The following is a 72,089-nucleotide window of genomic DNA, read 5'->3' as shown; positions in this document are numbered from 1 at the left end:
CGCGAGACGCTGAGAACGGCTCGAGGAAGACGATCGGCCGCCGGTCCAAGTCGCGGCCGAAGCCGTTCAGCGTGTACGTGTAGCGACCGGTGCTACACCCGGACGTGGACGCCATGTTCCGCGAAGACTTCGCGCTGCGCTCCAAACCCCGGCTCCACAGTGCCGTTGGTTCTCGAGCTGGCTGCCCGCGATTGTCCAGTCGTCTGCGTAAGCGCACCAGCCAGCACGAACATCTGTTCAACCAAGCGGCAGACATTGCTTGGAATTGACTTTCAATGAATAGCCATATTCGCGCCCTCTATGGCAGGAAAACACTTGTATCTGCACGAAGCTCGGCTTCTCGAGATGTGGCGCATTGTAGTTCTTTATTCCATTCGGTGATGGCGCTACAATCTGCAATGTGCCAAATTTACCTTATCAGAAGGTCCGCCTTTGAAGCCAGAGGAGTTCTGCTGCGGGGAACTTCGCCACTAGTGCGAATCAGGACGCCCGATAATGCTGTGTTTGCTTGTTTGAATGAACCAGATAGCGCGCGTACTGCCTGGTGGATGGGCAGATATGACGGCTAAGGAAAGCACTGGTTGCAGACTTTGAGATAGAACAGAAATGAACATTTCGACGCCCTTGAGACGCGATGAAAGGATGCAGTCTTGGTTAGGTTTGAAGAAACAGCTGATATGAGTGAAAAATGAAGGTTTTCCTCTCCCCTTTCGGCAGCAGCTGTGAAGAGGTAACGGCAGAGATAGCTGATTACGGCGTAGATAGAGCTGCCGCTTTCGCAGGAACAGTACGTTTCGCCAAGGCGTAGGAACGCACGCACTTATACACGCATGCCCAGTCAAAAAATACCCGTCAATTTACGGTATATAATATAGAAAACTACGAATCGCACTTATAACGCTTGAAATGTAATTGACTACACGCGCCAGTTACTCACCTGGAAAGTAATCAACCCTTTACAATAATGTAACCGTTGTTTCAGGCAAGCTATAGCTTCCAATGCTTGTAAGGTTTTACGGTAATCCAAAAAAAAGAAAAGTTACATGATATGAGAGTTGTATGGTAGCTCTGTATGAGCGTTGTCCGGATTTCTTACCGAGAGAAAGGGCAGTACGCGAGCGCGTGAGCTGTGTAACCGAGATGAGGGCCGCGTTCTTGGCCGAGCCAAAACTAGCTTTTTGGGAATCAAGTGCTGTCGATCGCGCGACAACATTGTATCGTTTCAAGAGAGTGAGAAAATGTTTACGATACGAAATGCAGCGAGGTCGCCCTGAGGTACATTCCATCGTGCCTTGTTGCGTAGCATCGATAAACAAATGCACTGCATCATCCAAGTAGTGCGCACGATCCTGGAAGTGTAAAAGAGCTACGCTTCGTACGCAGTTAACGCCCAATATTCTTGTACCTTGGGCTCTACTCTAGACATTCCACCATTTTCTTCGAGGCGTGACGTAGTCGCGACGCGAGCACAATGGCGCGGATGGTCCCGTTTTGCTTTCGTAAAGTGACGCAAGCTTGACGTTTCCCATAAGAAACTGAAATGGAGGAACTGAGCCTAACGTTCTTGACACAGCAAAACAGTTTTCCTCCTCAGTAAAAATAAAGCAGCTAGCTAAACGCGCATTATTATTCTGTCGAAAACGCTTCCCGCTTCCATCATCTGCAGCGTACAATCTGTCACCTGATTCATTAGCTAGCATACCGGATTTCTGCCGTCGGCGTCGCCGTCGTCGTGAGGTTCCGTATGAATTCCAAGAGCGATAAAATCGTCGCCGCGCGCCGCGCGATAGGGCGTGGGGGTATGGAAGGGAGGGAGGCGGGGGCGACACTGTGCTCCGGCACCAAAGGCGTATCTTGCAATCGGGCGTAAGGGGAACTTGCCACTCTAACTCCCACGCCAAAGCAACAAAGCGGTAAGGCAGCGCGGGAGGGGGGCGGGCGCAGTTTCTACTCTGCCAACAACTCCGTTCGTGGAGACGCTGTGAGCGTCGAAGTGAGCGGACGCACTCACATCGGCTCCGTCATCGAATGACCTACACAGCGGCCAAAATCATCGGACCACCACGGAATTTGACGCAGAGGCATCAGAAGACGCCAGGAACTCGCTGATACCAAGATTTTGGCAAGGCAAGTCCTGGTTTTCCCAAAATTTCCATCTTTCGCCAGACCACGCTGAACCACCACGCCAGCACTGCCGGCTGGAGGGGAACGCGGGGCCCCGGGAGCCCGTACGCGGTCTAACCGCTACGAGGTGAAGTAAAAACCATCGGACAAAGGCCCGGACCACCCAGTGACCGTTATGGACACGGACCACGAAAACGAAGACCAAATGGAGGATGCCTCGGGCGTCGAAGAGGATTTCCGATTGCCTGACGGGGTGATCAACGGGGGATCCGCCACCGACGCCGGGAACAGCGCGAAAGAAGGTCAGTGGAAAGTCGCTCTATCGTTACGAACGCGAAAGCAGCTCAAAAGGCAGGCGCGAGACGCCCAAATCGCCGACGAGGAGAAAAACCTGAGCCACGAGGGGCAGCTACGGTTAGCGCGGCGACAAGGCGTAGAAAAAGATAACATGGCGTCCTCTGTCAGCGTGGCCAGGTACGGCGCACATGAGCAGGAAAACTACAGGGGACGCTCCGACAAGGATTTCGTAAAACCACCTGTGCAGAACGGCACTATGCTTGGAAGCAAGGCTGAAAGGAGCCGCCCGCGCCGCCGCCCGCCGCCCCTCCCGCGCAACGACATGAAAATCGTGATACGGCCAAAGCCTGGGCTCGCCGTAAAGGATCTGCAAACCCATCAAGTGGCTCGGGCGATCTCACAAGCCAGCGGAAGCCCGCAAGAGTGCCGAGGAGAAGATTTCCTCCTGCGACTGAGGCCGGGGTCAAATATCATAGTGGTCAGTACACCCTATGAAAGGACTGCCGAACTGGTCATGAAGATTACGAGCCTGAATATCCAAGGCAAGCAACACCCAGTAAATGCCTACATATCGACTCCCGAACACCTCCTCAAGGGAGTTATCCACGGCATTGACGAAGGGACGACCGAAGACGAGCTGATGGCAAACCTGCGAGTCCGCACTCAGGGCGTCAAAATAATGCACGCCCGCATGTTCGGCAAGACCAGGACCGCAATCATCCTGTTCGACGGCCCGATTGTTCCTCGGTATGTCTACTATTACGGAGGAGAGATCCCCTGCCGAATCTATCCGCCAACTCGCCAGTTCTGCTACACGTGTCGAAATGCGGGACATCGGGCCGATGTTTGCCCGGAACCCACAGTCAAGGCCTGCAAGAACTGCAACTTACAAAATCCAGAGGAAGGACACAAGTGTGAACCCGAGTGTGCCCTGTGCGGGGGGGGGGGTTCATGTGACCGCCGCTCCCGAGTGTCGCAACAAACTTAAGCATGTGCCACCACGAGGCCGACCACCTACTCAACCGACAAAGAAGACTACCAAACATCAAAGCCGCCCCAAGACGGAAAACATTCCGAAGAAGCGGTGGCTGAGCTCTGACCGCGACGGCTCCTCATCGCCAGAGAGATCCCGTTCCCGCTCTAAATCTGGGTCCAGGACGAGGTCCGGCTCCAGAGGCAACAAGCAACCCGAGACCAAGCCACAACAACAAAAGAAGAAGAAAGAAGCCAACGGTAACGAGGTGAGCTGGGCAGCAGTAGCCTCCCACCATAAACCACAACCAAACACAACACAATCCACTAAGCTTGAACGCGAGCTTGAGCTCATGCGAATAAGACTAGGCGATTTGGAAAGGGAGAATGCACAGCTAAAGAAGCAGCAATCCCGACCCCAAAGCCCACAACAACAGCCAGCCGCTCCATCTAAACGGCCTAGACCGCAGGAGGAGACACAGGAACTAACGGAAGCCCAAAAGAAGCAAATTCAGGATATGCTCATCCAAATACTGCCACGTATTACAGAGCAAGTCACGACACAACTGACAAAACAAATGCAAGACCTAGAAACTAGGTTCGATCAGAAACTACAGGCTTACCAGATCGAAATAAGTAAGACGATCCGCAAACAAACCACAGGAAGCACAATCAGAGAACGAGCCGAGAAGCCATACAGTAGACCGGGGCTCGCGGCTATGTCCCAAGAAAGCAACCATGGCTAGACGTAAGAACGCGAACAAAGAAAACTTTGAAATATGGCAGTGGAACTGCCGGGGGTACCGCCGCAAAAAGGGACAATTAACACAACTGGTGGCCGCTCAACAAACCCCGCCGGGAATAATAGCCCTTCAAGAGGTTGGTACCCAACCCACTCTCCAAGGATACGAAGTGTACACCACAAACGACAACGATTGGAAAATAGCTACACTCGTACAAAAGACAATCACTGCATTTCAGCACGACCCCATCGCTGAAGTAGAGATCTCCCATCTCATCGTGGAACTCATATACAAAGGCAATAGAAAGAAGAGCGCCTTCGTACTAAATATCTATAGTCCCCCTAGCCAAAGGAAGGCAGATTTCAGTAAACTACTAAAGGAGACTGTCCACCTTGCTAAGGGTAGCCTGCTAGTAATTGTAGGCGACTTCAATGCGAAAGATCCTAGCTGGGGTTACCCTAAACAAGACATTAAGGGCAGGAACATCCTGGACCAGATCGACCAGCTAGACATGAGGCTATTAACTGACCCAGCGATACCTAGACGGATGGGTAACAGTATAAATAGAGACACAACCCCGGATCTTACCATAGTCAAGAACTGTGACAGGGTCGAATGGACAAATACACTCAACAATCTAGGCAGTGATCACTTTATCGTGAGCACCGTCATCCCAACTGGGAAGATACGGCGGCAGATTGGAACGGCAAAAATAACAGATTGGCACGGGTTTCGAGAAGCACAAACTTCCACTTCCAATGAAATTACCGACTTAGATAAGTGGTGCGAAGAGATCTGTAACCAGAAACAAAAATTCACCAAAGAAATCGCAAGAACTAACGAGACCCCCGAAGTAGACCCACACTTACTGCACCTGTGGGAAGCTAGAAGGAGCCTCACGAAAAGATGGAAGAAACAGAAGCATAATCGGAAACTTAAACTCAGAATTGCAGAGATTACCCGTACAGCCGAGGAGTACGCGAACCAGCTAGTGACAACAAACTGGGAAAAATTCTGTGACTCCCTGGATGGTACCCTGGGCACAGCCAAAACATGGCGAATCCTCAGGGCAATTATAGACCCACAAAAAACCAAAGGCGAATGCCAAAAGTCCCTAGAAAGGCTACTACACACCCTCCCAGGAACAAACGAAGACATCATTAAGGCTCTACACCTCAAATGTTACGGGGACTTTACCCCTATACCCCCATATGAAGAAAATTACAATGGAACCCCAAACCCAGAGCTAGACGAGCCCATCACGGTTGCAGAAGTCAGAGCGGCTATAGCAAGCTCGACACGCAACACGGCAGCGGGGGTGGATCGTATAACTAACGCCGTCATCAGAAACATGAGCGACGCAGCCGTAGTCGCTCTCACAAAATTCGTAAATGACCACTGGTTCAAGGGAACCGTACCGGAACAGTGGAAGCATGCGAAAGTAATCATGATACCCAAGCCCGGGAAGAAACTGGCGATAGAAAACTTGAGACCAATCTCGCTTACATCCTGCTCAGGAAAGATCTTTGAGCGAGTAGTAAACGTCAGACTACAACAGTACCTGGAAGAGAGTGGGCAGGTGCCGGATACCATGTACGGTTTCCGAGCTAAGCTCTCAACCCAAGACATCCTCCTCCAACTAAAGGAAGAGGTACTCACTAACATTCCGAATGCAGGCGAACACGTTATCCTAGCCATAGATATCAAAGGGGCTTTTGACAACGTGAGCCACCAAGGAATCTTGGAAGGACTAGCAAACACCAACTGCGGGGAGCGAACGTACAATTACGTACGAAGCTTCCTAAGCCAAAGGACAGCAGAGCTAAAGCTGGGAGAGATCGAAACTGCAACCTTCCACCCCCCGAACAAGGGGACTCCTCAGGGAGCGGTAATCTCACCCACTCTTTTCAATATCGCCATGATTGGCCTGGCCAGAAAACTCCAAGACATCCAGGGTATCAGACATGCTTTTTACGCGGATGACATCACGATATGGACAACCAAGGGTTCCTTGGCCGATAAGAATGAACAGCTCCAAACAGCAGCCACTACAATAGAGCAATATGCCCGCCAAAGAAGACTCCAGTGCTCACCCGACAAATCAGAAATCATAAGAATATGGAAAGGGAAAGGAAACCGAGCGGTACCCACGGACCCAAACCTACGCATAGAAGTCAAAATCGATGGAGGCAACATACCCGAGAAAACGACTGTACGGATTCTAGGGATGTGGCTCCAATCGAATCACAGATGTCAACATGCCCTCGCCCTCCTCAAAACAACGGCCCAACAAATCGCCCGAATGATAGCGCGAGTCACAAGCAGAAGAAGGGGCATGAAGAAGGGAGACACACTCCGCCTAGTAAGGAGCCTAGTAGTCAGCAGAGTAACATACAGTCTGCCCTACTACAACCTAACTAAAGCGGAGAAGGAAAAAGCAGATGTAATCATAAAAATGGCGTACAAAACTGCCCTACGCCTACCAAAGAACACTCCAAATGAGAAACTTCTGGCCCTAGGACTTCATAACACCTTTGAAGAACTAGACGAAGCTCAACTCATCTCGCAGAAAAACCGGCTCCTCCAAACACCCACAGGCAGGAGCGTGCTTGAGAGACTTGGTTACAATGCCCAACTCCAAGCCCACAAACAAACACAAGAAATACCGCGCACCATCAGAAGCTGGTACCAGGTAACCCCGCTTCCCAAAAACATGAACCCGAACCTCCACCCAGGCAGGAGGCAGGCAAGGGCCCAATACATCGAAAGGAAATTCGGCTTAATGAATGCAGCACGATTTACCGACGCCGCACTCTACACAGGCAACGCTAAGAAAGCAGTAGCAGTGGTGACTGACTGCAGAGGAACAATAACCTCCAGCGGGTCGATATTCCCCAGCTCCATCACGGAAGCGGAGGAAGTCGCCATCGCACTCGCTATCCAAGAGGGAAGGAAATCAATGAAATCGCTGACAATCCTAACAGATTCGCAAACAGCATGCAGGAATTTCCAAAGAGGAAGGGTTGGTACGAACGCACACCGAATTCTCACCAAACTCAAAGAAGAATGCCAAAAAGAATTTATCCAAACGATTACATGGGTACCGGGACACGAAGGGATCACAGGGAATCTACATGCGGATAGAGCAGCCCGAGGATACGCTAACTACCGGGCCATCAACACATCCCCTGTAGAGGACCTAACGCCCATCGATCCCGATTACTCGACTATATTAAACTACTATAGAGGGAATCGTATGCTCTACCCACCGCCCCACAGAAAACTAAAGACTGAAGAGGCCACCGATCTGCGTAGGCTACAGACAGGCACCTTCGTCAGCTTACACAAACTACACAAGATACACCCCTCAGCCTTTAGAGACATGTGCCCATGGTGCGGGTCAACACCAACCCTGTACCACATAACATGGGAGTGTACATCACACAACATCGAACCTCACATACCAAATCCAAATAGAGATCAGTGGGAGGCACTGCTGGCCAGCTCAGACCTAGAGGACCAGATCCTCCTGGTCAGAAGAGCTAACAGGCTTGCGGAAGCCAGCGGAGCCCTGAAATAGGGGCCCCGACCATAGATAAGCCTCGCATGAGGCCAGCTGAATAATTTATTTTACAATAAAGTTTATTCACTCACTCACTCAACTCCGTTCGTACTTTGCCCGGCTGTGGCCGTCGCCCGCACGGTCTCTTATTTCCACACGGCTCTGACCTTTGTATGCGCTGTGCATCCGCGGCTCAGTTTTCTTTGAAGCGACAGACCGCACGAACCTTGACCGCTGCGGCGGCTGCGATTGCTGCCAGTGTTTTGACAGTCCTTGTCTGCGGTCATTCAGTGTGTTCTATTCATGTTTGCTTGTGCGCGCTGACACCACGCTTGTTAATTCAGTTAGTAAGCGGATGTGTCCAAGTTTATACAGCCGACAAAAATACTATAGCTACTCCGAATAGCTCTCTACTAATTTGCTATCGCAATTGATGCTTCGCCTTTCGGGCGAAACTGCGACTTTTTTATAAACTAGAAAGCCGCCATTTATATAACCCCTTATGATGTGAAAAGTCATTAATGTTGATTACAATACAACGGCAGCAGAGAAAAGTGCAAAAAGTCGCAGAAGGTTTCTATAAAGTTCCACCAATACTATTTAAAATAGACGTGTTTTTAAAAAAAATGATGGCCCGAAACACAAATGCTAACACCAGCCGAGAGCGATGCAAATGCTATGAGCACGCGTTATGAACAAAATATTTTCATGACCCCAAACAACAGGGAAAATGCAGCGATACAAATGCCTCTCGGCCGCCATTGCATATAGCCACCCATTAGCATAATTCGCGCGGCTCATCGCCCCACAAATTATGGCGAAATATCTCTGCCATGGCGGCCAAGCGCAACGTCACGCATCGCCAAATTGATGTTTACGAAACGGCCCTTCCTGTGATGATCCACACTCGATATTCCTTCAGCCAATCAGCAAGCTGACACGGCGGCTATCTTGCAACGCCATCACATATTCGCGAAATTGCAGATGCATTGTATCTGTTTCTGCACGCTACCGTTCACTGTCTTTTTGAAGTGCTAAAATCGCAATATAGCTGCCAAGGACCAGAAAAAAGTATTAGTTCGTAAAATTTGCATCTCCACGTCATGTTTCGTCATCTTGATAAAAACGCAAAATGGCACTTTGGAAAACTACCGCTTACCGGCACAAATTTTGAAACCCGTGACCTTTCGACAGCCAATCGGAGAGTCAACGTCGCGAATAATGGCGGCCGCGCAGCTGCCTTGCATGTCGAGAATAGAGCCCCTTCTACCAGTTAGCACTCTACAATAAACGTGCCTTATTCGAGAACTTGTCTGCATTATTCTAAGCCACGTGTAAGCGCAAGGATGTTAAAAGTGGCGACGAGGATAGGATTTTGAAGGCTATATACGAGCAAGTGTTCTCGCCAGAGCATCTGTTCTAAAGTTGACTTTTGAAGCTTGCTGCCGCGGCACAGGCTGACAACATTGCTCAAGAAGTCACAGCAATGACACAGTTCGGCAGGCGGCTGGCCTACGTGGAACAGTTGAATGACTCAGCCAGTCTCTGGACTGGGCTTTCTACGAAGAGAGGTTCATGTTCTTGCTCATCGTAAATTTACTCCCACAGAGTGCTCAAGTGCACGCTTTTTGCAGCGCAATTTGTCACAAGACTTACGGTTTAGTGAAACCAAACGCTTTAAATAATTTGACACTTCGCGACACGAATTTCGCAAGGCACCATGGCATAAGATGTCACCAGAATGACGCAATACCAACAGACCTGCATTGTATGTGTAGAGAGACGGCTTTAGTCCCCGAAAAAGTTCGTGTGCGTGTGTTGTACTCTATATACTATGCTTGTTAGATACGCAAATGAACTCACGGACAATAAGACACGTGAAGGAATATTGACACATACACGGACGAAGTTGAACGCATATAAATATACATTAAGTGAAATACCACACCTACATCCGAAATTTATGCGAAATATAATGGAGGTCACTATGTATGTCCATGTGGATGAGCCCTAAAGCTTCCACATGGGCACCGGTGAACAGGACTGTCTGGCACCCGATCTTACGCTACTATTAGCGAACCGGAAATTGAATGCAACTACCATCCCTCACAACCTGACAGACCAACAGAACGAAAGCAGACAAACAACGGTTCCTGAATGTTTTGGAAAGGGCCAGAGTAATTCTGAGTTTGTGTTAAGCATTATTGTCAAATACGAAAGCGCTACCAGTATGACCCTCAAACGAAGCTTCAAAACACCTAATGGCGAGGTCACGGCTCTGCTCTCACTAACGAAGTGAATTTACTACCATCTAAGACAAAGACGACGCTGATGTTTTTTTTTTTTTCTTTAAGGTAGAGGTGTGGTGGTGCCCATGAGAAGGAACGCAACAACAGGACACTTCGAGATTGACGTGCTCAAACGTTCGATTCAAGCAATTGGGCGGCGCCGTCCTGATATGTCCACATCTGGACAGTGATGCTTGTTGCACGGCAAAGCGACTCAACACAACAACAAGAACTGTACTGGGATTTGTACGGGGGAAAACCACAATCTGGTTATGAGACACGCCGCAGTGGAGGAACAAGGGTTAATCTTGACCACCTCACTGTCCTTACTGCGCACCCGATTTACGGCACGCCTGCGTTTTTGCATTCTGTTAGCGTCGTAACGTGGTCGACGCCGCTGGGATTGAATCCGTGACATCGCGCTCAGCAGCACCACACCATAGGCACTGAGCTATACTGCAGCGGATGCACCAGGTCACGCATTGCTGAATCACTCCAGGAATGTGCGGCCGTAACACCATATCCCTGCTCTACCAGATCCCCCATATTTGGAAAAGAGGGGTTTCGCTTGCTTCGTGGATACTTTGCCAAGTGCTCGCTTTTATAGCTGGCCGCTTCTTCGGCGGTAAGCAAATCTTACTGGAAGAGACGCTATTATCCTACACTAGTAAGAAAAGACAAATTATGACGCCGCAATAACATGCTCAAATATTTTTCAAAGTGACAAGCTTCAGATTTGATAACGCTTTTTTGTGGGAAAGGGGGGGAGGGGTCCCCTTAGACTTTTCGACACTTCCGAGGCATGCAGACAGGCCGTCTACGCCGACCGCTGACGTAAATTATGTCAGTAGGCAGAAGGGCGTAACTCAATCGGGTGCGAAAGTGTTCAGTTCAGCAGGCTACGTCTCATATCATAAACGTAAGCAAACATCCTTGCTGTAAACACAGACGATATGACGAAACAGCGTACTACATTCAGTTTGCCGTTTCTAGACCTGCATCACCCGTAAAGATACGTGCACTGAGTGAAATTTTTGTTCGAGATGAACATAAAAATGTTTCATCACCATCATTGCAGGAAAACTAAGGTCTCACAATCATCTATTCCTTTCAATTCTCACACTGGTATGCACGTTTTATCATAAGAGTCAGAAAACAAAACAAATAATTAAATAGTTAATGGTTCCTTTATTCCCATTACTAACATGGTTTTTTGAGGTATATTATACACTCATATTACAATTGCAGTCTTCATAGGATCAAACAGCAGCAGCAACTGCTTTACTAACGTTCGGTATTTTAGCAAAAGGAGGTCATAAAAAATACTGTATGGGCTTTTTTTTCCGCAATTGTGTTTCAGCCCTAACGGATCAGTAAAAGCAAGCGTAGTAGAGAGTTAAGACAGCGATCGCTATAAGGATACATGCGACATATACAGGATGTCCCAACTTTCATGCACCAAAATTTTAAAGTATGCAAATGCCACGTAACTGGACAGAACCAAGTTAACCTTGTTTGCCGTCGCTTGGAGATACTCAGATTATTTTTTGCATTCTGCCTAATAACACAATTATTCTTAATTATTTAATAAGCTTCTGGAATATTATAATTAGAATTGATAACACATATAACGGCATTCTCATTTTCCTAATATTTTTTTTATATCTCATCTCGGCTGATTCATTCTTGGGCCATTTGTGAAGTGCCCATGGTCGGCCAATCCTCCAGAGTGACACGATGAATACAGAAGCCTTGAATGCATATACGTATGAGTCGTAATTATCAGTGTATAAATGTCCCTTCACGATTCTTCTCTCGACAAGCATCAAACATCGCATTTAACATAGCGACATATCTACGTTGACCTCTTTCAGTGTACATCGGCATGATTTCTTTTTGCGTCTTGGTATAACGTGTGAATGGTGTAATAAATGAACATGAAGATACTGTATGAGAATGCACGTTGCAGGGGATGAAAATAAACACAACTGTACCGTCCTATTAGTCATACACACAATATTTGACCAATTCCCTAAACCATTGACACACATAGATTCCAATACCTGCCCGTATTCCGTTGGCATAGATTTGTCGAAACAGTGTTGCCGAAAATACATTAGTAAACGATAGCTAAATATGACCTCCTAAAACGTCATTATTCTCAGATTTTATTAGAACAATAACAAGAAAATTCGTCTGCTACACACATTTCCTTGCTAAGAACGAAAAACTGAGGTGAAGTACACTGTCCGCTTGTTATTTCTAAAACGCATTGCACACAATGCACGCAGTGCCAAGCAGGCACCGTAACGAGTAGTGTGATATGCTTTCTTAACAGTGGCGTAAGCAGCACGCTAAATGTTGCAATGAACCCATGAAGGGGTTGATGACGAACTCCTTTTTAGCATTTCTAACCATAAATACTAATAAACATTTACATTGCCACAAACACTTACCTTTTTTTTAACTCGTGAATATGGCAGCATTCTGGTATACCGCCCCATTTATCAGCCCAGCAGTCAATCGAAGAACGTTTGTTCCTCGATTGGAACTTTATTGAAAAAAGTTGTCGCAGTTTCGCCTGAAAGGCGAAGCATCACTTGCGATAGCAAATTTGTAGAGAGCTATACGGAGTAATGATAGTAGCTTTATCAGCTGTATAAACTTGGACATGCAGCAGCACCGGCAACACGCAGAACTGTTGTCGACGCCGTCGGCGTTTTGCCCGCGTTCGCACAAAATGCGTGCGGCGTTGGTGACTGTTGACGGAGCCCCTGATATAAATAGGCACTTGGTGCCGCAGCTAAACGTCCGCTCCCTTCCCTCCCCCCCCCCCCCCCCCCGCCACGGCCTTTCGTGCGTCAGAAGAAGGCGCGTTTGATCTACATATATGGTGATTGTAAAGGAGGAAAGAGACGCCTACTTCTGCAGCCCATAAGGGAGCACGGCACAGAACGCGCGTTTGTTCTCCGCCGTGCGTTCACTCCCCGTGAAAGCGCGCGTCCCTCGCGCCCTTTCACTCGCACATACAGCGTTCGGCGGCGCGCGGCGACGATTTCATCTCCATTGACGTCATACGGAACCTCACGGCGACGGCGACGCCGACGGCAGAAATCTGCTTTGGAGTGTCCATATAATTGCTATCGCAATAAAAGGAAGATGTATGCGACGTTCTTACCGTTTAAGCAAAGTTTTTTCCACCGGGCTCTCTTCAACTTCAGCGAGACCAACGCGCTTGAGCAATACTCAACTCCACGTGTTATTCTGGACCACTTTGGCTTCTTGGAATTTCTGCCACAATAAAGCTAATACGAAATTAATATTTATATCTATCCTTTCTAGCAACAAGGAGCGTGCTTCTCAGTCATAAAGGAGTTGTAGCAACGTATGGGCGTTCCGGGTAGCCGAGAACTGTCAATAACGAGAAGAGAAAGACAACACGAACGTCAGTGTTGTCTTTCTCTTCTCGTCCGTGTTTAACTGTGCGTTGGAACGATGTCTCATAATGCTAATCACAACCAACTAGCCCAGCTGTCCACGCTTAGCGATAACTCTCAAGCGCAGTGTTTGGCGCAGGTTATGCTAATATGTCCTTCCTCAAGCCACGGGAAGCGGAAACTTGCCCTGAGAAAAGGCCTATACATGACGACGATGATGCTGTCAACACTGACCACCACATTCACAACTACGGCATGACACCGACGTACCATCGACGTACGAACGACGTGAAACGACGAAGGCCACGGCCAAAATTCCGTGTTCAGCAGAGAAAAAAATTTGTCGCAGTTTCACCCGAAAGGCGAAGCACCAATTGCGATAGCAAATTGGTAGAGAGCTATACGCAGTAAGGATAGTAGTTTTATCAGCTGTATAAACTTGGACATGCAGCAGCACCAGCAACGCGCAGAACTGTTGTCGACGCCGTCACCATTTTGCCCGCGTTTGCACCAAACGCGCGCGGCGTTTTTATATAAATACGCATGATAAGTGGTTCTTGAGGGAAAGGGAAAGGTTGGCGCTATCTTCTGCAGCCCTTGAGGGAGCACGGCTCAGCGCCAAAATTTGGTGCCGCAGTTAACGTCGCCTCCCCTCCCTCTCTCCCGTCCCCCGACCGCCTTTCGCGCGACGGAAAAAGGTTGCGTTTGCTCTCTACATATGGAAACGAGGAAAGAGACGCTTAATTCTGCAGCCCTTCAGGGAGCACGGCGCCGAACGCGCGTTTCCTCTCCTACGTGCGTTCGCTCCCCGTGAAAGCGCGCGTCCCTCGCGCCATTTCACTCGCACATACAGTGTCCGAGCAATTTGGCGCTGAGCCGTGCTGATGATAAGTGGTTCTTGAGGGAAAGGGAAAGGTTGGCGCTATCTTCTGTGCTCCCTCAAGGGCTGCAGAAGATAGCGCCAACCTTTCCCTTTCCCTCAAGAACCACTTATCATCACGGCGACGATTTCATCGCCGTTGAGGTCATACGGAACCTCACGGCGACGGCAGAAATCTGCTTTGGAGTGTCCATATAATTGCTATCGCAATAAAATGTTTGTTTAAATTTTATTTCCTGGAATCGTTTGTTTGAATAGCTGTCTCGTTCTTTCTGGTGTCGCGCTGCATTCTCTGGGTACGCTGCTCACGTCTGGACGCACATTGTCCGGTGGTCGTCTTGTACTGTCCTCTTTGCGCTAATGTTTACGTAACGTAGCGGCCGCAAGACCATTATCAATAGGTCGCGGCTGCGTGTTGAGGGGAACATAGACAAAGCGACAGAAGGATCGGCGCCCATGACGAGTTACCACCTCCTGCAATCGTTTCCGGCACTCGTATAGTACATTGAAGCGTGGCCTCTGAGATTCCCTTCCGTTGCTCCGAGAAAGCCGCCACTGCGGTGCTCTTGGGACGCTACCTAAACTTTCTTTCCTCAGTACGCCACACTGCTGGCAGCTGGCGTTCATTCGTGGCCTCTGAGATTAGGCACAGAACTACAGAAGCTACAGAACTACAGCTACAGAGTTCTGTAGAGTTCTACAGCTCTAGAGTTCTGTAGCTACAGAAAGCTACAGAACTCTAGAGGAAATGCTCCCCATAACTCCCATGCATGGTTTCGGTAACCGCAAAGGTGCCGCCATGCTACATCGATTTCATGGTCGCCAGCTGCTGAGGTGCCGGCCAACATCGCGATAGTGTAGAGCCTTAATCTGCCAATCCAGTTCAACGAAAGGCGGCAGCGTGCATCCGTATTACCAGTTGATCGTCGTATTCAGAAGATTTCCGAGGCCACTATTGACCATTTTCGCGGAGCAATTCGTTCTCGAGAAACGAGATGGCGCTTTCGGCGGCATGCCTCACGTTGCCTCAGCGAAAGCGCACGAATACGAAGCCATTACCGTTTCTGCCCTGTTTCTGCGCGATCATCTGTCGGAAATGCAACCGCGTTTTCGCTCACGCACTGTGCTCCATTCGTGCTACAAAATGTGGAGTGGTGTACTGAAGACGTGTGCAGTAGTTGGCTGCAAAAATAGTGGCTGGCAAATTAAGGAATGGAATGAATATGTGTGATCAAGTTCACGGGCGGTTGCTACATACGGACAGCCTGTGTTGCCGGCCGATCTCGATGCACGCCTTTCCTAACGGATACAAAACATCGCTCATCCGCCAGCGTTGTATCACTAATCTCCAAAGAAAAGACTTCAACTCCGGAACGTCGGTAAGAGTGAATACCGCTCGGTAAACAATGACAAAGGGAGTAGCGACGCTTGCTGGCATAGTAAGCTTTGCGCATGTTATCTACACACATCTACCCCAACTCGCACGCAAACTTACGCCCACTATATACGCGGTGATTCGCATATCGTAAACAACCAGCGTAGTGGTTGGCGCGTTGGAGCGGAAGCGTTAGTCCTCCAAAGCAAACGAAGGTGTCTCAGCCGAACACCAAGAAGCTTGTTAAAGAAATCAACGTATCCCAACAGAACTCCAAAGACGGACCCGTGCTTACACACCTATAACCAATCTGCAACAGATGATTCTAAATTTTATAATCAGAAACAATACAGACAGATATAGTATCAGGCACGTACATCCACCAAGCACATGGCTGCGTTGGGCAATGTCCTTTTCTTATAAGTTCGGAGAAACCGAATACGGCCCCAGCTTCGCTATAGGTGTTGCACTATTGCACTATAAGAGGCGAGTTTATCGTGTGCAGAAACAGTGAATTTCGGTAAATAAGAAAGGCTACTACCATCAGCATCATCGTCATTGACAGAAGAAAAAACCTGGATCCGCCCCTGTTTACATCCATTGTAAACACGTAGGCAACGGAGGCAGCTGAGGCAAGCAATGGACGCGTCATCACGTGATCAAACATGGCAGCGCCCACGGGATCGTCGCGAAAAGGGTAAACGACGGCGGTTACGCTACCCGCTGCTCCATCATTTTATTGCTAAGGTTTCTGAGATCAATATAGAGACATAAAAGTCACAGGAAAGACACAAAACGCCTATGCAAACCTATTTATTTATGCATTTATTTACTTATTCTTGCTGCTTCACTCGAAGTGCAAACAATAGCTCTCCCAAGAAACATAGAACGATGTAAAGAGAAAAAAAAGCGACGAAAAGAGAGACCGATCTAGTACATCGCGCGATATCCAAATTTCTTGCCCGCGAATACATGCAAAATTGCCGCGCGATTGGCCACTCGAGGCACATTGCGTGTATTGGCGGGTTCTTTCACGCTCGGAAAAACACTTATGTAGGACGTATTGAGCAACAGAAAGCTGTATCGGGAGTTTTTCATGTTGCTCTGCCATTTTCTCACTGACAATTTTTATCTAATTATAATATTTAAGAAGTTCAATAATTAAGAGTAATTATGTAATTAGGCGGCATGCAAAAAAATTAATTGAGTACCTCCAGACGACGGCAAACAACATTACCTTGGTTCCGTGCAGTTAGGTGGAATTTGCATATCTTGCAATCTTGGCGCCTGACAGTTCAGACACCATGTATATTGCGAATGCACTTTCATTTTAGCGATTCACCTTTGGAACAATCGTATCACACGAAAGGTTAACTCGCCAAAACTATTGTGGTCAAACGCTATTGTTTGAAGCTGCAACTAGCGGGAACAACAGCAGAAGCCATTTGTCGGGCAGGCACGCCCAGTTTGTGCCAGTGATACACAACTTTCTGAAAAGGAACACTACTGCGCAATGAAACATGGATGCGCCGAGATCTTCAGAGCAGTCTCGTTGGCATTCAGCCTCAACGGGGGAGGGGGGGGGGGGGTGGAGGGATTACGAATACCGTCACCAGAATTATATCCGCCGATGCTCGTCCTATACGAGCGTTCGCAGAACACTCGCACGCAAAAGAGTGACCACCACGCGAATATGTTGCATTGCTTACTGGGGTCGTCCTTGCGGGCCACCATGCCGCAATTTAGTCAAAGTTTGCAAAATGTGGCTTGTGCACCTCACAACGAGGCATCCAACTTAGGACAAGCACACACGACCACGATGAGCACAGTAGTAGTCGAAGAAGAGCCGCAAGTCATAGCTATCCGTCTCCAAGTAGCAAAGCGCGCGGAAGGTCTTTATAAAGCACGTTGTGAAGGTCCCCGGGCTTGAGAGACAACGCACGCAGTGACTGTTTCGGCTCGAAGATCACTCGTTCGAGACGCCGGCCGTGCCTCACGGCCGACACCTATCATCGTCGGCCGTGCCGGGCACAGTACTGTAGAAACTAAACACACCGCGTCGCCGCCGAATCTCACCGTCCGTCCGTAGGTTGTCGCTGGTCTGTACACGTTTGCCAAATGCTCACACGCTGAGGACAGCCCACTGCACAAGTATGGATTATTCCCCTATTGGCGATAGACCAGACTGCCCATGGCAGATGCCAACATTTTCTCAAACAACGCTAAATCTGGTCTATGGACGGCACAGTAGACGCATTCAATCCAGGACAAGGATAGCCGACCACGTGGAACGCAGTAATTCTCCATGAACAGTCGCAAGTCGTAACTGTCCGTTTCTAGGTGTCGAAGAACGGGTAGGGCTTTCATTACGTCGTGCAGGTCTTCGGGGTGGACTTCCGATTCACGTAGCGACATGTTCGTGTTCAAGGTCAGGTGTTCGAGACGCGAAAATGGTTGGTGTCGACCGTACCGGACGCAGTATTGTAGAAATTCGAAACACATGCTGTCGTGGACGAAGCGCGCGGTACGCAGCGTGTCGTGAGTGGCGGACAAGAATGCGTTCCAAGCGACCTTCAGGATGTTGATGTTCACGTCGATGTACTCGAGATTAGGGAAGGCGTCGCCGTCAACAAGCGTATCTTCTGCTGATACCACGCACCCTTCCAGCTTCAGGATTTTGAGCTTGGGACACAGCCTCGAGATTGTGGAGAGCCGCAGACCACCACAATTTTCGAGAGCCAGTTCTTCGAGCCGCGATAGTCTTCTGAGTGCATGCTGCAGTTCCGAATCCACGTCGGCAAGCGCTATGCAGGGATTGAGTTCCACCGTGAGGCTGCGGAGGTTACAGAATGCCGAGATCTTGGCGAGTGTGTCCAGCGATTCCACAACCACCTGCAATGTTGGAGCGTGTAACTACATTTTTCATTGTAAAATGCGGCTATTCAACACGATTTTCTCTATATATGACTGTTTCCATAAGGGACCTAATCGTCTAAGCTAGAACAAAAAAAATTACACCATCTTCCCGTAGGGGAACCCTGAGTAGTATGCGATGCAGCCATGGGGTCGACTCAAGGCAGTTTTATCGGCTGTATAAACTTGGACAAGCAGCAGCACCAGCAACGTGCAGAACTGTTGTCGGCGCCGTCGGCGTTTTGCCCGCGTTCTCACCGAACGCGCGCGGCGTTGGTGACTGTTGCCGGTGCCTCTGGGGCGCCTACCGTCGCGCCTCTAAGCTAAGCTGCTTCGCATTATCGCGCGCGGATCCGCAGGATGATAAGTGGTTCTTGAGGGAAAGGGAAAGGTTGATCCGCAGGTGTTGCCATTCGTTGCGCGATCCGGAGAGGAGAGGAGCGTCGGAGAGGAGAGGAGGAATGCCGAGAGGAGAGATGAGACAAAGAGAGGAGGGGGAGCAGGATGCGCATGCGCAGTAGGGGTGTGGTGCGGATGGATGGAGGGAGGGAGTGACATAGCCCCGACCATAAGATGCTTCGCATCTATAATAAGCGTCATTTTATTCTTCAATAAAATCACTACTAAAATTTCGAGGACGCTTCAGTTTCGCCTTTAAGGGTTTAACGAGATAGCATTCAAAGCACCCTGACTACTTCTCACGCTTCCCAGAAACTGCAGCTTAAACGGCTGGAGTGGGAGAGTACAAGTTGCGAAAATACCTGTTTACTGGGAAACGATGGCGGCGAACGCTATGCGCGAAGGCCAGGTTTCTGGTAGAAACGTGGCCTCTTGCGTGGGCCGATCTTCTCTTATTGTTTCGTACTTTTAATATTTCAGTCTGAGAAGATTTAACATAACGTATGCGCTGTCGGTGTTTTGTCTCATGACATTTGTTCGTGGGCCCGAGCACCCGATCCAAGCACCCGATTTTCTGCGACACGGGGCCTTAACGCTATCGCGTTGAAATGGTGGGTCACAAGTTTATAAAAAGGACAAAGTACCCTGCCATTACCTTTCGATTCAGCTGTAGTACAGACTCGAAACGCTGCCTCAACATTGATGTGAAAAGCAATGAGGAAATATTTTTGGTCAGCTTAAAGCATGTCAACCAGAAACTTGTACTACTGATCAAATGAAAATTAACCTTATGTTGAAAGTTCCCCGCGGAATTCTTACTCACAATGGCACCAATAATGAAGGAAGCTTCTTATATACGTTTGCGCATGCGATTAGATGACTTTTCATAAACGCTCTTTGAAGTTTATGTACATGATGTCAATTGGAACGAAAGTGAGATTGTGGCCACCGGAATAAACCTACGTGCTAAATTCAATCGCTAATTTATTGTCACCGAGACATCCCATAGGCCTCTTAAACCTACAGTCCGAATGGTAAATACCACTTACTTCGCCGCATGCCTAAAGAGGAAGTTGGTACAGCATCGTGGCGAAGAGTAAGCGCGAAGTTGGCACAGTAGTTTGAACACATAGGACACCACGTGATCATGTGTAGAGTTTTACGGGTGGATCTTTCTATTGTGTCCTAAACTTGTTTATTGTTGACGTTACGTACTCCCGAAGATGCGCTCTTACCTGCAAACTTTGGACGGACGAAAATATTCTTGCAGCAAGCGGTACGTCGACTGCTGTCATCGGGTTCATTGGATCCTCTGCCCGTCCACCTGACATGTTGTCAAGCAAACCGAGCCAGAGGTGGGTTAACTTCCTTGCTCTTCGATGCGCCGATGAGGTGGCCAAGCCATAAGGTCCCACGTAGCATTTTACGGCCCACCAGGAGTCGATGCGACGCAGCTAAAGAGGGATAAGACCAACATGAACAACACGTCATCATCATCGTTACCTATTCCATCCCGCCATCAGAAATCTCCAGACGTTCGTGAATCTTCTAAACCCATGCTAACCAATCTTTCTAATCCAATCGCTGCTGCTAATCATCTCCCTCCGTCGACTCTTTTCTCTTTCAATGTCACTGATCCCGTTAACAGAACACCGGCCACCTTACGTGCTGCGTTCAGACTGCACCTCCTATTCTTAAAGTGATATGAAAATTCAGCACTGCTAACAGACAAAGAACTAAGGGACATGTTTCAACAAGCCCCGACTGAGGGTTTAGTATAGGAAAAATGGTTAAATATGGAAGGCAAATGAGCACGCGCTTGTACGTGATTACAAAACCAAAAGGCACAACGAAACGATAAAGAACAGCCGGTGCAATATTTTGCTTCATGTAGCGTCTGCGACTGTTTTTTTTTTTTCTTCTTTTTTTGTGCAAGTTATTTTTCGACTTTTTCATTGAATTTTTCTGTCATTACACCCATGCGCACACATAACATTGATAATAATAGCGTCCTCGATCACCTTGCCCCGGGGTTGCCCCGAAACCAGAACGGTGCGCTGTGCACCGCGGTGGTGGCGCACTGCGGAGGGTCAACATCGAGGACAAAACTGCACCCCGTGCAGATGCTTGCATGCAGCGCCACTTTGCCCCTGGCGCGCAAAACGTGCGCAAAACGCGCTGCGCGCACATTTTATTGTTTGCAGGTGCAGAGCATCCGCGGCAAGCACTCTAACCTTGTCAAACTGCGTGCTCCGACATACCTGGTTACAAGCATACACCAATGGATTTTATAATTAATCGCAAGACACATAATGTGGCGATGTCGGCGGATGAAATGAACGATTTTATGGCGAGTAAATATTCGTTTTCAGCAACTCACGCGCGGGCAGTCGAGCGTATTGTCAGCAACACAGCGCGGTGCGCTTCCGCGGCCCGCTCTCAGCAAGTTCTATTAGCACAAAGATGGGGAGCCAAATAACCTCCTTACTCCGGTGTCGTCCAGGCACCTGACGACCCGTTCAACGAACCTGTCCACTTTCGACCGCTCTTCACCACATTGTTTTTGGACGAGGTCGATCAGCATGCCGTCTTCGCTGTCAGACGAACTTGAAAAAAACTCATCGATTGCGGCAACTAGCAGCGCTTCCTTTCTCATTGCCGACATCTCGACTAGTTAACTCCGTGCAACCGCAGTTATCGGGCCAGAGCGTGCACGGTTCCGCAGTCGACGGTGCGCGCGCGCGCCGCGCGTCCCGCAGTGCTTGCTGGGATTGCACCCCGGCGCACCGCCGATTTTCTCGGTGCGAGACGGGGCAACGGAAAACCGCCCCAACAGGGTGCGCTTCCGGTGATCGAGGATTAAAATCCCTATATAAGAAAAGTACCGCCATCCTTTGATAAACGCCGCTTCTCTCTCTCCTGTATCTCCGATTGGACGATGATAGCACGCGCTTTTCACTTCTTTATATTTTCTTTTTATCGCTTCAGAGCCATGTTGAAAGTCCTCTGCGCAGCCGCAGTCGCCGGCGGCAGCGGCGGCGCGCGCCCGGCCTGAAAGCTTCAACGTGGACTTTCTAGGTGCGCCACCTTCGACTTGGCTTTCGCAAGCAAAAAGTAAAGAAAAAAGAAAGCGCTTTAGGAGAGGAAGCGGCGGAGGAAAGAGTAGACGGCGGTACTTTTCTTATATAGGGATTTTATCGAGCATGGTTGGTGCGCGCCGGTGCGGGTGATCGAGGACGCTATAAGTTTTCACGAAACAGCAGGAACAGCGCCGTGGCCGATACCAGTCTTATCACAACACCGGCGCTATGAGCAACACCGGAAACGGCGTTGCCGACGCCGCACCATAGAGTAACATACGGATTACAAGAGTGGCCACTCCAGCCTAAAAGCGGCCGAGCTACGCTGCTTCATGCCGCCCGCTAGAGGGTAATACAACACTCGCTGTCTCCAAGAGAACGCGCGTACTAGTTATCTACTGTAGTAACTTTTCCAGTGCACTATACGTCTACTTGTCTATGTGGCTGTAGACGTAGACGTTATCAACGGGATCAGCCGGCCGTGAGCGGTGGATAAGACTAGTATATAGAATAAAGCATAACGCATCGCTACAAAATATCGGCCATGGTGTGATCAGGCAAGGCGACGCTATAAAAGATGTGCGATAACGTATGCGTGGTCTTTGCTGGGTTCGTCTGCCAGAACGTCTGTCTGCTTGGCTGCTGCTTGGTAAGAAGGCCTTCATTACGTTCTTTTTTTCCCTTCATTACTTTGCAAATTGCTTATGTATACTTGTCACTTCAGCCGTAAATTGACATTTGTCGCGTTGGGCTGTTCGGCGCAGAGAGCTTTTTTTGTGTTCTTAACTTCGCGCATGATGTTCGTGGATTGCTTCACATTGTGTAAGAAACAGCAATTTGGAATGCTGCGCAGCACGTTTGCGAGAAAATCGTTTCTTGGCGCGATAAACTGAGTCGGCACACGCCGGTATACGTAGTCTGAATTGAGTGCATGTGTGTGCAATTGTGCGAAAGAATGCAGTTATGCTTAGGATCGTTATTCGTGGTGTGCGCAGATTGCTTGAAGCCTTCGTTACGAGCGCAGTTAGAGAGAACTTGCGAATTGAGAAGAATGTTTGTAAGCTGTGGCTACGACGTATTCTGAATAAACACTCCTGCCTCAGTAAGGAATGCATGGCAACGAAGGTTGCTTTTTCTTTAGCTGCGGCAATTCCACGTGACACTTTTGGCGAAAGGGCGATGTGAAGTGCGTAGGTGAAAATTTGTGCGAAGGCGGGAGAGAGGACACAACCAATATTTTTTTTCAGGTCATGCCGTCCGTAGTCAAGTACTACGGGAATTACTGCTGTGTTGCGTGGTGCAGTAACAACGGCAGGACAGGGAAAGAGCGGGTTTGGCTGACAACTGCAGTGAGCAGCATTCATTCCTTGTTTACTATGCTTATTTACTATGCTTGTTTACTATGCAGCCCGAAACTACCACTTAATAAGAAAGGTAGATGTAGATGTAGAGCCTTGGAGTTTAGGCGTCAATGGACGAGCGTTGTTTTCCTCTTTAATGCTAATGCTGTCTTTCGCAGCTTTACTGTTCTGTGGGGTTTTTCATAATATCGCCTCTTTATTCCTTTTGTGAAATTTATTCTCAACATATGGCACCTGTATTGGCATGTCTTGCACTGTGCGGTGTAACCATCTTTCTGTGCTTGCGTTCATCGAACGTTGCGCAAAAAGAGTGTGCATGTGCTTACTTAGCATATGACTTGAAAATAAAATGTTTCGTCTCTTCCAACACTTGTCATGTTTATTTAAAATGTTTTCATAAACACACAGTGGCATCGTGTGCTTGCTGCTCTGGCGGTACAGCTTACACGAAGCTACTCGATGCATGCAAGCTAAAGAAATCGAAATATAGCCTCCGGGACGAACACTCGCACGGAAGCGATCTTGGAGGCCGTGTAATTGTTCTAATCACCAGAAAATAGCCTTCGAGATTAGTTTTTCTGCGGCCCCAGTCTCTGAGTCTGTGTAGATTCCACACACCCGCTAGGTGCGCTGCGAACCAAAATCGGCCGCAGGGGCCGATCAGAATTAATTCCAAGTGGATCCGCCTTACGAACTTCATGGCTACAATTTGTAAATTGCAATACGGGCCATCAGGTAATTAGTTAAAACTTAGTGAATTTCTGTTAATTATTCGATTATGTATTCCAATTTCTTGTGGAAGTAATGTCGGCCTCTTCGAGTAGACCAGCTCATGAACTAGAATTGTGCTATCTGCCGCAGGCAACCTTAAATCAATTTTGAAAGTGTTCCCTGAAACACCCTGGATATGTAGGCTGAGCAACGGGACATGGAGATCGCCATATCTTTGACGTTTGGACATTTAATGGCTAACTCTCAGGTTCGACGTAACGCGATTGGAATAACCGTTCGTACAGCACAGATGTGTATGATATTAGTGTGCGTACTAGATGTGCATAATGCAGCCACTGCACTACAGAAATTTGTAAGGTGGGTAGAGCCGAACATAAAATCTACGCTTTACGCATGCATCGCTATACTTACTGGTCGACCACGGCGGTTGTCCCACCGTCGAGTCCATGCAAAAGTATACAGCTGTTAAACGCAGCACTGGGAAGGTTTAAGTTGTTTGCGGATGACGTCGTTACTTACGTCAGGACACGTGCGTATAACAGCCAGCGTAGTTTCGGGGCTCATGCCGAGGAGGCCTTTGCACAGGCTTCCAATGTTGCCCACTAACTCCCTCAGTTGACATCGCTCAACCAGCGGTGCGGAGCGATCCCTGCAGGGCTCGTCCAATTCCAAGAGATGTAAGCAAAGATCGTGCGGCAAGCAAAGGACCTTCACGTTCGGGAACATGCGAATAAGTTTGTACACCTTGTCCCGGTTGTGCAGGATGCATATCTCCTGGGCATGTCGGAGCAGCTGTCTAGCGGCGCTAGCGTAGCGATCCGAGGAGTCGAAAGGCGCGCAACCGCAGAACAGAGCCTTCGGGATGATCGCCTCTCGAAGCAACGAGCTCTTCGCTGCGGAAACCAGAGATGTTTGGTTCGCAATGAGGAGGAGACTGTCATGGTCAGCGAACGAGAGCCCTCCGGGAACGGTCACGTCCGGTGGCCAAGCAGTTTCCAGTTTGAGCATGATGTGATCTTGGGCGAGCAGCAGGTCTTTGGGATCTCCGAACTCTCTCAACAGCTCCATTCTGCGGTACCTGTACTGTCAGTAATGCCTGGAAGTAACAAGAAAATGAGCTGGTATGTTACACGCAGCACATATCAACACAGTAAACCTCTCTTTTAACGGCTAATGGCTGGTATGTTACACGCAGCACATATCAACACAGTAAACCTCTCTTTAACGGCTTATATATTGCGCTATTGTATCTAGAAATAAACAATGTAAGCGAACTTGACAAAGCAGGAAGGCCAGCTTGATGGTGGTGAAGCGAGATGGAAAAGGTTGACTGATAATCAGAAAGACGTAAATCCGGTTGACACCCTACACTGGATGAGAGGTGTGCATAGAGAAAAAAAAATGAAAGAACCGAAGTAATGCACCAACCCTCCAAGAAAGCTCTGCAATATTAGTCATTTAAATGATTCGCTTGAACAGAGAAAGCAGAGCAGTTCCTTCATCGCTTTCTGGCGAAACGACAATGAAGCCGGTATCCGATTCTGCGGCTGCGGGGTCACCAACTCCAAAAAGGACCTGTAATCGAGAAGGGCTAGCATGCTCGAGTGACCACCTCTGAGTTCTGTCGTGAGGTCAATGGTCAATACTAAGTGAGACAGTTTGCTTGCTGACGCAGTCGTCACAGGAAGCACTGCCGATCGTTTTGATGAGAAGAGCGAAAAAGTTTATAAAAGCTACACCAAGCAACGGTCGACGAAGAACATTTCATTCAGTCACGGATACTCCAGATGGGACGCGAAGTCGGAGAAGGTCCTCACGATGTAAACAGTGAGCTGGAATCTTGGCGTGTTGTACAACCATGCAGCATCGTGTACGAGAATTCCGAGAATTAGGGCACAAAGCATCAAATATGATTCTCAAAGTAAGCGAATAGCTTTAGGTGACTGCACAAATCAAACGAACACGCTCGAATTAATTCCTAGGTACAATCTAACGCCTCTACCACGAACGCCTTTACAGCAAAACGACCTGGATAACGAAGGATTAATTATGTCCCGGCCGTTTTCCTCTCTTTTATACGTACTGTCAGACGCCTCTATAACGTATTGCTTGGGGCTTCCAAAATCATTCGTCATACTTTTTTGTAAAGGTCGCGCGCCACACAGCTCACAATATAACCGGGACAGAATTGTTCTTTCGTTATGCAGGTAATTTGGTTGCAGAGGCGTTCGTTGTAGAGGCGCTAGACTTTATTGCGAACGCCTCTACGACGAAGACCACTACAACGAATTTGCCGGCACAACGAAGGAATGTAAGCATAGGTCGGCAGGGTGGGAGAATACTCACTCACAGTCACTCACACACTACTCACCCACGTTCACACTCACCTCCACTCACACTCAATGGCAGTGACTCGCACTCACCTCCACTCACATGTACTCACTCGCACTCACGTCCTTGAAATGAGTGCGAGTGTGAGTGAGCGAACTCATGAGTGTGCCGACCTAGGTCGCTCACAATTCGTGTATATTCATAACGAAGCTTCCAATTTAGCACCTGTTACACCGGGAGTGCGCCAAGGCAGTGTTTTGGGCCCAGTTTTATTTTTAATATACATAAACGATTTGCCTTCCCCATTACATGGTAACATACGTCTCTGACGATTGCGCTTCGTAGCGCGAAATTAATTGCAGTGATGATCACCATATACAAAATTCTACCTTTTCTTGGTGTCAGGAGTGGCAGATGACTCTAAATGCCCAAAAATCTGTAACGCTAACAGCAAGTAGAAAGAAACCTATATCTGATTTTAGTTACATTATTAAGGACACACTTCTAACTGGTGTATTTATTATTTAGGTGTCACTTTAACACACGCTCTCCGATCGCAAACCCATGTTAACAACATAACCTCAAGTGGAAATGCATGTACATGCTGAGCACTAAAGCGACTCTTCTTTCTGAGAAGATGCCTTCGTCTTGTGCCCCCAGATACAAGTCTGCTGGCCTACAAAATGCTTGATAGACCTCTGCTGGAGTACGCCAATATTGTTTGGTTTCGGCACACAAAATAACTCATTGTAAGAATGCAGGGGATCCAGAGGAAGGTAATAAGGTTATTTTATAATAAATCCAAGTTCACGCATTCGTCGCGGAATTATTAAGAAGGGCTGATTTATTAGCACCGCAAAGTAGGGCAATACTAGCACGACTAAAGCTTTTGTTTCAATTTATTCATGGTGCCATAAACATTGACACATCCGTACTAAGTTCTTCGAATCGTTCTAGGTCAACACGCCACAAGCACTCTCGAACACGTAATAAATACACCTTTAACCCAAATTGCTTTAAATACTCATATTTCCTTTACACAATTAGAAAACCGAATGAGCTTAGTCCATCCGTTACTAACGTTTTATGTTTAAACAACTTCGTAACTTCGAGCTTGAACAGCGTTCGCTCGGAGCTTGCCCCCTCGGGCGTTGATCATCGAGGAGGGAACGGCAGGCAGACAAGACGACGTAAAACACGCTGGTTTAATACATCGCAACGGGCGAGCGAACGTGGAGAGACAGAGCAACGTAGTGCATGACAGCAAGTACAAAAGTTAGACGCAGAGTTCTTATCAACAGCGCAGCGCGCTATCTCTTTCTATCCCATCCGGGGTTTTGTCTTCACACCACTGGAGTCTGGAACAGACAATCCCAATGTGTCTTTACGCTTTTAAGGATGCATTGGCAGTATTTGTGTACTCACGCGTTGCGCGCCGTGCATTCTTTATTTTATGACAAAAAAAAAGCTATTGCGTTGCACGCGCATAAAAAAAAAGCGCGCCGGGCACAGGCAAACGCAAACAGAAAAAAAAAAAAAAAAAAAAAACTGGTGCGCACGGCGTGGGGGGCGGGGGAGTTGGTAGCGAGCCGAACAAGTCGGTACAATAATAAAAACAAACACAACAACAAAAAAAGCTATGGAGAGGGGCTGCCGCCCGGCTGCTGTTGCCACGACGACGTAAACCACCATGTACGCCGCCATTTTGATAAAGTATCGTCCGCCTATAACTGAAGGGCTTGGCGCTAGCGTCGAAAAGAGCGATTGCATTAACTCGACCAATGGGAGCCATGCGGAGATTCACACGGCGGTCTGGAACGTATAGTAGGTTATATTACACAGTTTTAGTACTACGTACGATGCGTACGAAACGGCGTTGCGTATCTCGCGCAGGTACGTGGGGAGCCTCACGTTCTACTCTCGTGGTTCTCGTTTGTTCGGGAGAGCGCGAGACAAAGAGTAAAAAAAGAGCGCGAGACAAAAGGCGCAGTAGGTTTACGTACCTAGGCGTTTCCTTGTACTAAAAGCGCTGTCGTGACACGCGCTGCCAAGTGCCGCAGAGCGCCTGCGTGCTGCGTACGAATCATCTTGCCCGCAGTACTAAAACTCCGGAACCAACACCACCTGGAACGCGAGACACGGTCGGGTCCAATCAGGAACGCAGGCGCAAGATCGGACCATAAATGGGCACAAGCCTCTCTTGCGCCCACATGCAAGCACCAGGCGCCAACTTGTCGCGTCGGCAGACGGGGAGAAGGGGTGAGCCTCCGCAGGAAGAGCAGGCGCCGCTGATGCACACACGCACGTACACACACAGCTCGCGTGACGGGCGTGACTTCCAACGGTCATGTCTCGCCGACTCGTCGGCGCCTCTCTAAAGAGGAGGAACCTGACGCCTCCCGGCACTTTGGCCAGGCCCCGGAAACTCTCGAGTTCACCAAATGGCCACAGAGGGCGAAAAATCAACCACGGCGCGTTCCAGCCTAAGCGCGCAAGTGGAGCTACTGTAATTTGGTCGAATACTTTAGTTTGTATTTTTTCTGCTAGGGGCGCTCAACACGACTCAATATTTGAGCTATTAATGTACATATAATAACCGACAAACACAATTACAGTGTCACTTTTTTACAAAATAAGGAGTCTATTGTTTTTATTGGACTTCTGTTATTAAAGTCCGTGCTTTGTTACTTGAATAAAGGTTTTGAGGCCTCACTGACATGTGATTAGCGGCAGCCCACTGGTATCGATTGCAGTCTGTGCCGTTTATCGATTCAAATTGTACGGCGGTTATATTTGCGAACGGGGTGGTCGTTTCCTTTGCGCAGCATCACGCTGGTTCATTTTAATTAGATATCAATAATACCTCAGCCAGTTTATGCGTCCAACATTCGATAGCTGCCACCAAGCGAACGTGTTTAAAGACGGTGAACTTTCTCAGCTGCGGCGTTTCACTGGCGGCTGCATGCACGGCTTCCGCTGTTTGTGATCTGCCGCGTCTGGCCGTGTTGCGTCTGGTTGCTCGAAAAAAGAAAAAGTGCTGGCCAGCACGAAAATTCATCGCTGGAACCGAGCACAGTCTGCTTGAAGACTACAGCGGATTAACCTTGCAGCCGGTGAGTAAAAAAGCAGTGCTTCGCATTTTCAACTTTGAATTTCTTTGCATGCGAGGCAAATAAAGCCGATTCCTGTCGTCATCTCTTAAAAGTAGAAAATAGTAATAATTCTAAAGTTATTGCCCTTCCAAAGCAATTCAAACGAGGCTCTTGCTACTTTGCCAAGTTGCTAAAATTGCTAACATGAGTACAGCATAAATAAAAGTTTTGGCTGTTTCTGCATAAATGATACACCGCGTTAAATTCACTGCACATTAGTGACAAGTGTACTTCCGGTGATACAGTTAGATTAACTGCATTTGAGACATAATAAAATGACTGTTTATTACTAGTATCTGGCAGAAACAATTGTCATCTAATCGAGACTTGACTAAGCACAGCCCACACAAGGACACCACTGAAAGAAATGCACACTCAAAACAGTGTTGTGTGTGTGTGTTTGTGCATTTTTCTGTCATGAAGTGTTTCGTGCACTGTTCTCTGTCATACATGAATCACAAACTCACGCACACTCCCAGCATAGTAATTGAGGCTCTTTTTTCTTTCGACTCCAGCCTCCAAGACGCTGCTCATATTTGGACTCATCCCTTTGGACTCTATTGTCTCTGGACATAGAAGGCAACTGTGAACGTGTCTCCACTGGAAGTAACATCAAGGGCCAGAATCCTCACAGGGTATGTTTCTGAACACTTCCAACTAGAACGGTGATTTTTCTTCATTTATGGGACTAACTTTTGTTTCACCATTTTTTGTTTACATGTGTGTCATGGCTTTGTCATTTCTCTTTTCAGGAAAACGGACAAAAGAGAGATTATTGGTCTGCAAGCTGCCCACACTAAGCCACAAGATGCTCAACTCTCACCACAATGACAACAGGTCCTCTTGAACTACGTGCCTCACTATGAAATGTTTGGAAGTTTACCAGATAGAGAGGTGTGAGCCCTATTAGGAAAACAGCAGTCTACAGTTCTGTATCATACTGAGCGGGAATGAGAAATTTGACATACAAGCTTAGTTGCTTTTAAGGGCGCTTTATGACAATCGGAGAAGTAACATGTTCAGTCCCAACTTGTTTCTTTTGCAGTCATTATAGCCATGACGATCAGAACAGAAACAATGTAGCAAGCTCCTACTTGCTAATGCACAAACTCTGTCATCTGCTCTTTGCAAATCAATTTGACGGGCATTAGTACCACGAATTATCACATGCTCCCTCACAACGATAATTTGTTACATGAAAATGCAAAGAATTTTAAAATGATCAAAAGCGCTTAATGCAATTTTAAGGAAATGACACTTCATGTTGAGTGAAACTCATTTTATTTTTTGCTTAAAGTACCCTCAGGGCCACAGGTATTAAAGAGGGGAGTGGTTACAAAGTAGTAGAGTAAAACAAACACGTGCAGTGAGTTCTTGTAACATAATGATTCTCCTGATTATACAATGTTAGCTAATTTTTTGCAAAAAAGTTTGTTATCTGTGATGGCTACGATACTTGGTGGTTCCATTTCTGAGACGTACGGGGCATGAAAGAAAGACTTCGTGTTCCATAAATCATTTCCTACCTTACTGCGATGATCGACACAGTTTCAAATGCACTGAGGGCGCAGTATGAAGTCGTCATGAAGTGTGGTGCGATAGAAAATTTTATGAAATAGCAAAAGATGGCCGACTTTGCGGCGATTAGCTAGTGGAATGAGTGCTAGGCCAGTTTACATTGAAGTTATACTCGTGGTATGGTAATAATTAGAAATAAAAGTATAGTTATTTTGTACTAGTTCAAGTGAAGTAATAAGATTAACACGACTGGGATCCCATATTGCAGATGCATATTCAAGTTTCCAGCGAATTAGTCTTGTAAAGCTGTAGTTCTAAAGTAGACGGTGCTTTGGAAAGGTTGCGCCATAAGTACCCGAGCATGTGATTAGCACTGCTAATGACGTACTCTATATTATTGGTCCAATTTAAGTTATTTATATGACATGACAAAATCTAAGGGAACGTTAGCATGGCAACTGCTAGGATTAGAAATGCGCATGATTTTAGATTTGTTTACTACAAGAGGCTCATATACAGTTTGCATGAAATCAATAACTAGGCTAGTACTGCACCATAAGAGATAGCTAGAAAAGGCAAGCTCACACAACCGGCCAGCCTATTTCACACTTCACAAACTTGAGAAATCACTAAAAGCAAATTTTCTGTCTCTTCAAACAGCAGATGACAAAACCTGTGCACAGTGTGCTCCCAAAAATATTTTGAAATGTACTCGCAGAATAAGTTCAGCTTAACATTCAGCTAATCAACAGTGAACGAGCAAGGGGAACCTCAGCGTGGGAACTTGTCTTCGTCTCGGCCCTCACAAATATGTTTGCTTGGTGAAACGTTGGCTTCAAGCTGAGGCCTCCCTTGGTCACCTCTGTTACTCAACTGAAGTGTTCATCTCCTTGCAACCTCTTTGCTGTGTTTGAATACCTATACCGAGATTCTTTTTCAACATGAAACCACAAATTCCATTTTCCAAGGATCTGTGAGAATTAATTGGGCTTGCTTATATGTTGATTTAATGTCCTTGTTTATTCACACAATATTTCTAGAAGTCCTTGTAAGCACTGCTGTCTCCATAACGTTCCTTGGTTTCCCTACGAGTACTCCACTTGTGTCAAAGCCTTTGCTGCCGCACCTGAACACTAAATGCGCAGCAGAAAAATATCAAGAGCAGAAAATGTGATGTAAATTTCGCATAACGCCCCCCTCCTACACTTCGTGCCTCTCGCCAATGTGTTATGAGAGCAATGAGACATTGCATGCAGCTCGAGCTTATCTTGCTGACAGTACATTTTTGCCGAGTAACTTTTTGTGTTCCTTTCTTTAATCTATCGGAAATCGTCGAACGCAGAGAATATAAAACGTCAAGCAGCACTGTACGCAATACAAGTACGAGGGCAGCTCGGCATAAATATCACTGTCTGAACCTTCGTTCTCCCTGCTATACGGCACGCCGAACACGATGATAAAACTTCGCTCGATTTCAGCTTTGGGTCCCAATAAATAGATGGTTATCTGTGTTTCTGTACGTTGTAAACTCAGTGACGGACAACATTAAGTCCACCTGAGCTGTACGAAAATTGTGATCATGTACTGCCTCATTCATCATTGACAATAAACAATGTGAGCTTACTTGTTTCAAGTGTTTTATTGCCAGTTGAGGCCTCTCGGTCACCTGGCGACATAATGAAGATATCTGTAGTCATGTTAGAGTACAGTACACACGAATACCTCCCCGAAAGCGGTAACAAAACGCCCCAAACCAGCGAGCGAGCAGCGCGACCAGCCCTACGAACCGCTACCGTAGCGGCCATATTGCTCACTACCTAATGATGATGACATTAGTTTCGATTCTGCCAGCGCCATCTCTCGGTCGCTTACTTTAGTTCACAACGCCACCGCTACGCTTATTTTCGTTGCACTGTGGAAGGTACAGTTTCCCTTCTCTAAGTTTGTATGGGTGTTCTGTGCTTTGGCGCCGTCTGCAAAGGTCTTCACATGCCCGATTTTGAATGTCTCTGCGCGTTGCGCTCGCGCTAACGGTTGCCACACAAGCGAAGCGTAACATTAGCTATGGTGGAAATGAATGGACATGCTGTGCAGTGTCTGAGAACAATGTTTTCAAAATTCGTATCGGGATTTTGGTTGAATAATCTGATCGCATGATCGCGCATCCTGTCATTGCATTTCTCGCGATTTCTATTTTTGTTTACTCATACCAAGCTTATTGCTACTAATAATTTCATGTATTAATTCAGCTAGTGTTATAGTGCTTTCCATGTATAAATTACTTGCTTGCGCTTTCGTATTTATGTGTATGCCCTCCTAGCAACGATCTCGGGTGAGATCGGCAGTACCCGCCGGGGTAGCTCAGTCAGCTAAGGCGTTGCGCTGCTGAGCTCGAGATCGCGGGATCGAATCCCGGCCGCGGCGGCCGCATTTCGATGGAGGCGAAATGCAAAAACGCCCGTGTGCTTGCGTTGTAGTGCACGTTAAAGAACCCCAGGTGGTCGAAATTATTCCGGAGCCCTCCACTACGGCGTGCCTCATAATCAGAACTGGTTTTGGCACGTAAAACCCCAGAAAGAAGAAGAAGAAGAGATCGGCAGTATTCGTAGAAAATAAATAAACGCTACGCCACTTCCGTTCGCGTGCTTGAGTGCATTTAATCCACGTTATTTTCGCTGCAGGAAATATTTTTCCACTCTTGGCCCGCCAAACAACGAGAAGGATTCTGCGGGAGAGCCATTCGCACAATAAATGCCAAGAACACGTCAAAACTGTGGAACAATACAGCAATGTAGTACGCGCAAGATGGACAGGGTTGGAGAAAGCGACCTGGCTTCAAAACACTTCCGACTGGCTGTAGACAGCCTACACAACGCGACAAAAAAAAAAACAAAAAAACGCAGATACCCTCCTGAAATGCACCAAAATCACGAGCTTCGGTCAGGTTAACAGCACTCTCGTTGTTTCTAAAGTATTACACAATATAAAATACGGTGAAAATCCATGCGCAAACAGCAGAACATATTGTCTCAACTCACGCCTCCCGACCAAGCGCCGGAACTGGGAGGGCGAGTGGCACGTGAAGACAGGAAGCCGCGTCGCGAGGAGTGGAGGGTGAAGTGCTATGTCGCTATGATTAGTTTTTAGAGCCCTGAAGAAACTAGTGAATTGGAACATTTTGCAGATTTTATTTAACTTTGCTACCAAAGATTTTTTTTTTCTGGGGGGGGGGGGGGGGGAATCACAAACATGGTGAACAACCCAGAATACCTGTAATCCTAGAATTTAGACCAGTGGACACCTTAAAGTGAGAATAATAAAATGCGCCGTCTATTGGCTGTTGTGTTTGTGTTGTCTTTTGAGACGTCGATCTCTTGTGGCTTTAGTAGTATCTCTGATGGGCTCGAGGACACGTGTGCGATACCCGGCCGCGGCCGCCGCATTTCGATGGGGCCGTAATGCCAGAACCCCAGGAGTCCAAAGTTAATCCGGAGTCCTCCACGGCGGCGTGCCTCTTAATCATATCCTATAGCTTTGGCAAGTTAACCCCGCAAATTATTATTTGCGGGGTTAACTTGCTATTAACCCGCGCGCGCGTCGAGGCAACAACAACCACGGCCATCCGTGGAAACGAGCCCACTAAATGATGAAAGGGGGCCAACGTCGACCAACACCGCGGGAACCGCGTCGAGCTCGGTTTCCCTAAAGCCCCTCCATACGCGTTTTCACCGGCCAAGTGGCGCGTGGATGGAGGGGCTTTAGGTTTCCCAGATGGCCACGCAGATTCAAGAAAGCGGTGGCGAGGGTGCGACATTGGAGGCGGGCCCGGTGGAATGTTGCGTCAACATGGGAGGGATATTTCGACCGATTCGACGGTTGTGATTGGCCGAAATACCGTCACCAGATTCCCTACTCAGGTTTCCTAGGGAAGACGGCGGTATTAGAAGCGGAGACCTGTGATGCAGTGGTGGTTCTGAAGTGTCCTGATGTGAACTCCGACGTTTAATATGATCCTGATGGAGTGGGCTTCCGTACCATGGGCCAGTGTAAATAATGTAAATTAAACCCTTTTTCCTTCATTCCTATTACCGGACAGTACGTACTCATCAATGGGCTTGGTGGATTCCTGGCCCAAACGCCACCTGTAGTAGTAGGTTCTTGATTTTAATACGCGACCCGACCTGAAGCCCCTTCAAAAATGCAGCCGGTTTCTCCCAAGCAGCTTCTTTCGTCGGCGGGGCTGCCAGAGGTAGAATATACGTCGCTTCGACGACACTGTTTCGGCCCCTAGGCGAAACAGAGGCTGTCGTCTCCGGGGCGCGGAGTTTGTAAAAACGTCATGATAGCGCCTGGAGCTCCAGCTCACCGATATAGCATGGTCAGAGTCCGTGAACACGTCATGTAGCACCTTCCTATACGAGTATGTGTGCATTGTGCATGTGTGCCTGAATATGTGTGCAAAGTAGTGCAAAACTTTTGGGATGGGTCAGGAGATTAACACCCCCCCAGCCAGCCTCCTCTCTTGCTACGCGTGCCATCACCGGAAAATGACTTGGTCGAGCTCCAGCGGCGTGCACGTCAGCCCGAGTCGTCAAGATGGCTATTGGCTTTTGTTTCTCGCGGGGCCATAATAATGACGAATACAGCAATAGTGGCGCTGCAACAGCTGGGTGACTTAAGTGAGAACGACGATGACCCAAATCTCGCTTTGCCCGACGTTCAACGCTGGTCGCTTCACTGTTTTTAATAAATAGCGTTACTGCCCCAACCTTAATCTGCCGTTTGTCAGTGACAGACGTGTGCATGCTTGCCGCCCATGCTCGCTAAACTCCCCTTCGTTCGGATTCAGCCAGGAGAGCGGGAAATAGTGGGAGAGATTGACTGTCCCTATACTTACTCACCCATTTAACGCCGAAACAGACATAAAAGGGAGAAGAAAGCGGTATCTATCATTGCATCTTCGCTTTTTGTGCGTATATGCGAGCGTGCGTGTCTGGTACCCTGTGCTAACTTGGCTAGTCCCTCTTCCGCTCTGCCTGTTTGTCGGAGCCTGTACGTGTACGTCTAAGAGGGACGGAGGAAAAAATGAACAGCCGTTCCATCCTCTGAAGGCGGATGACCAGCTAAGCTGTAGCTAATCACACAGGATTCAGCGTCTTCACTCAGTGGAAGTCATGGCAAAATTTGCCGGTCATGATTTGGATATGTCTGCCATAAGCGCTCCAGCCTATCTATATTCTAAGGTGTATTAAAAATATAACCGCTCAATTCGCTATACATTGTCTCACTCATGCATTAAATTTGGATTGTTACGACCTTAGTGAGTGGTCTCTACCTTGGTGTGCACAATCTACTAGCGCAATAAGTAATCACAATGTGCTTCCATTTTTTCGCAAGCAAGATGAACCGATGCTTGTTATCGCTCAAGCACCCATCACGTTCACACTCACAAGCACTCACTCATGTTCACACTCACCTGCACTCACAGGCAGTCACTCACGTTCACACTCACATCGATTAACTCACAAGCACTCACCACGTTCACACTCATTTCCAATCACACTCACTGGCACTCAGTCGCACGCACTTCTACTCATTTGCACTCACGCCTTTTGAAATGAGTGCAAGTGACTAAGTGAACTCATAAGTGAGTGTGCCGACCTACGAATTTAGGCGTCCCCAACGGCTATGTTCTTCACAAAGAACGGCCACTTCGTTTTACGGAAGTGCTTAGCCTGCGCTATTGTGAATCGTACGGTGCACGACCTTTACAACGAAGTGGCCTGTATAGCGCAGGATTTTGGAGATTCCGGGCAATTCGTTATAAAGGTGTTTGACTGTATAGTGCTGAAGTGGATATTAGTGTTTGATCATGACGACACAACTTATCACCGACTTGCTTGGTAGGCGTCACGACAGGGTGACGACAGCGGCGGCTGGACGATGGCTTCGCAACGTTCAAGCGAAGCTGTGGAAAGCCGGCAAGATCAAACTGCGCACCTCCACAAGAGACGCGCAGTCGAGCACGGATTTTGGCTTAGAAAGCGCCCCGCAGCCTTCAGCCTAAGCGATACGTATGGGCACGCGGGACAACGCCACCACGTACCACATTCTTTAAGCCTTTGGAAGCCACGGAAGCTCTGCGCGACAGCACGTGCGTATCAAAGAGCTAGTTGGCGCTGGACTCTCCGACCAACGACGTCTGGAGACACCAGCGCCGTTCCTGCTCCACCGATGGCCTACTCTCTGTCCGGTGGCTCCACCGCCGCATTAGCACTCCCCTCCTTCATACGATACTACTTTCTCCTCAGGCTCAGTCTAGCAGCGGAGAAAGCCCGGCCGCCAACCACGAACACGGGGGAAAGAGACAAACAAAGCAATTAGTTTTAAATACAGTCCGCAGCTCTTCCCGAACGGCGAAGATTTGATTGCGACGGAAGCTATGAAGATGCGATAAATAACGCTCGTATTTTATGGGCGTTTCAATACAGTGTGTTTCAGCGAACGCATTCAAAAACTTTTAAAGTTGCCTGTGGCAGATGGGACAGTTCTAGTTCATGAGCTCGTCTACTCGAAGAGGCGGACATGTAAAAAAAAAATGAAACGCATAATCGATTAATTAATAAAAAATCAGTAATTGTTTTTAACTAATCACCTGATGGCCCATATTGCAATATACAAATTCTAGCCGTGGAGTTCGCAAGGCGAGGATCCACTTGGAACGAATTCTCAGGATAACACCAGCTTCGAGATAATTCCCGAACTTTGCGGAGAAATGCACTGGCGTTCCACTAACTTTCTTAACAAGACGCCGTTTTGCGCACTGAAGCACAATAGTAACTGCTCTAGCTTCAGTTTCTGAAGCAACACACCACAACATGCTCTCGCTTCAGTTCCTGGCACGAGCATTGTGCGCGCACATTAGCGTTACTGCTGGGGACCGGTGGGCGTACCACAACATACACCGGTCGGAGCATGACAGACATTGAACGCCAAGCTAAATACATCTAATCGTTTGTTTGGGTGCTGACAAACACTGACGGTTTTGCGTCGGTCCCATATGGGGCAATACCGATATTAGTGATGCTACTGCAGACTTATGATTTGGAGCAATTTTTGGAGCATCAGAAATTTCATTTTGGAGCACTTTGGAGCAGGCAATTTGGCATTTTGGAGCAGCTTGGAGCAGCTGATTTTTCACATCCTGAAGTATTTCGAAAAAGCGAGTTGCAATTTACATTCAATTACCTGAATAATTGTTATGTTCTCATGAGAAGCTTCATAAACATTTCCATCTATTGCAGATATCGTGGAGAAAAAAATGCACTTGTGTGCATGCGACACACAGACACAAATTCATATCATTTCGTATATTGCTAGTTTTCCCAGATGTCATCGGTAATATCCAGAAACAGAAATGATGGACACATTGGCGGCACGCAGTTATTATAACCACGTCATGCTGCGCTTCAAACAAGCTACTAGTTGCGTTTCCAGAGTAGATAACGTCCGCCGATGAATCGCCAATTAACCTTGAAGCCGCGAGCCTCGGCAGAAACCGCACTTTGCCGTCGAGCCGCCTTGCAAGGCAGACGCCGCGTCAGCGCCGTGCGTGGCACTGCTAAAGTCACTGGAACCTGGAACTTTGAAAGTACCGCAACCGCCGGAGCGAGCGCAGGCAACACTGCGCGGAAAAGACGAGCAGCTCTTTCTAGGTTTCTAGGCTTGCTACAGTGAAGAACAGCACGATGGCTGCCGCAGTGGGCCCTGTGAAATCCACAAACAAAACCGCATTTCGTTTAGCTAGATACGATGTAAATTACAGGTACAGTAGCCGACGGATTTTTCGGACTCCAAAAATTCGGACTTGTTGGATATTCCGGACTTCATAGATGTGCCGGCACGATTCCCACAGAGCTAATGCATTTTCGCGAGCGATTTTTCAGACGAATCTAGGAGCCAATGTTCTATTTTCCGGACTAAATCGCTCGCTCCGAGCCACGCTACCCGATCTTGGAGGCCGCCATGTTGGATTTTCCGCTGGCTTGGCTTCCAGTGCCCTCCTGTATAGCCTTCAAGATCAATGCACGCACGCTATCCCCTCGTCTCCGAGGCCATGCCCGCACTTCCTTGGCCGCCAAAACGTTCTAGAAAGCTGCACTTGCTTTTCTTTTTTTTTTTTTCTTTTTTTCTTCTTTCTTTTGTTCAGTCCGTACGCTGTGTGCGGGTGAAAGCTTGCGAGGGTCAGCCAGCAACCGCAATTTATTCTCATGCACGCTAGAGAGGAAGGCGGCCGGAGCCGCGCGCGGACTTCGTTCGCTCGCGGGGCACGGGGAGAATGCGGCGGAGACGGTGGGGAGTTGCATTCTGCTCTTGCGGCTGCCGACGGAGCTGCCGCGCAGGCACCGTATCTTGAAAGCGATCTACTATGTGACCGAAGTGTGCGCCCGCGATCTGCGATGGGTCCAAAGGGCGTGCGCCGAGTGCCACTAGCTTCGTATGCGCCGTTTTTCTTTTCTTTTTTTTCGACGTTCGCGTTGAAGCGAGAGAATAGACAGCGCGAAGGTCAATCTGCCCGCGGTCATCGAGCGAGATGTGTTCATGTAACCTGTGCGCGCGTGACACAGTGCTTATTTAGTTAGTAAGCGCATATTTACAACTTTATACGGCCGATAAAACTAACATCGTGACTTCGTATCGCTGTCTATTAATTGGCTATCGCAATGATGCTCCGCCTTTTGGGCGAAAGTGCGACATTTTTCTGAAGCCGCTCTAAGCCTCACAATTTTTTCCTCTTTGGGGGGGGGGGGGGGGGGGGGGAGTTTTTCGGACTGTTCGGTGTTTCGGACTGCTCGATTTTTCAGTCCCCGCGAAGTCCGGAAAATCGGTCGGCTACTGCAGTCGGAAAGTGAAGCATTCAACTGTGCGCCACCCGTTCTAAATGCAAAGCGATCCCGATGCTCGTGTGTCACACAATATTTTTTTTTCGGATGACTAGGTATCAAGCGCTGCCACAAAATCGTTTATACACGTAGATATTATCGCTTTCTAACGTGGCTACTGATTTAACCGCGCACGAAATGTTTCATACAGATCTATTTCTACGAAAATAAACGGTCCTTGACTGCACTACAAGAAAAGGGATGCTACAACAGAATTAACCAAGTCGTGTTCGTGTTGTTTTAAACACACGAGAAAATCTATATTTTAATTTTTAACATTGACAGGTCGATCGATCTTTATTGCAATGGTTTTCTCACTACACTTTGTTATTTTTGACACAGCCGCCCGTATTCCGTCGCTCTTCGAGCCACATTTTGCTCGGTTCTGCATATTTCTGAGCATCTCCTCGCTTTGTTTACTCAAGGCAAACCGCAGTCTTCAAAGCAAATGCGCGAAGAAGCTTTTCCATCACACTATGGCATTTAGGGAGTTCGATGAAATACCGCAAGGAGCTTCTCAGCTTTGCGATATCAACAAGTTCACCAAGTGGGAGTGAACTTGTCGCTCTTTATCCGGTGCAGCCCTTTCCGCTTCACTGGTATCGCAAAAAGCATTTTCCCGGACTCCCGGCGGTTGCTGCACCCGAACGTGCACCCGGGCATTTCCTTTCGTTTTGTTTTAAATCTACGAAAGTTACATATAAACTAAATTATACAAAATGCAAAATCTGACGTCGTTGATGACTCGTACGCGCGGCGTGTGCGAGCGATGTCTGTCTGCTTCGCGGCTTAGATCCGCCATCTATAGTGGAAAGTGATCACCTGACGGCAACTGACCAATCGGCGGCGCGGCGGCTAATTAGAGAAAAGGGCTGCGGTACTTTCCAGGTTCCAGTGACCTTAATTGGGACGTACGCGCTAGAGCTTTCTCGTCTCCTGTTTGCAGCTAAGGTTGCAACTAAGGCTCGCCCTATCGTCACGTTGAACGTTTTAATTCCCCGGTGGTGCAATTGGCGATAGACGTCGTCAAATCCGAGACTGTTTGGCGCAGTTAGGCGCAATTTTCGTCGATTGTATCAGGACGGCGCAGTAAATCCCAATTGGCGCACTTTGGCGCAGGAGTGGAATCACTGCGATATGTAACGCCGGTAGCGCCCCAACCAGCGTTCCTCATCGCGCCAGCTTTGCGACACGCCTGATTCCGACCAGGGCGCTCTTCTTGCCGCAGAACAGAACTGGCCTCGCCTGCTGCGTCGCCTCCTGTCATCTTCCGCGTATTGTTAAAAGAGCGTGTGAGAAGCTGAAGTGCAACGCTAACACTTGCTACTGCTTTCAATGCTTCACCTTCGGGCGACATTGCTAGATACTGTTTTTTTTACAAGCATGCGAGCAAATAGTCGACGACGTTTGCAGTGTCTTCCCAATTATTAAACAATAAATAAATAAATCAGTCAATCAATCGACTAATATACCGACGCGGACCGGGAGAGTGGCATGGCAGCCATGACACGCGCTCGGCTCATCATACGAACGGACTGGTTCGTGATTGACAAAAAAAAAAAAGGCAAGCAAGGACTTACCGTTTCTATACGGTGCCAAGCGCGAGCAGCCACGTATCACAGTCGACCACTAAATTCTACTGGATTCGCAGTCTTGAACTGTGATAGACTTCGGGAGCAAACAAGCCAACGACTGTGTAACTCCATGTGCTAATTACATTGGCAGTGACAATACACTGGCACTGCTGAAAGTGACGTTCGAGATTAGTATCCACTCCGAACAGTCAAATTCGCACAAGCCCCGAAGCCAGACGAAGCCACCGGGAGCAAACGACGCTAAATCAGAAACTATAGAAGCAAGCGGGCGAAGCAGATTGGAAACCTTCGGCATTTGCGTACTATCACTTCACTCGCCGCAATCCGAGACACAGTGTCCCGCCGCTTTTAATTAGTGGCGTGGTTGTGCGCTGAGAGGAGAAAGATTTACGTAGCCCTACTGACGCACTCAGTAAGTGCTTTTGAGTCATCCGTTGCTGTACGTTTTCAGGGTTATCACGCGGAACCACTACTTTCAATTATGCTGCCCGTGGGAACGTTTTTCCAAACGATCGTTTCATTCAATTATTTTGTATTTCGTGGGTCATTTCCGGTGGTTTATCACTGCGATAACATCAGTTGAACGACAGACCGTCGACGTTCTAGGCAATCATTAAAGATGAAAAGAAAAGCTACTTGGCTTCGGTTAGTAATTTACCCCGCTACGGAACAACAATCATCACTCTTACGATTGAAACGCTGGCGAGATAAGAACGTTATTTAACGGATGCAATGTGCACGGGTGCAAGCATGCCCAATGCATTTATCATTATATCATATCAATGTGTGTACACAGCTATCTGTGCAACAGTTCAAACGTGCATTCTTTCAAGATAGCCATGTCGCCCAACCGTCGTTAAAAATAACTTGCGATAAACGAATGATGACATTGTTCCCTCGACATTCGCCTGCGGCTTTCAGTTCTTCGGTGCGACTCTTGCGATAGCAAAAAGAAATATCGATCCATTTCGAAATTATTTGACCGACACGCATTGCTGTCCCCGATACGCAACCGTGCTCTTTGCGAAACACCACCTTTCAGTAACATATGTACAGTGCTCAGCGATAAAAAGCGATACTCTGAGCGCATCGCGCCACCGATGAGCGATGGCTGATCCCTGGGGAGTGAAACGCCATCACAATGCATCACAAAGGCTATCGCTTTCACTGTATACCACACTGCACCATATCGGAGTGCCGCGACCCCTCCTGTGGCGCAAAAAGCACCGGCAGCCATGCGCTCTGAGTATCGCGTTTGAATCGCTGAGCACCGTGCATCCGTAGGCAAACAAATTCAAGCAGTAACGAGAATTCAAGCTCAAAAGCACAGGCTACGTTGGCTGGGAAACGTATTTATGTGTTTTCTGCCCATCAGCAAACCTCTTGCGCTTAGAGAGGCCACAAAACATTTCATTCTTCAAGCTCATTTCAGAAGCGCCGAAAGCACTCTGAGAAAAAAAATATGAGCACAGCTAATGCAAATTTATTTCTCGATCTTTCACGCATAAAGAGGTCAACAGCTTTTGGAAAGAGTATCAAGAAATATTACAAAACAAGAATAAACGGCGACCCGAAAATGGGCGCGCTTCCCGAATCTCCTGTCCAGGAGGCAATGAACTTTATGTATAACATTTATATACATATAAAACAGAAAGCAATATACGCTCAACACTGTTTGTCGGTCAAAGAGAAAGCACCAAACTACAGATTGCGATAGGAATCACTCTGCCACAATATCGGCCGACGGCCGAGAGAATCATGAAGTACATACAGAACAACGTTCTCACGCTAGAATGATCAACATAGTGTATAAGTTGCATTGCTTTATGCGAAAAAGAACAAAAGCACCGCCACCTGATGGGACAAATTCAGAAAAGCTGTGTTCCATCTGCGTGCTGTGCGTTCTGATTACATTATTTGTGCTCGTGTGCACCAAGATCTTGAAATGCTGCTGTCAAAGTTTCAACTCGCAGGAAAATGTCACCATTCTTGAGGCCGCCTTCACATGTTTGTGACCGACCGCGCACCAGAGCATCACAAAGCAGTCACAGCCGCTGCCCGCTTCAGCATCAAAGCGGAAAGGAGCAAAGTGAGCAGAGAAAAATATTGCTCCAACCCAGATTGCTTTCTAGCATTTTGCTTTTTTAAGCCTTTAAGGAAGCTTCTACCTGTACATTCAATAATCCAAAATTTTATTATAACTTACTCAATAATTGCATTCAATACTGAGCAAGGTAGAATAAGTTCAATAGTGTAAAACACAGTTTAGCTGCTGCCTTTGGCGCCGCTATGAGAAGTTTACGTATTCGATGATGCTTTCCGCGAAAAATGCACGTTCTGCAACGAAACAGCGCTGCGTACAATTCAAACGTTCTGGAACATAGTAGTGCCATAGTGGGAACGTCGGACACACATTGAGGTTCTTGATAGATTGAAATGTGTAGTGATATTCATGAAAGTTCAGCAAACGCGGAAAGTTACGAGCACAGTCCGAAAACTCCTACTTGTTAATGGTAGTTGTAACCCCGTTTAAGAAACGCTAACACTTTGAAGACGAACCACCATACGTGTCTGGAATGTCTGTCGCTGAGGCAGAGCTAAAATGTCCCCGAGCCACCGTTCACGAACACCTGTCGTTATCCGGCTTGTGGACTGCACAGTAGACGCATCCGATCCAGGACAATGACACACGGCCACGTGGAACGCCGTTGTTCTCGAAGAACAGACGTAGGTCGTAGCTGTTCGTGGCCAGGTGTCGAAGTGCGGGCAAGGCCTTTAGCAAGTCGCCCAACCAGCTGGGCTCAATTTCCAATTTGCGCAAGGACAGCTTCGTGTCCAAGGTCAGGTGTTCGAGGCGCGGAAATGGCAGGCGTCTACCGAACCGTACGCAGTATTGCAGAAACTCGAAGCACATGCTGTCGTCGTCGAAGAACGCAGTGCGAAGCGTGAAGCGGGTGGCAGCCAAGAATGAGTTGAAAGCCATCCTCAGGACATGCATACTAATGTTGACGCATTCCAGATTGGGGAATGCATCCCCATCCACTGGTGTGTCTTCACTGGACCCCACGCAGGTCACGATCCTCAGAACCTTGAGCTTAGGGCACAGCCTACCGATCGTGGAGAGACGCAAACCGCTACATAGCCCTACATCCAGCTCCTCCAGGCCTGGCAGTCTTTTAAGCAGCCTCTCCAGTTCAAAATCCACGTCGGCGTATGCAACGCCGCAACTGAGCGCCACCATGAGACTGCGGAGGTTGCGGAAGGTCGACAACTTGGTGAGCACGTCCAGCGAGGTCACAACCACCTGCAAGTTTCGCGCGCATTATTGCCATCGTTATTCAACAAAACAAGTGTGCTTTCTGACAAGCCTTTTTTTTTTTTTTTGCTGCACTGCTGCAAGTTACACGTGCGAGCTAGTTGAATTATCGAGGCGAACATGTGAAAGACGGCTGCGTAATGACAAAGAACGCTCAACTGTCATCTGTTTCGTGTTATGTCCTGCGATCACGCCGTCAAAATAGCATAGACATGAGCTCTTACCTGTAACTTTTCGATGGAGGGAAATTTTTTTGCAGCAACTGCAACGTCGGCTGCTGTTGCTGTGTTCGGTATCCCTACGCATGACATGTTCTGGGAGTTCAGGAAGAGGTAGGTGAAGCCCTTGGCTATCTGGCCCTCAGATGAGGAGTGCAAGCCATACGGCCCCATGAAGCAATACATGACCCAAATGGAGTCGATACGATGCACCTGGAGCGTGATAAACAGATGATCATCAGATCGTTCTCGCCATTAGGATTTTTAGTTTACTTCAGGTGGAAAGGGCGCTGCATTGGGATCCACAAGACCTTATCCTGCGTCACTTGTGTCTATAACATCCGCCTATGAGTTTCCTAACCCTCTCACTATACATTATCACATTTCACCCTTGTCGGCGTTTCGATTCATTTCACATTAATACTGTGACTCTAATCGTCCCTACGTAGTATATCCATGAGCTGCCCAAGTGCGCTACATACATTTAATCTCGGCCAGAATATCGCATACATACATTTAACATCAATTTCATTGACATCATCATTGGGTGACCGAGAGAACAATATCTACGCAACACGCTAAGGTAGGCTCTGCTACGGTTGCCGCATACTATGAAAACTTCATTTCAGACTAAAAATATCTTGTGGTCGCAATAAGTGGTGCAGTGGAAACTATACAATTGCAATTAAATGCGACTTGCTACTAGCGGTTTATGCTAGCAATGTCTATAACGCGACCATTTTGAACCACCCATTTCTGTACGCGGGTGACGGCCATACAGCCTGGCGCGATGGCTGTTTCCATACTTTTCTCGCGCCAAGGCCAACCAACTCTTTATGACGTTCGGCGCATTCGACATCTCGCTTTTTTTTCTTTTTTTTTATTGCGTAACAGCTACTGCTTTGACACGCCATGTGATAGCAAAACCTTCGAGATAGGGTCACATTATCCGGTCCTTTCTTCGTAACAGCTAAGGCTACGGCGAAGCGGTGCAGAATTTTACTGCCTTCCGATAATCGGCCCAGGTCGAACAAAATTTACGCCATTTTTTGTTATTTCAAAGAGTGTAATTGTTGCTTTAGCATACAGCACGTGGCATACACATTGGTCCGTACATTTCCAACACTTCGTCGCGGATGACATCACAATCATCAATGACGTCATCAATGTGTATTTCTAGACCTCCCTAAATGTAGGCCTAAGAAGTATTGAGAACATGTGGCCATGACTTCACTTACATCAGGACAAGTGCGTATGAGCGCGAGCGTAGTCTCGCGACTCAGATGAAGGCTGCCATTGCATCGGCTGCCATCGTTTCCCACCAGCTGCCTAAGCTGGCATCTCTCGACAAGCGGTGCGAAACGGTCTCTGCACGGCTCGTCCAATTCCAAGACGTGTGTGGTAAGGTCATGCAGCAGGGCGATCGTCCTGACGTTCGGGAACATGCGAATAATCTTGTAGATCTTGTCTCTGTTGTGAACGATGCATATGTCAACGGCGTCTCGGAGTACCTCGCTGGCGGCTCTGGCGTAGAGGTCCGAGGAATCGAAGGGCGCGCAAGCGCAGAACAGGGCCTTCGAGACCCTCGCCTCGCGTAGCAACGTCCTCTGCCATGCAGAAACCAGAGATCTGCGTGTCGCGACCAGAAGGAGGCCGTCGTCGTCGGCGAAGGAGAGTCCATCTGGAACAGGCATGTCCCGCGACCAAGCAGTTTCCAGTTTGAGAATGATGTGATCTTCGGCGAGGAGCAGGACTTCGGGATCTCCGAACTCTCTGGCATGCTCCATATTACAGTATGCGTGCTGTCACAAATGCCTGAAAAAAAGAAAAATAAGCTGTTCGGTTTCACTCTGCATACATTTTCGGTAACAGAGTCCCTTGCCTCCCTGTAGGTTAAACTGGGCCATGGTGCAACCACGCACTACATGTCAGGATCGCCGATATCATTATGTGACGACACGCCTAAAAGCATGCACCATCCAGCGGGTACAGGTTTATCAAACGAACACTCTCGTGACGTCACAGAAGCTACAACGATAGCGCGTTACTTGTTGCTTTATAAGCAACACAGACAACTGCTCGGTGAGGAGACTGGTACGACCTGAACTTCACGCGCGCCCTGCTCTCTATCTGAGCATGCGCGAAAAAAATGCAAATAGGGACTTTTTTTTCTTTGAAGATTCGCCTGTGTCTAGGTACTACCGAGGAGTTGTCGAGTTGCCGGTTTTGCTCTGTTCGTTGCTAGCGGAGTCAGTGGCTTCTTTTTTTTAGGGGCGAAGCTCCTTAGGGTGTGGGTCTGTCCCTCCTCTGTAGTATGTAGTTGTAGTAGAAGTCGTCGTCGTCGTAGTAGGTAGCCACGTCTACTTTTATGAAAAAAAAATCCGAAAGTTGTGTCCGTAGCGCGGAATCGAACCAGGGACCCCTCGCTTCCGAAAGTGCGGCGCTAACCACTACGCCACGAAGCTTTTTTTTTTCTTTATTGCCTCGTATGTCACAGATCTGACGAGCGCAGAAGAACATACTAACAGGATCTTATATCTGTGAACCGTCAGCTGTTTGCTGACTACATGTAATCAGTATTTCGGCATGTGCAACAAAAGTTCCAATCTAGGAACCCAATCCGGTACAAACGTCTGCATCTTCTGCACTTCGACAAAATGGGACACAGATTCGCAAAAATGTTCGCGAACGGGTCGCACATCAATATCTGCATTGTGTGCAGCCGTCCGCGTTCGCCATGTGCTGTGCAGGCCCAGGAGCATGACAAGATCAAAAGGCACGCCATCGTCGTTTTCAACCGTGCATGCGGATTTAATGGCAACTCTTTTTTCAGAGTTCTCTGTAATATGTCCCAGAAGAACTCCCCGCTCCAGCAATCTAAAAACACGTGTTCAATGGTCCCTGGTTTTTTGCATAATAAACAGTTTGTACCCCACGGAACAAATAAACCCCTATCTTCTAACCATGTTTTAACGGGTAAGGTTCCCGTGTGCAGCTTAAAAAAAAAGGTTTTAACCCCTGGCGCAACAAGCATTCTTTTAACACCTTTCAAGACATCTTTTGCTGGGCCTGCACAGTATAATTCACAGTACAATGGCACTGGAAATAACACATCAACGAGGTCTTTATACAGTTTCTTACGTGACACCTCGGTCAAATATTGCAAAGAAAACCGTACCGATAAGAAACGGAAAGATGTTAGTACTTATTTTAGATATCCCCGTACTGGTCCTTGCTCACACACCGAAGACACAACAAATTCCGGTAGCACTTTACCCAGCCTTAGTTGAATCATAGTTCTGAGAAACGTGTCATCTACATCTCGGAGAAAAACAAATCGACTGACAAGTTGTCTTACATACAGATGTACTAAACCAAGCCCACCATCACGCACTCTTTTAAACAGATTTGTACGGCTCGTTTTTTCCCATACAGAGCTCCAAATAAAGACCGCGAACACTCTGTGCATTTTCTGTACATTTAACCTGCTGCAATGTAAGACCTGCATTACATACCATAGCTTGCTTACGAGAAATATGTTGCAAGTCGTGGCCCGTGCGAAAATGGACTTATCCCAGCCTTTCCATTTCTGTGCTTTTTCACGCAACACTTCTGTTTGTTTTTTCCAATAAGGCTCGCTGTCACAGTAGTACTGCAGGGGCACACCTAAGTATTTTGTCGGTGTTTCTTGCCATTGAATGTTCATAAACACCCTGGGAGCAACGTCCCATTCCCCATCCCAAAACCCAAGACACTTGTCCCAGTTGACAGCACTACCACTTGCCTGACAAAAACTTTTTACAACATTGACAGTGTGCATTACACTTTCATGATCAACACAGAAAACTGCAATGTCATCAGCGTAAGCAAGAAGGCTGACCTCGGCTTTATATAAGTTGAATCCTCGTATCGCTTCGTTCCTAATTACGCTTAGACAAAAAGGTTCAATATATATACAAAAGAGAAGCGGTGATAACGGGCACCCTTGTCTTACTGAGCGCTGTACCGGTATGCGCTCTCCTACTGATTTGTTTATTATCAGCCTCGTTGTACATCCGGCGTAAGCCATCCACACACCTTCGCTGATCACATTGCCTGCATTCACATAATCAAGTATAGATAGAAGAAAGTCATGCGGCACGCGGTCGAATGCCTTCTCAAGGTCAACCTGCAGCATGGCGACAATGCGTTGCATTGCGTCACAGCATTCAAGGATTGATCGTGCTATGTGTATGTTTGTCATAATTGTCCTTCCTTTTATTCCGCACGTTTGGTGCGGACCGACTAAATCTTTCATTACTGTCTGCAACCTGTTAGCCAATACTTTCATTAATATTTTATAATCTATGTTTGTCAGACTAATGGGTCTATACGATGTAACATCCCGCAATTTGATTGGGTCTTCAGTTTTTGGTATTAAGACCGTGTATGCTGACAGAAAGGACGGCGGAATGTGCTTTTTCTCATAAGCCTCGTTATATACTTCAGTCAAAACTGGTGCGATAACCCCCTTAAACGCCTTGTACAATGCAACGCCTCAGCCATCCGGCCCCGGTGACTTGCCATTATTTAAACGATCAATCGCCTCCTTAACCTCCTCTACTGTTATGGGTACTTCTAATATTTCCTTGGTTTCGTCGTCTAATGTTGGCATCAGTGCGAAGTCATTTTTGAATCGATGAGCGTCAACTTGACCACGAGAAAACAGTAATTTGTAATATTCGAACAAGGAACTTGCTATTTTTTCCGTGTTGGTAATCAATGACCCATTATGTTATATTTCTGTTATTTCATTTTGTGAAGCATATTTCTTTTCGACTCCCAAGGCACGTTTTGTTGGCATTTCACCTGTGCACAAGTACTCAGCTCTGGCACGAATCAATGCTCCCTTGTATCGCTCTTGGTCTATCAACTCAAGTTTTTGCTTTATGCTTTTTATGTCTTCTGAGAAGTAACCGTGTTGTGTACTTTCCGCTTCCAATAATTGCTGCAGATTCCATCTAAGACGGGACTTAATTTCTTTTTCCGCGTGTCTCAAAACACTGGCCCTTTCAAGTGCTTTTAATTTAATTGTTTGCTTACAAACTTCCCATTTATGTTCCCAACTATCTGAGTTTTGAGTTGTTATTTTATCTATAGCCTCGAGAAACTGCTTACAGAACTCGTCATCTTTCAGCAAGTTTGCATTAAATTTCCAGAGATCCCAAGAAAATACTTTGTTATTCCTTCTTTGTTTTCCAATACAGAAAGAAACCAAACAATGATCACTAAACGCAACAGGTGTGACACTGTAATCCCGACACGAAGGAATAAACTCCGCTGACACGTACACTCTGTCAAGTCTAGCATGGCTAGTACCCTGAAAGTGAGTAAAACTGACTGATTTTCCGCCGCGAAGACATTCACCCACATCTTCTAGATGAAATTCGGCGGTCATATCTCTCAAAACAGCAGCACTCGCATCATTGTGCTTCTTCCCACTGGTTTTGTCACGGCCCGCACAGACACAATTGAAATCTCCCGCTAAAATTAGTCTGCGCTCACACATCAAGTATGACTCAATTTCTTCAAAAAATTCCCTTCGCTCTTGAATCTTAGTTGGTGCGTACAGACAAATTACACGCCAATTTTCTGATGACAGGGAAAAGTCACATACAATGAAACGGCCTGACTCACAGGTATTCACCGACTGCACTACAGCACCAAGGCTCTGCCGAATTAACAAAATGCACCCCGAAGACAAGCCTACCGCATGGGCAACACAAACTTCATAGCGTCTCGCAAAAGGACGCACCATACGCTCCTTCTGGTCCTCTCCCTCCACTTTGGTCTCCTGAATGGCTACAATATCGAGGTCGTGATCCGTTACTAGGCGGTAAAGTTGACTTTGCCGCCTCTTGGCACTAAGCCCACGGACGTTAAGTGTAGCAATTTTTATCGACATCTCCAAGGACTCCATATTGGTGAGCGATACCAGACGGAGCCTACGGCGTTCCCTCCATATACCTTGCCGTATAGTATCCCACAGTCCAGTCGACGCCTAGGGCGTCGACTTGCCACCGCCGCCGCGTGTAAGCGACGCCGACCGCTGTTGGCTGGCCACACGAGGCTTCTTGGTTCCGGGCACGTTCTCGCGCCTCTCCATTGCTCGCAGCCACGTGTCTTGTGATGTCTTGCCTGCTTCGTTGAGTCGACGCTTCGCAGGTGTTGCCTCGGCGTCCATTGCAGCTTCGTCCGTCGAGTCATTGTCTCCCAGCGGCGCGACGGCTTCGCTTGCTGCAGTTCTGAGAGCATCTGTTTTCCCATCAGTCCCAGACACGCTTGTTGGCGGCTGCTGTTTCGAAAAGTCTGTTTCCGAAGTGCGTTCTGGCGAAACTTCCTCTTCTTCGTGCTGCACTGTTGATGCGCCTGCCAGAGTGGCGTCTCCTGCCCGAGCGTCTGCGGCCGTGTTCTCTTGCGAGACGGCGTCTCTGGTGGACGCGACCGCCGTGGCCGCGTCGCTGGTAGACGCCGCCACCGCAGCCACGCTCTCCGCTTCTTCCTCGTCCATGAGCATCTCGCTGCGATCCACGTCTCCGCCTGCGCTGGTAACTCTGGCGTACGATTGAGTACAATTAGCCTGCTCATGCCCGAACGCTCGGCAAGCTGCGCACCTGGGCACTCGGCATTCACGTCGGATGTGTCCAGTATTGTGGCAACGAAGGCATAAAGGCGCACGTCCAGGTACAACCACAAGCGCAGTGCCACTACCAAGGCGCATCTGATGCGGGACGCGGTCTGGTGTGACACCCTCACGCAGAAAAAAATCACAGCATATCCACGGGGTGAATGATGATGAGTGGGCGAAGCTCCGGAGGGAATCATCGGATCTCCCGCTTAAGGGGACGCTAGCACAAACGCGTTAGAAACGTGCAGTACTCTCTAGTAAGGGGGAGCGGCCACAGCGTCTTACGCAGCCATTTACACATGCCGGAACGTGCACCGCGTTCGCCGACGCCATCACATGACTGCTGAGAGAGTATACCCCCCGTATTCATAAACGCTCCTCGACTTGAACTTGATGGCGCTGAGCCGTGCTCCCTCAAGGGCTGCAGAAGATAGCGCCAACCTTTCCCTTTCCCTCAAGAACCACTTACCACCACTTGAACTTGACTTGCCACCGCCTTGGGCAGCGCGTTCGAAACGCGTTGAAGGCGGAGAGGCCACAGCGTCTTACACCAGCTTCTTACACGGGCCGTAACGCGCTAGCACAAACGCGTTAGAAACACGCTAGAAACGCGGCCTTTCGTTAATGTCGGATATTTATTGCCATCGTGGTGCGTGTGTCTATGTGCGCTTCGTGGCGTAATGGTTAGCGCCGCGCGTTCGGAAGCGAGGGGTCCCTGGTTCGATTCCGCGCTACGGACACAACTTTCGGAATTTTTCTTTTCATAAAACGCCGGAAGCGTTCTCCGGAAGCCGGAAGCTGGCTTCCGGAAGCGGAACCGGAAGTGGAACCGGAAGCGGAAGTCGGCTTTCGGTTATACTATACGTATACATATATATGTATATATGGGTATACATACATATACGGACACACAACGCCATCTATTGAGCAATTCATACCTACTACGACGGGGACGAACGGGTGCCGCTATAAGGAGCTTCGCCCCTAAAAGACGCACGAGACGAGTGGTTGACTCGGCACCTTCAAAGTCCTCCGCCTTCCACCGATCGCTGATGACTTCCTTTAACCATACTCTCGAAAGGCTCGTCGTATGGTCTCAGAAGTGACATCGAAAGCGACCCAGTGTAGCTTGATCCTGAGCTCTTGCCGTGCCGGGTCAATAATGAGGCACGGCCGATTCTTTACCAGTAGCGGTTCGGCGTCTAGCAGCGCTTGCTTTGCCTCATCTGTCTTCAAGTTCAGCAGCCACACGTGAGACATTTGGTATGCACCTATGCCACCTACCTGCTTAATTATTCCAGCATCCTTCAAGGGCTTCCGGAAGTCGTCGATTCTATACGGGCGTCCAGTAACGTCGCAGTGTAATACAACTGCGCGCCTTTGTCCTTCACTTTTGGTAACGGAGGCAAGATGGCACGGTAATCCTTGGGCAACGCAAAGCACGGTGCAGCACGGCCAACATCGGCCGCTGTCGCAGCTCTCGAGGACCCCTCCATTCTGCGTCTGTACCGCACGGCGTCCAGGAGCAGAATGACTACGCCACGAAGCGCACATGGACACACGCACCACGATGACAATAAATACCCAACATTAACGAAAGACTGCGCGTTTCTAACGCGTTTGTGCTAGCGCGCTACGGCCCGTGTAAGAAGCTGGTGTAAGACGCTGTGGCCTCTCCGCCTTACCCCCGTATTCATAAACGCACCTCGACTTGAACTTGACTTGCCACCGCCTTGGGCAGCGCGTTCGAAACGCGTTGAAGGCGGTGGCAAGTCAAGTTCAAGTCGAGGAGCGTTTATGAATACGGGGGTTATACTCTCTCAGCAGTCATGTGATGGCGTCGGCAAACGCGGTGCACGTTCCGGCATGTGTAAACGGCTGCGTAAGACGCTGTGGCCTCTCCTCCTTACTAGAGAGTACTGCACGTTTCTAACGCGCTTGTGCTAGCGTCCCCTTAAGCGGGAGATGGTGCAATTATAATGAAGGGCGCTGTTATAAAATAGGAGTGACGTCACATATGGCGCGTGTCATTGGTGGAAGTCAATCGTCCGATTTAGTGCGGCGAGACCGGGCGAATTACACGGAAGATTCACGGTTTACCGATGATTCCCTCCGGAGCTTCGCCCACTCATCATCATTCACCCCGTGGATATGCGGTGCTTTTTTTTTTTTTTTTTTGGTTGCAGCGAAAGTGCGACGATGCGAGCGTCCGCTCTTCCGCAAGCGGATACTGGTCTCGTTTCTGCCGCGGTGCCGGGTGCCGACGCGAAACGGCGGTCGTTGACGTGTTGCGAAGCGCAGCGTAGCAAACAGGGCTCAGTCTGTCACGTTCAGGCCCTTACAGACGACCTCACCTCCAGAGCGCTCAATCGGATAGATTCCAACTTCCCGCAATCGTGCTCCAAATGTGGGCACGAGTACTGTTCTTTCGACGATATGCTCTGGCTGTGCCCGTTCAACGCGGGCTCTGATCTTCACGACAAGTCCAAGTGGGACGCCCTACTGCAAAGCGCGGACTTCACGCATCAACGACAGGCCGTCCAGAGGGCCCGCGACGTCGCCGAGAGCCACCAGCTCCCGGTTCCGTCATGGGCGGAGCCACCAACTTGATTGGTGTGCCTTCGGCTCCTCCAATCTTTTTCCTCGGGACCTTTCCATAAAGTTCTTGTCAACTGTCAACTGCTCCAGTCAGGTAGACTTCTACCTCCCTGATAGTGAGATTCAATTTGGATCATAAAAACAGTGACGCGTTTATTTACGAATACCATCGATCCCTTAACAGCAGCCACACTTGTGCCGAGTCACCACCAGCCGAGTCTGTTCTCCGTTCCAACGCCGGCGGCGGGAAGCCAGCGTCGCATAAACAAACCTGAAGTCTCGGAAGCCAATGCAGTTGCGCTTGTAAAAGCCGTCGAAGCCAATCACTGCATCGTCAATTTTAAGCATTAACGTATCCCCTTGCGACTATCAAGTTAAGACGAAATGACTTACCTCAATCGTACCCTGATCGAACACGACTTCGGGCTCATGCTACGCTGTGTTGCAGCCACTGGCTCCGCTAGGGACGAACAAAGCAATACCGACAACTTGAAAACTCCTCGGTAGTACCTAGACACAGGCGAATTTTCAAAGAAAAACTGTGGCTGCTGTTAAGGGATCGAAGGCATTCCGAAATAAACGCATCATTGTTTACTATCACAATTACTATCGCATTAATAAGATAATACTGTTCATGCAGTCTGATATCTGTATATTCGGTGTCACAAAAGCTCACCATCGTCGAGATTCGTACAAGTTAATTTTTTATCTCGAAGCGGGATCCAGTGCTCCTAGAATCATAAATCATAGGTAATAATAGATAGATAGATAGATAGATAGATAGATAGATAGATAGATAGATAGATAGATAGATAGATAGTGTTTACGCCAGAAGGACTCAATTGCTTATTTCCACCGCCTAAGTTCTTTACCGCGTAAGCAAAGCTCCTTACACAAGCGGTTTTCCTCTTTCATTGCACCCGCATGTGCTCGCCAGGGCTGCGAAACGAACCCGCGACCTCCTCCTGACCAGCGCAAGGCCTTCAGCGCAAAGCACCGGATCGGTGCCCGACACAGCATAATCGCTGGGGAAGAAACACGCAGTAACATTCTTAGATTTGCGTATTACGAGCAGCAAGTTTCCCGTTGCGGAATGACTCATGCGTGGCGTACACTCTACGTGTTTGTAGGTCGAGGTGTCATATTAATGAATATAGATCTATGACCGAGCTTCGCAGCGGTGGTTATTCGTATTGGCGCGAGAATGATGGCAATATTCACGCTAGCTTTACTTCTAAACATTCTTAACGACACTGGGCGAGATTGTGTAAGTGCTCGCATTGATTCCCCACACAAGTATAACCATTTGCAACAAACCTTGTTCCTCGCACCAGTTTCGACAAATACGGACTGACAATGTGCCGGGAAATACGTTGACGCTGCAGTCAAAATCCTTCAACGCCGCATTTTCTCAGAGCGCCAATACATAATAGCTAAAACAGCAATGCATTTCCAGGCAGATTTAGAGTCCGCGTATTTTTCGTAACTCGGGCTAGAAACAGTTTTAAGCAAGAGGTTGGGGTTTGAGCGCTGTCAGAGTTGAATTGTACAATTTTATAACATGCCCTTAAAGTCCGTAATTTCAAAGCTAATTAGTGACATTTTCTGAATTGCAGTTAATGCTCGTTCAGGCGATTACCAAAAATATTCATATCCTGCACGGCTATTAAACGTGGACAAATTACTTTTCTCTTTCGAATCTCTCATTTTTATTAATCCAGGCAGTCAGGTTATTGATAAGTTGCCATATGGGGGGATTTCGAAGTACGATAAGCCCCCCCCCCCCCCCCCCCCCAAATCACAAGCGATGAAGGATTACAAGCACCTCGATGGCCTTTCAACACCACAAGCCACAAAGAATTTTTTTTTTTAGTCACCTCGGTGACAAGTCAAGCCTAGAGCGAGTAAAAAGTAAATACATGTAGGAGACCACTAAAAGAGAGCGCAACAACCTTCGAAATAACGTCGGCGAGACGAGGGCCGACAGATAGGCGCAGCCTCTGCAACAGCTGCAAGTCGCGCCGGCAGGACCAGAACTCGTACATACATACATATATATATATATATATGTGTGTGTGTGTGTGTGTGTGTGTGTGTGTGTGTGTGTGTGTGTGTGTGTGTGTGTGTGTTTTTTCTTTTGTCGAGTCATGAAGATGCTCTTCGACGCTGTATTAGCACACACGTACTTATGCACGGAACCAAAGTACTCGAAGTAGACAGTGCAGCTTCAATATATGTGCTGTAGAGGCGCCAAAAAACACCGCAGCGTGGTTTCTCTTAATGGGCAGCCAACTCTTATCGCCGCTCATCTATCTAGCGCGCGCATCGTGCGTTGCGAAACGGAACGACCGGGATGAATAAGCGACCGGTCAAACCCATATCTTGGGAGTAAGCAAAGTAGAAGCAGCGACTTACCGATTCTAAGCAGCGACTTGTGCGGGGCGCGACACAGCACAGTCGACCAGCAAATGCTGTAGAACCCGCGTAGTTCTTGAGCACGAACTCCGACAGCAAACAAGCGCACGTACGCGTAAATCAATAGTCACGCCGACAAAGTCACGCAGGCGAGATGATGGGAGTCGTCGGCACCGCCGGGATCAACATTCTGAAGTAAATTGCTCCAAACCATCCAACGCAGAGATGGCACACATAGAAAACGACGATTGCGAAAGTAGGGAGCCCTGATGCGAGCACAGTACGAACACTACGAGTACTACATCCCGCGCATGACTCATGAGCGCCAGCGGCGGAGACTGCTGATTCAGCCAGTTCGCCCGTTTCTCATCCCGCTTACGACGGTATCGAACTCAGCGCCGCCACCGGCGGCCAACTCAGTACAAGTACGCAGTGCAGTGCAAGGCGGTCGGAACGAAATGTTTTTCGTTCTGGTTTTAGTTTCGTTCCACTGGAAAAAGTTCCGTTCCGGTTCCGCTCCGGAACGAGAAAAAAAAAAAAAAGAATCTCCGTAAAGTTTCATAACGGTTTTGGTTCGCATGCAAAAATTTTCCAAACAAGGTAAGGATAAAAACGTAGTATTTATTTTTCTCAATAAGCGAATTACGAATTCTGAGATCATGCTTAGTGCCTTGAGCCAAAGTACAGAGCATTATCTCAGAAGCACCCTGTCATCGAATGCACGCGCCGACATGCGATACCGCTGTTCCGATAACACTAAAAACGAACACAGACGAACTATAAAACTTCGGGGTAACAAAGCATTGTACCTCTTGAAAACGCAACCATAAGCTCTTCAGCGCGCAAGCCCTGGGTTTTGCTACGATGCTGACCTGCTAGTGAACTAAGCGGCAGGCTTACATTATTGGAGCTCTGGACCGACTATCGATCGCACTATCCCTGCATGAGATACGCGCTTATGCGGACCCTTGAGATATGCGCGAATGCTGACGTTGCCTGACGTCAATATTTCGGATTTCCGACTTTCCCCTTAAACCGAAAATCAATGAAAAATATTTCGGTTTCACTCCGAAAGATAATAATAAATGCAGTTTCGGTTACGTTTTCGTTCCGTTCAAAAATAGTTTTTTTTTTTTTCGTTTTTGTTTTCGTTCCGTTCCGAGACACTTGGAGGTACCGTGGTTTCAGCACTGGCCTTGAATGTGGCATCAAATATCGGGCAACTCGCCGGCACGGCCGTCGGCGCTAGACGTGGCAGGCGTTGAGGTTGGTCGTGGTTGGCATCGCGCTCGGCACACTCCCAAGGCGCAGCGCTTTGCGCTTGCAGTCAAGTGAACCGTGTGAGTGCAGATAGACTTGCGTGGCGCTAATGAATCGAGCAGTGCTTTCTGTTCATCCGCTCTTGTTGCATGTCATCTTTACGCTATTATATGCAACGAGTGAAGCGCATGCTTAAACCATCGTCATGGTCAAATGGCAATAAGAGATCGCAAAGCACGACTGGAAAGCAAATATTCTACGCAAATTAAGGATACTTATATACTTCGTCCATAATCACGATGTAACGAATAACCACGCGCACGCAAGACACCAGTGGCGCACCGACGCGGGGGGGGGGGGGGGGGGGGTCGGGGGTTGTAACCCCGCCCTGAGGCCCAGTTATACCCCCCCCCCCCCCCCCTTTGTTTACCCCTTTTCTTTTCTTGCGCCTTTGCGTACTGCAACTAAGATGTAAGACGCGCAATCGTCACTTGCGCAAAAAGCGCATTTTTTTTTACAATATCCCGTGAAGAATTGAAATTAGTGATGTTTAGATAGTATTGGCAAACTAAAGCAAACTGTCCACCCCCCCCCCCCCCCCCCCCCCCCCCCGCAGAGATCCTGGGTGCGCTACTGCAAGACACCCAAACGGGCGGGCGCACTGGCGAGTTCAGGAGGAAGCTGCTGCAGCGCCTCTAGCGGCATTGGCAGACGACAGCGGCCACTTCAGTGGAGAGCACAGGAGTGATGGGCGAGTGAGCCCACTAGAAATGCTTCTAGAACCCTGTATCCGTAACTTCAGGGCGCCTTGGCGCCAGCGTCGAAAAGAGCGGCTGCATGAACTCGACCAATAGGAGCCATGCGGAGATTCGCACGGCGGTCTGGAAAACACGAGACACGGTCTGGTCCAATCAGGAACGCAGGCGCAAGATCGGACCATAAATGGGCACAGCAGTCTCATGCGCGCTCCTGCAAGCACCCGGCGCCAACTTGACGCGTCGGCAGACGGGGAGAAGGGGAAAGCGTCCGAAGGAAGAGCAGGCGCCGCCGGTACACAGACGCACGCACACACACAGCTCGCGTGACTTTCAACGGTCACGTCTCGCCGACTCGTCGGCGCCTCCCTGAAGCCGAGGAGCCTTACGCCTCGCGGCCCTTTGGCGCCGTCTGCAAACCTCTTCGCATGCCTGATTTTAATGTCGGCGCTTTGCGCTCGCGCTAACGGTTGCCACTTGCCACTCACGCGCAGCGTAACATTAGCTATGGTGGAAATGAATGGACATGCTGTGCAGTGTCTGTGAACAATGCTTTAAAAACTTGTATCGGGATTTCGGATGAATAATCTGATCGCATGATCGCGCTTCCTCTCATTGCATTTTTCGTGATTTCTATTTCTTTACTCATACCAAGCTTATTGCTACTATAATAATTTCATGTATTAATTCTGGTAGTGTTTTAGTGCTTTCCAGTTATAAATTGCTTGTGCTTTTGTATTTACGTGTATGCCCTCCTTGCAACGACCTCGAGATCGGCAGTATTCATTAAAGTAAATGAAAAATAAATGCTACGCGACTTCCGTTCGCCTGGTTGAGCGCATTTAATCCGCGCTCTTTTCTCTGCAGGAAAGAAAATATTTTTTCCACCATTGACCCGCCTAACAACGAGAAGCATTCTGCGGAAGAGCCATTCGCACAATAAATGCTGAGTACACGACAAATCTAAACTGCAGCAAAGTAGTACGCGCAAGTTTGGCTGAGCGGGAGAAAGCGACCTGGCTTTAAAACACTCCCCACTGGTAGCAGACAGCCAGCACAACGCGACAAAAAAAGAAGAGAAAAATCGCAGATATTCGGCTGAAATGCACTAAAATCACTTGCTTCACGCAGGGCAACAGCGCTCTCATTGTTTCTAAAGTATAGACGTCAGACTCTGGACTCTGGAGTTTTGCAAGACGCGTAGCGCCACCTGTCGGTGCGAAGAGGTAATAATTGAGTAGTGCAAAGTCCGACTCCCTTGCTAAGTTGCCTAAGCAGCTAGCGAGTGCGAAACAACGATTTAACTTAATTTTGGTTCATATTGCGAATGTTTTGCGCATTTAACAGCCAGAATGAGAGCTATGAATTTCTCCGCTAGTCGGACGTGCTGCCGAACTGCCGTAAAGTTTTTGTTGGCTCACGCCTTCTATGGCGATGGCGAGCACGACAGCAACCGCGACAGCTCCGCGCGCTACGAAGAAACGCTGCAATCGACGTTACTGTTGCGTTGTAAATTGCCATGAACGTGAAGGACTGAATAACAACGTTCAGTTTTACCGATTTCCATCGCGGTCGTATGAAGGAGAAAGGAGAGAGCGCTAGATACGGGCCGTTCGCGTGTTGGGTAAGCGAATTACTCGCATTCTCCACAACACAGCCGCTCACATGAGAAAGTGTGAAAGTGTGATAATGTTGTTCTGCTGTAATTGTGTTGCGTAGCCCTGACGGGGGACTATGGCAACCAAGCGAAAACTAGAGAATCTGCAGCCGCCTCTTCGTTGGCAACAGAATAAACAAAGTTGTGAACCATCCTGCGTATGTGCCATCTATGTTTCTACCTGTTTACACACGTCCGCCTCCACTTCACTCAGCAAGTGGAACGGAGAGATTTGGCAGGTCAGTTTAACCAAACATTTTGGTTCCTTTATGAATTCAAAATCATGTTCTAGGGCATTGTGGTATCGCGAGCTTATTTCTAGTTTCGGTTTTTTTCGGTACAACGAGCACGTTTCGCAATGCACTGAGCCCTCTTGACAGCGTTTTTCTTTTTTTTTTGTAATCTGAGCAATAAAGTTGCTGTAGGAGCACTGGATGAGTAATTGCGAAGTAACGCACGTGTTTAGAAAAAAAAAGTGTCGCGTTTCTTTACATTAATTTGTGCGCGTGTGTTGTTTTAAGCGTCTGCTGGTTTGTTTTGCCTTCGGTTGTATCCCGCGAAAGCGGACATGCACGTATCTCCATTTGCAGTAAATACAAACGGAAGACAACCGAGAAGAAAACATTCGAAGATGCGCGATAACACGCTCGAACTCCCAGGAAGCGAGAGCTGAAGCGAGAACGCAACTGAAAAGGCGAAGGTCGCCAGGGCCATTCGCCCCTGATAAAGCGAGCTTTGTTCCACTGACCTTAATTAAGCTACATAGCTAACTGACTTAATCATATATGTACTTCATCGCTTTCACATTATGTACGTACCCAAATTTAACACATTTAGGCGCTAGAGAACGGACGTCGGAGTGCTTGACGTCGACGTCGTACGATGCTCGCTGTACTTGCGAGTTGCAGCGCGCCGAAATAACACCTGAAACTTCTTTTACATTGTACACGTACTTCGCTCTGCTCCCTTTACGAAGCGTGGATGGGCGGAAGAAGCTTTCCAGGTCCTTGATATTTAAGAAACCGTGCCTCAACACAACCGAAAGAGGGGTCTCCACCATTGTGGTCTTTGCAGCTTCGCTTGCGGACAGCTCTCTTTGCACTACTCAATTTGCGCCGAGGCTGCGATGGGGGCGCTGGTGGCTGGTTTTTCTGCAGCGCCGCCTGGGCAGAGTCTGAAGTCTATTACACAATATAAAATACCAACGCCAATATCGCCTTCTTTCTGGGGTTTTACGTGCCAAAACCAGTTCTGATTATGAGGCACACCGTAGTGGAGGGCTCCGCTTTAATTTTGACCACCTGGGGTTCTTTAACGTGCACTACAACACAAGCACACGGGCGTTTTTGCATTTCGCCTCCATCGAAATGCGGCCGCCGCGGCCGGGATTCGATCCCGCCACCTCGTGCTCAGCAGCAAAATCATGAGAGAGACCTGAAAGGTTCTTGAAAACCACCGAGTGGACGCATGTAACCTTAGCCACGGTGAAAACCCATGCACAAACCGCAGAACTCATTATTTAATGTCTCAACTCGCGTAACTCTACGGAAGCGGCTCCACGCCTCCCGAGCAAGCACCGAAATTAGGACGGCGAGTGTCAAGTCACGAGAGGAAGCGGGGCCGCGAGGAGTTAAGGATGAGGAGATATGTCTGTGTGCTTAGTTTTTATCAGCTCTGAAGAAACTAGTGAATTCGAACAGTTTGCAGATTTTATTTCACTTTGCTACCAAGGCAGTTTTGGGCGGCAATATCACAAAATATGGTGAACAGCGCAGAATATACCTGTAATCCTAGAATTTACACCAGTAGACACGTTAAATTGAGCGTAATAAAATCCGCTGGCTATTGGCTTTTGTGTTTGTGCTATTTTTGAGGTTCTGCCAAGCGCCATTACATTTGAAAAGTAGCACTGCCAGGCAAGAGGACACGGGTTCGACCCCCTGCTGCGGCGGCCGCATTTCGATGGGGGCCAAATGCCAGAACCCCAGGCGCTCTAAGTTAATCCGGAGTCCGCCACTGCGGCGTGCTACTGAATCATGTTGTAGTTTTGGCATGTAAAACCCCGTAAATTATCATTATATTTGAGAAGTTCGCTGAATCACGTGTAAATCATGCACCATAACTGCCCAAATTTTAAAATACCTTTAAAGGCCATTTTTTTTAAATCACTGACTAATAAAGGTATAAGGACGTGACCTCCCATTCTCCTTAAAAAGCGTTCCATTATTTGATTACCTGAGTGTTCTAGTTGATTGAGTAGTGCAAAAACTAATTCAAAGAGAAAGACATTTTAAAAATATAACCGCACCACCAAGCGATGATGTCTTGTGTTGATTTACGAGTTCTTTTACAACGCAATGGGGCATGTCGACGAAAATGTCGAGGAAAAAGGCTGACGGCACTGTTGCCACGGGTTTACTGCCGACGAAGTTGCTCATCCGAAGTATGCCTGTTCCCGACAAGCGCAACTGCAGTTAGGCGCTATGGGTCCGCTTGCACTGAAACATCACTCACGACTTAATGCCAGGCATTCCAGGAACAAAAAGCAATTATTTTGCCGTCGACTTCCGGAAAGATTCAATAACAGCTTTTGGGGCATACGCGAATGTTGTGCTGCGTCACAACAGCTTTGCAGTCTCCGTCGAAGATATACCAGTGTGCCTGAGTCCTCGGCGCCATGACGCCGCTTTCGTACACCCCGCGCGGCGGAGACCACCGTTTCAGTCGCTAAACGGGCGGTGAACCGACCAAGCACCGATGTTAGGGGCTTCCAGCGAATGTTTCCTAGATGCCAGAGGAGTTTGCCTGTCATCGCTCCTCTCGCATTGGAACTGCGATTCGCTGTGTTCTGACAACATCGAAATATCGCCGCATCTGCCATAGAATCTGCTTTCGAAATGGTGCACTCCAAAACTGCCAAAGGTTAATATTGTGGGTGTGTCGGAATGCGGTCTCTATGAAGGGTATACAAGGTTCTTTATTTTAATACGCGACTCGGCCTCAGGTCCATTTAAAAATGGAGCCGATTTCCCCCAAGCAGCTTCTCTCGTCGGCTGGGCTGCCAGATGTAGAATATCCGTCACATCGATGACGCTGTCTCGGAACCTAGGCGGTAATGTGACCTGGCCACAGCTTCCCAGAAGCGTGTCCGCAGGTTGGGAACATAGCCACGGGCAGTTGGAATGTGAGAGGCATGGTCACATGCGACTATAAAAATTCACGGAAAGAGCCGTTCGTGATCTGCTCATCATTTCAACGACAGAGGCTGTCGCCTCTGGGGCGCGGAGTTTGGGAAAACGTCATGATAGCGCCCGGAGCTCCAGCTCACGGATATACATTGTATCTCGGACAGAGTCTATGAACATGTCATATAGAACCCTCCTATGCGACTGTGTGTGTCTGTGTACACGTGTGCGTGACTATATATGCATACAAAGTAGTGCAAAACTTTCGGGATGGGTCGGGAGTAGAGATTGATTGTCCGTATACTTAGTCACCCACTTAATGCCGAAACGGACACACACAAAAGGGAGAACAAAGCGGTATCTATCATTGCACATTCGCTTTTTTTCTCTCCGTGTATGCGGGCGTGCGTGTATGTTACTCTGTGCTAACTTGTGGCGAATTCCATTGGGAGAACAGGAGCACTCAAAAGCACGCTGAAAGTGCTCGTTCCAGAGGCGACGTGTTTCAGTGGTCGAACAGGAGTGGGAGAGCCGTGATGCAGTGGTAGAACAAGAGCGTTTTCGCTGCACCGAGAGCAGCCGGGAGCAGTCCGGACTGCTCTCGCCTGAAAAGCGGAGTACGGAGGAAGTCACGTGACTTAAACCGTCATATCCTCCTCATTTCTTTTTATTTTGCTTCAGCCTGCGCGCGCGGCGGCAATGGCGGCAGCCAAGCGTTGTTGGTGTTTTGGCACCGCTGTTTTTGACGTCGGTGATACGCGCGAGCTTCGCAGCGGTTTAGCGACAGATCCTGGCATTTCTAGTCCGCCTTGCTTCTCGTTGGATGCGCGGGGGACAGCCGCAGCAAAGCGTCTTCGCCTTGCTGAAGTGCTTGAGACGCTCGACGGTGACAGCAGCGAAAGCTGCCGGAGCTCAACTTCAGATTCAAGTTGCAGTTTCAGATGATCTTCGTAGGTCGAAACATTGTGGGATGCGTCGGCACTGCACAAAAGTATGTAGTACGTGGCCGCAAACGGTGACAGCGTTACGCCCGACAGATTACAAGACGATCACGCGTGTTTTGCCGCTCTCCTGCAGAGAATAGTGGAACGTCGATTGCTTTAGTCACATGGTACATTTCTCCTCAAACGTCCCCCTCCCACCTGCTCTCCGAATGCACGCCGTATTCCAGTGGCGGGTCGAGTGTCCCTGCTCTCACTGCGCTGTCACCAGACTCCGCACTGTGCGGCGCCCTGCTCCTGTTCTCCCAATGGAATTCGCCATAGGCTAGCCCCTCTTCCGCTCTGCCTGTTTATCGGAGCCTATACGTGAACGTGTAAGAGGGAGGGAGGAAAAAAATGAGCAGCCATTCCAACCTCTGAAGGCGCATGAGCAGCGAAGCTGTAGCAAATCACACAGGATTAAGAGTCTTCACTCAGAGGAAGTCATGGCAAAATTTGCCGGTCATGAGTTGGATTTGTCTGCCATGAGCGCTCCAGCCTATCCATATTCTCAGGCGTATTAAAAAAATGTCGCAGTTTCGCCCGAAAGGCGAAGCCTCGATTGCGACAGCAAATTAGTATACAACTATACGAACTAAGGTTAGATGGTTTATCGGCCGTATAAACTTGTAAACATTCCTTAAGAACCAAATTAACAAGCACGGTGTAACTCGTACACAGGTAAACATGGACACATCTCGCTCGATGTCCGCGGAAACGCTGGAGTGAGGAGGCGCGGCAACAGCCGCGTGCGAATTGACCTTGGTGCCGCCTCTCGCTTCAACGCCAATTCGCACGCGGCTATTGCCGCGCCTCCTTGGTGCCGCCTCTCGCTTCAACGATAACCAGTGCCGCTTTAGTCTTTCTACAAGCCACTGGGCTAGACGCACGGCTTTAGCGATGCCACAACGTTGTAAAATTGTACATACACACCTCCTCCTCTTATCATTATCATCCATCAGCCCTTTTCCTCCCCGTCCCTTCTCCCCAGTGTAGAGTAGCAGGCCAGAGCAAGTTACAGCTCAGGCCGACCTCTCTGCCTTTCTGTAAATAAATTTCTCTCTCTCTCTCTCTCTCTCTCGCTTCAACGCGTATTAAACGTCGAAAACATAGCGCATACACAGCTACCGACTGCAGTTGAGCTTTGTTCACGTCGAAAATCACTTTGAATATGAAAGTGCGCGGGCGCGCACTTTTTCCACGTCGCTGATCGCTTTCAAGATACGGAGTATAAGACTATTCGCACTCACGCTTTTGAATTGAGTGCGAGTGGGTGCACTCATGAGCGAGTGCGCCGACCTGTGTATTGATATGTGGACGGATTAACAGCGAAGCTGTTTAGGCTGCCTACAGGGGCTGTATACATTGTTAAATCATATATATATACATATATATATATATATATATATATATATATATATATATATATATATATATATAATGAAGAAAAGAGAGTGCGACGTACGTTCTATTTGCACAGTATATTTTGCCAACCTTTCCGCTGACTACCGGAGAATGCGTGATGTCGTTATGCACAACTATATACGCATATACAGGGTGTCGCAGCTATCACGCAGCACGATTTTAAAAAAGAGGAACGGCGTTACGTGAAGCAGACCTAGTGCGTATTGTTTCCAGTACAGTGGAGTAGCCGCCAGTAATTTTTTCGTTACTGATATTTAATTAATTCATTGTAATTAATTATCTAACTCAAGAAGTACTGTTCTAATTATCAAAGTGTCAATGAGAAAATTGTAGAGCAACATGAAAAATTCCCGATACAGCTTTCTGTTGCTCAATACGTGCTACATAAAAGTGTTTTTCCGAGCGTGAAAGAAGCCCGCGAATACACGCTAAGTGCCTCGAGCGGCCAGTCGCGCGGCAATTCTACGTGTATTCGCGGGCTCCTTATAACTCCGTATAACTTGGCATCACTTCGTATAGCCAGGATCAGCTAGGAACCGATCGGCTCCGCTGTGTATTTAGCCTTGCGCTACTAGTGCAAGCTACCCCGATTTTTGCATTTCGCCGCCATGCAAATGCAGCCGCCTTGACCAGGATTTGATCCCGTGCCCTCGGGCTTCGCAGCGAAACGCCAAAGCCACTACGTCACCACGGCGGGTTTTGTTTACTTAAAACGTGGGTTCGTCTCTCTTTACCAAGTTTTCAGAGGCGCTGCCTTTAAGTAGGGTGCTCGCTTGCCGCTTTCTGTGTTTGTCGAGGTGTAGCCTTTTGGCGGCGTGCTGTTGGTTAGCGCCCAAATTGCTTCCCAGGAGCACATGCGAAGTGTGCTTTAGAGGAATGGTGACGAGATGCATTCCGGCGCAGATCGCGCTGGAGAATAAATGACTGCAGCTAAAATGTCCGTCGCTTCTTTTTATCGACAACTCATAGAAATCTGGGGAAATTTACTAAAATGTGGGACTATATCGCAATTCTTGTGAGTCGCGCTCATACAAAAGCACATGTAAACGGATACTTCATTATTCTTTTTTTTTATTTAGCCATTCGGCAAATGCCATTGACGGTGTACCCTTTCCTGGCCAGTCCTCCGGAGTATATTGAAGGCGAATGAGCAGCTAAACACACAACGTACACAAGAATAGAAGACGACGGGATAACAACTGAAATTATATTTCGGGGAAATAAATAAATCACCTCCGCTAAATTTTCGGCAATAAAAGTCGAGTGGTTAGTCCAGCTTTGTCCAAACGTCTTCTATTCCTTTGTAGGTCGTATTTTCAGCTGTTCATTCAGCTTCAATCATGCACCAACCGGCCAAGCTTTCGAACTTGCCCCTCCAGAATGGGCATTTCCAACTGCGGCACAAGAGGTACAGAATCCTTAAACGTTGCTTGATAGGTGCCGTACTTATGTATGCATACACCTGTCATCACCGTCCTTTCTTCAACAGCACCACGCATCACCTTCGTTATTGATATCGCTGTCTATACGTTTCACATGGTTTGTGAGCCTAAATTGGAGTTGGTGTTTCGGCATCACGTGACCGATGCTGTGTGTATAAACATAAAAACTGCACAAGATGAAAGTAAATTGGGCACATCGCCGTTAGTTGTAAAGCATTTAATTAACCGCTTTACTGAAACTTTGCTTCACAAGGATTTGAACATGTCCGTCAGATCTGCATTTTTCTTTCAAGTCGATTTTCCGGGTCTTGGTGCATCTCATACTTTGTTTTTGACGCTTGTCTCGCGTTCTGCAGATTGTGGTCACGGGGCTGGGCGACTGTACTTGTTACGCATTTTCCCACTCCAAAGAAGGGGGAGAGATAATTTATTAGAAAGGCAGAGAAGTCGGCCTGATCAGCTCTCATGCTCTGGCCTTCTACTCTGCACAGGAAAAAAAAAAGAAAGGGGACAAAAACAGTCAAGAAAGATGATGAGGATAGGGAGAAGGGATGCATATATAGACACTAACGCAGTGGTTTCCTTAAAGTCTTGCGTCTAGTCCGGTGATCTTCAAGTAGTCCAGAGCAGCCCTTGTAACTGTTGATGCTACTGTACGGTCACACATTCTACAACTGTATGAGATCTCTTTCTGTCTCTCGCATCTGTGGGTATGAGTACGCGTGTGTTTGTGTGCGCGTGCGTGCATGCGCAATTGACCGATTAAAGAGCGGGCAGTCGCTTTATCACCTAATGGAGCTAGCTGTGGACTTCTGTAATCTACCATTATTTTGACATAGTGCACACATTACCGATATTTTAGCTTAAGGAGCATATTTCTTGCTACGGGAATTCGTATGGTAATGCACATATTATACTTTTAATGCAACTGCCTGTACTGTCAGAGCCATATCTGCGTTCCGCTGCAATTTCACTAGCTACTCTGCGATCCGACCCTGTACATACGCACGGAGGAACACACACGCACACGCACGCACACACACACACACACACACACACACACACACACACACACACACACACACACACACACACACACACACACACACACACACACACACACACACACACACGTATATGCCTGTACACAAAACAAACAATCAGGTAAAAAAGAACAAGAACTTCAAAATTTATATTCTGGAGTTGCACGCGTGTGAAAAAAATACATGCGCCGCTTATAGGCACCGGACACTGGCCAGATGAGGTTCTGGTATTTCGGCTTCCTACAAGACCTGCTGATGCCAGCTGCTCGGGGTCGCTATAGGGCAGAAATATACGCTATTCGGAACGGCAAGAGACGCGCGCCCGTTTCATGGCTTGCTTGAAGCTGATGAGCCAGCTTGCTTATCACAGCAGCGTTCGAACGCAAGCGGCATGCGCAGCTATAGGTGCACCCAGCGACCAAGTATTACGGACCATGAAATCTGAGAAAGCGCTGAATATCTCCGCAGCCTGACAACGCAGCTTGATACTTGCATTTCTGGCCTCGGCTAGAATATGCTAGCAACATTGTCGTATACAGTTTTACTGGCTACTACTACAGGCGCTGCTCGGAAATTGAACGTTTTCTGAGATCCAGTGGTCCGTAAACTTTTGTCGCTGGGTGCACATATACGTAAACACACACACACACACGTGTGCGTGTGTGTGTGTGTGTTTGCAGAAGGTGGAAAGGTTTGCCTCGATATCAGCACTGGTTAGAGAGCAAAGTTAACGAGTAGCCTATCTCGGAAGATATGATTCCTCCGCTCTCACATTCCCACAGATCGTACTCACCTTCCCCAAATCTAAGTATACTAGATGAAACGTTACGTTTACAGCTTTTTAGCATAACATAGCTTCTTGTTCCAGGCGGTCTAGACTTTGCTATGTTAAAATACTTTATTGACAATATATTATTGACGCAGTGCGTCATGTCTCTCTTGATTTCTTTTGTGTGTCATCATGGTGAGGTTTCATGGTGGTCACTGCAACAAGTTTGTACAAGTTGCGTAAAACAACCATTATTACCCCTTCGACTATTCAGTACAACTTCCAAACATCTACCTCCACGAACTGTCGACACATGAGATATGAGAAGACATTTAAATATGAAGTTTCCAATGTCATTTTTGGAATTCACTGCTGTTGTAAATTAAAGTTTCAGCTGCCGGTGATGCAGCAATTGCTGTGTTTTAACGTTATTGCTTTTCAGGCTGCATGAGTTATCTTGAAGGTCTCCGCTGCGAATTAGTCAAATATGAGGCAGGAACTTCTACAACAGATGTCGCGAGCGAAATGATGCAGTGCCGCCTACGATATTCGAGCGAACTTTTTTTCCCCCTGTCTATTTTTTCAGTGCTGGTATATCAACTTAGCTGCACTGACTCGTGTTAAGCACTACGTAAACATTACGTGGATGTATTGTTGTGACGTCGTTGTTGCATCTGTCTTCGTCTGCGTTTAAGACGTTGTTTTTCACCAACTGCCGTATCATCCATTATGGTGTCTGAGTTTCATCTTCCCCATAGTCATTTACGACTCCCTTGTGCGGTCAACGCTACTTTCACGAGCATGACCACGAAGAATTTCACGCGAACACACTCCCATTTTTTGAAGAACAGCTTATGTGCGTATCGGATAGGACCGACAGTTAGACGCACAAGGCTAACCCAGCTTCGAGCAATTAACTACGGAGGCAGTAAAAGCGAAAACATTGCACTTTAGGACGGTCCAAGCCATCTATGTACAGTCGGCCGATTCTGTAACAGTACCGCGCGAGCGTCGACTGGCCAACCAGGCAGCGCCTTCTAAGTGCGCGAAGCGACGAGATCACCAATAGCAACGCATGCGCACAAAGTTCGCTTGCACAGAAGTTTCGTCTGCTACGCTCTTCCCACCAGCACGACACATCCCCTGGCACGATTAGTTCGGTGCGATCTTCCAGGGTTATTCATCGAACGCTATCTAACTTTGAAGAACCGACACCGAGGTCTACTAAGCAACAAGACAGGTCTGAAAGAATCATTTTTAAACATGTGCACTAAGGAATGTACTAAAATTCCGGAAAGCATTATTCTCACACAAACGCGCTGCACGATCTGTTTCTCCTTTTCGGCGCGCTTCGTTCTTCATCTTCCGGTGCATGTTGACTACAGGGCATATCTTATAGAAAAAAATGTCGCAGTTTCATCCGAAAGGCGAAGCACCAATTGCGATAGCAAATTAGTAGAGAGCTATTCGGAGTAAGGATAGTAGTTTTATCGGCTGCATAAACTTGGACACATTCTCTTACTAACTGAATTAACAAGCGTGGTATCAGCGCGCACAAGCAAACATGAATAGATCACACTGAATGACCGCAGACGACGACTGTCAAAACGCTCGCAGCAAGCGCAGCCGCCGCAGCGGGCGAAGGTTCGTGCGGACTATCGCTTCAACGGAAAGTGAGCAGCGAATGCACAGTGCATACAAAGGTCAGAGCCGTGTGGAGAGAGACGGTGCGGGCGACCACCACAGCCCGGCAGAGTAGAAGCTGCCCCCCCCCTCCCTCCCTCCCGCGCTGTTTTCCGGCTTTCTTGCTTTCGCGTGGGAGATTGAGTGGCCAGTTCTCCTTGCGCCTGGTTGCAAGATAAGCATTTGGTGCCGCAGCACAGCGTCGCCCCGCCTACCTCCCTCCCCTACCCCCACGGCCTCTCGCGCGACGGTCGCGTTTGCTTTCCGCCGTGCATTCGCTCTCCGTGATAACGCGCGTAGCCCGCGCACTTTCACTCGCGCATACGGCGCGCGGCGACGATTTTATCGCCCTTCGACTTGATACGGAACCTCACGGTGACGGCGACGGCGACGCCAGGAATCCGGTTGAAGTGTCCATATAATTGCTATCGCAATAAAACGCGTCCGGGGGTTGACTCGCACTTGCTGTCTCCGATAATGCACCATCCAGACGAAGGACCGAATCCGGATTTTTAGCGGACGCGGACGACTATGCCACGGACCGTCCGGCTGCAAGCGCATCCACACGACGGACGAGGCCCTTGCAGACGACAGCGCCACCGAGACGGATTACTCTCGACCGCAGCCTCTGCGCTGGCTAGCAGCCGACTGGTTTGAGAGTACTGTCTCAAGTTACTGTAATATCGTATCACTTTTTCAGGCACTGGAATATGCTAAAGCACTTACCGACGCTGTACGGCCCGTAGGTTGGCCAATTCTCCTTCATCTGTTCGGCGATCTGCTCCCAGATTGTTTTTTACGGTGTCCGCATAATCTGCGCGGCTGAGGTCCCACAAAGTTGGAAACTCTTCCACGATGTGGATGAAATAAAAGGCGGCGTCATCGCACAAATTCATTGTTCAATTGAAGTGAACAACACCAGAAGCTATGAAGCACTGAAACCAGGCGCCAGCAAACAAAGCAATGATAAGCAAT

General features: G+C 48.2%; 3 protein-coding genes across 4 annotated transcripts in view; all 3 read right to left on the bottom strand.

Moving 5' to 3' along the window:
* Positions 1-230, bottom strand: part of LOC119464116 (uncharacterized) — a 6,769-nt gene extending 6,539 nt beyond the window's left edge. Inside the window, exon 1 of the mRNA XM_037724957.2 lies at positions 1-230. This exon is cut by the window's left edge and continues 191 nt beyond it. Within this exon, the coding sequence (XP_037580885.1) occupies positions 1-115 (115 nt within the window). The 5' untranslated portion in view covers positions 116-230.
* A 15,530-nt stretch (positions 231-15,760) lies between these two features.
* Positions 15,761-41,969, bottom strand: LOC125940184 (uncharacterized). The gene is made up of 4 exons (XM_049655975.1): positions 41,687-41,969; positions 24,683-25,259; positions 20,226-20,444; positions 15,761-18,570 (listed from the first exon to the last, which is right to left on the bottom strand). Exons 2-4 carry the CDS (start codon positions 25,229-25,231, stop codon positions 17,845-17,847), a joined length of 1,494 nt encoding a protein of 497 aa, XP_049511932.1. The 5' UTR covers positions 25,232-25,259; positions 41,687-41,969; the 3' UTR covers positions 15,761-17,844.
* A 1,197-nt stretch (positions 41,970-43,166) lies between these two features.
* On the bottom strand, positions 43,167-57,197 carry LOC119464115 (uncharacterized). Of its 2 annotated transcripts, none has more exons than XM_049655871.1 (4): positions 56,912-57,197; positions 46,474-47,050; positions 45,242-45,448; positions 43,167-45,005 (listed from the first exon to the last, which is right to left on the bottom strand). In XM_049655871.1, exons 2-4 carry the CDS (start codon positions 47,020-47,022, stop codon positions 44,322-44,324), a joined length of 1,440 nt encoding a protein of 479 aa, XP_049511828.1. In that variant the 5' UTR covers positions 47,023-47,050; positions 56,912-57,197; the 3' UTR covers positions 43,167-44,321. The 2 variants fall into 2 exon arrangements, with proteins under 2 accessions (XP_049511828.1, XP_037580884.1); XM_037724956.2 differs by having other exon boundaries at positions 56,916-57,197.
* Between the last annotated feature and the right edge of the window lie 14,892 nt (positions 57,198-72,089).

This window comes from Dermacentor silvarum, chromosome 9 (assembly GCF_013339745.2).
Source record: "Dermacentor silvarum isolate Dsil-2018 chromosome 9, BIME_Dsil_1.4, whole genome shotgun sequence".
NCBI lineage: Eukaryota > Metazoa > Arthropoda > Arachnida > Ixodida > Ixodidae > Dermacentor > Dermacentor silvarum.
Note: the sequence above shows the minus strand (reverse complement) of the source record. Positions and strands in the feature narration are given on the sequence as shown.

Excerpts from the sequence above, each read along its gene's own strand:
- LOC119464115 (XM_049655871.1), bottom strand. The coding sequence starts at position 47,022 with ATGGAGCATGCCAGAGAGTTCGGAGATCCCGAAGTCCTGCTCCTCGCC. Across the intron at positions 45,449-46,473 it reads TCATACGCACTTGTCCTGAT|GTGCATCGTATCGACTCCAT; the intron begins GTAAGTGAAGTC and ends ATCACGCTCCAG. Across the intron at positions 45,006-45,241 it reads CCTCCATCGAAAAGTTACAG|GTGGTTGTGACCTCGCTGGA; the intron begins GTAAGAGCTCAT and ends CGAAACTTGCAG.
- LOC125940184 (XM_049655975.1), bottom strand. The coding sequence starts at position 25,231 with ATGGAGCTGTTGAGAGAGTTCGGAGATCCCAAAGACCTGCTGCTCGCC. Across the intron at positions 20,445-24,682 it reads TTATACGCACGTGTCCTGAC|CTGCGTCGCATCGACTCCTG; the intron begins GTAAGTAACGAC and ends ATCCCTCTTTAG. Across the intron at positions 18,571-20,225 it reads CGTCCGTCCAAAGTTTGCAG|GTGGTTGTGGAATCGCTGGA; the intron begins GTAAGAGCGCAT and ends CCAACATTGCAG.